The 72,089-nt window shown below is 29.3% G+C and overlaps 4 protein-coding genes across 9 annotated transcripts in view; 3 read left to right on the top strand and 1 right to left on the bottom strand.

Annotated features, from left to right (window-relative positions):
- The window catches only part of LOC129290690 (shikimate O-hydroxycinnamoyltransferase-like), a 7,517-nt gene extending 991 nt beyond the window's left edge, over positions 1-6,526 (bottom strand). The window contains exons 1-3 of the mRNA XM_054927569.1: positions 6,369-6,526; positions 5,754-6,179; positions 1-306 (exon numbers count right to left, since the gene is read on the bottom strand). The exon at positions 1-306 is cut by the window's left edge and continues 991 nt beyond it. Coding sequence (XP_054783544.1) covers positions 1-306; positions 5,754-6,161 — 714 coding nt within the window. The 5' untranslated portion in view covers positions 6,162-6,179; positions 6,369-6,526. The remainder of the gene's footprint in view (positions 307-5,753; positions 6,180-6,368) is intronic.
- A 22,635-nt stretch (positions 6,527-29,161) lies between these two features.
- Positions 29,162-35,542, top strand: LOC129290764 (probable protein phosphatase 2C 21). 6 transcript variants are annotated; one of them, XM_054927726.1, is made up of 11 exons: positions 29,162-29,250; positions 29,600-29,729; positions 30,989-31,052; positions 31,485-31,593; positions 32,179-32,359; positions 32,964-33,089; positions 33,595-33,718; positions 33,969-34,045; positions 34,313-34,365; positions 34,786-34,840; positions 35,081-35,542. In XM_054927726.1, exons 2-11 carry the CDS (start codon positions 29,655-29,657, stop codon positions 35,219-35,221), a joined length of 1,005 nt encoding a protein of 334 aa, XP_054783701.1. In that variant the 5' UTR covers positions 29,162-29,250; positions 29,600-29,654; the 3' UTR covers positions 35,222-35,542. The 6 variants fall into 6 exon arrangements, with proteins under 6 accessions (XP_054783701.1, XP_054783700.1, XP_054783699.1 ...); XM_054927725.1 differs by having other exon boundaries at positions 29,163-29,250; positions 29,603-29,729; XM_054927724.1 differs by having other exon boundaries at positions 29,168-29,250; positions 29,600-29,725.
- Positions 35,543-57,298: 21,756 nt separating this feature from the next.
- LOC129290552 (chaperone protein dnaJ 8, chloroplastic-like) lies at positions 57,299-58,567 on the top strand. The gene is made up of 3 exons (XM_054927346.1): positions 57,299-57,656; positions 57,789-57,857; positions 58,159-58,567. Exons 1-3 carry the CDS (start codon positions 57,573-57,575, stop codon positions 58,339-58,341), a joined length of 336 nt encoding a protein of 111 aa, XP_054783321.1. The 5' UTR covers positions 57,299-57,572; the 3' UTR covers positions 58,342-58,567.
- Positions 58,568-65,546: 6,979 nt separating this feature from the next.
- LOC129290319 (chaperone protein dnaJ 8, chloroplastic-like) lies at positions 65,547-67,389 on the top strand. The gene is made up of 3 exons (XM_054927058.1): positions 65,547-66,054; positions 66,166-66,234; positions 66,951-67,389. The coding sequence occupies exons 1-3, from the start codon at positions 65,752-65,754 to the stop codon at positions 67,266-67,268; spliced, it is 690 nt and encodes a 229-aa protein (XP_054783033.1). The 5' UTR covers positions 65,547-65,751; the 3' UTR covers positions 67,269-67,389.
- Positions 67,390-72,089: the final 4,700 nt, after the last annotated feature.

The raw sequence follows: 72,089 nt of genomic DNA, 5'->3' as shown, positions 1-72,089 counted from the left end.
GTCACGAGTCATCTTGAAGATGGAGACTGCTGCTGAAGCATTATTGTCTGAACCTGGTTTTGAGGGTTGCACTTGAAGAGGGGTCTTCATGGTTGGAGGGAGCTTGTATTCAATGTGCTCAAAGACAGGCTGAGGTGGGTCACGTGCTCGGAGCAAAGTGCGGTCAATGAAGGGCGGGACGGTGAGGTCAAAGCCACGAGCCATGTCAGACCATGTGTTGATGAAGTGAAGGCCAGAGAACCCATCTGCTGCGTGGTGTTGCATACCGACACCCAGTGAGACACCTCCGCATTTAAAGCGCGTTACCTGCAAAAAAGACGAGTCCCGGAAACTGGTTGGTGGATTTGAAGTTTGAATGAATTGGGATTTCTTCAACTGATTGATTGAATTTGGCCCCAACGAAAATTGAGAGAATTGGTTGTAGATTATTTTAATGTTATTTATATTTTTATTTAAAATATTAAAGTGATGTACATGAGCATGAGGAGAGAGTTAAAAAAGAATTATCTTAATAAAAATAATGTGTGAAAAACAATAATAAATGAAGTAAGAACAGGAAAACATTATGAAAACTACACAATATTCTAATTTTAATATATTTTAGATAGTATGACTTTTAAAAAGTGTCATAGAATACTTTGTATTATGAACAAAAAGGAGTATTTAATATTTAATGTTATCTGCAAAGCAAGACACCAATGTGAAAATGCTATTGATTTGAGTAAGTCTGGAAGACAGCTATTAAGGTTGTAAGGGAATCCCAAGTGTTGCTTGAAATTGAAATCATTGAACGTTTTTGCGTTTTTCCTCCTCAGAGATCCTACAGCTTTTATTACTACCACCCACTGTATTGTTTAACTTGTTTTTTATAAATATTCTTAAAACAGGTTTCTCTGACATTTCCATCTATTGCATCCATCACAAACAAGCAAGGATTTTTCTAAAAAAATTAAAGGTCGAACAGCAGATAAATCTCAAAAGTTTTAGAAGTTGTCCTAATAGAAATCCTATCTCGGTCTAAGCTTCCTAGATGGAACAATTATTTTCAGCAGTTTAGTTTTAATGATTTGCATGATATGGTAAATTACTCTTAATTGTATGACAATTGACCTTTAATTTAAAAAGAAGGTTCTAGGCTTTTTTTTTTAAAAAAAAAAGAGGAAAATATGACATCAGACAATTGATCCTAAATACGACTGTTATGGAACAGCAACATAAAGATTTATCTATGTACATTTATTTTTTGTGAATTAATTTTTGCATTTTAGTCAATCAAAAATTTTAAGTATCATCACAAGATTAAACATAGAAAAATACTACTATTCAATACCAATAGGTCAATTTCTTGCAATTAATTTCAGCTAAAAATTGAGCAATGCATAAATACACAATTTAGGCTCAATTTTATCTAATCCAGAAAATTTTAGATCAAATAGAAAGGGTTTTATAATTTTAAAATTTGACAGTGGACCTTTTAAAAAATTTTAAAAATTTATTAAAGATATAGATGACTTCCACGCTATTAATTGTTTTATTATTTTACTGAGACACGATGCTACACATAGAGTGCTACCAAAAAGAAAAAAAAAAAATACATATCACTTCCCTGTTTCCAGTCCAGCCTAAATGTTGTGAACTTTGTATTCCTTTTACACTTTTTCAATAAAGTTGGAGCCAAATCTTTGACCCATTTGGGATCCAAAGTGACTGTTGTGATCTTTGTTTTACTTTTACTCTCTTTCAACAAAGTTGAAAACTTTGACCCTTTTTCATCCATGGACCGGGGAATCATGCATCTTTGACCACTTTTCTCTCCCATGAAATCAGAGATCAATCATCTACCCCTACCATCCTAATTGAAACTCTTCATGAAATTCCTTTATACGAAACTTGAACTGAGACAACATTTTACTTCAAAAAAAAAAATTTATAATATCTCAATTTTTTAAAATTTTTTTATATATTAAATTATTCTTTTTTAAATAGAGATAAATTAATTTTGATGAATTAGTAATAAATAACTAATAAAATTAATCGGAGAAAGTACATTCATATTTTTCCGACATAATGATTTCGTATCTTCTTTTGGGCCTGAATAATGATTATTTATATCACGCCTTATAATGTTTGTACTATTATATTTCGGCCGAACAGCTTTTGGATTATATCTTAAAATTCACAAGAACATGTTTTCCGTTTTACAATTTATATATGCTACTAATAAATTAATAGTAGTTATATTCACAATTATATGGAAGCAATATGTATATATACGTATGTATCAATTCTGTCTTTTGACTCACCAATTGAAGGGGCATTTTACATGCTTTTTATTTTTTTGGTAACTTTTTCATGCTTTTTTAATTGGAATGTCTCTTGCAACAAAAAACAGAATTTCATCTGTTCCTAAATATAAGATCTGATTTTCACCTTTCTTGTTCTTAAATACAAATTCTAATATTTGGCCAAAAAAATACAAATTATAATAGAAATTTCTAATTTCTAAGTATAATTAATACTTGTTTTTAAAAATACCTCAATTGTATGTAGTAACTTAACTTAGAGATGTCTATTTATTTTTCTCAGCATCTCAAGGAAGATATTTTCTATTGGCAATGGAGCTCATTCCTTGTACTTATAAAAAAAATTTCCTATAAAAAATATAAAACTTCTTATCTATCATTAAATTTCTATAAGTACATGCAAAATATTAAAAAAATAAACCGATCATTTAATCAATTAAGATAGTAGATTAAGGATTGATGGTTCAACTAAGAGTCAACCTAAAGTCAAAGCATTCTTAATTAAAATAATATAATTTAATTTATATACATAAAAATATTCATGTTTGAATATGAAAATATAAATGTTTAAATAAAAAATAATTAGTTCTATTCGAATAACCCAAAAAAATTCAATAAAGAGAGAAAAATCTTATACACATAAGCCCAATCCTAACAAAAATTCAGCAAATTTAATAAAACCCCAATAAAAATTAAATAATTAAATAATTTTTTTTAAATAAATGGACCAGATTGATTAGGTCACAAACGGGTTACTATGAGGTTGACCACTCCTGAGTCAATTAAGTTAGTTCAGGTTAATATTATTTCAAGTTAGATCATAAACTGGATCGGTCATCTAACCAATTCATCAGTTCGATTTGAGTTTTTTTTTTTATTTAATTCATGTATTCTTTTTTATGATATTAAATAGAAAGGAAAACTAATTTTTACATTAAGACGTAGATTTTGGTATCTTTTTTATTTATATGCTTTTTAATATTATGACTTATATTTAGTGGCAGCGAAAGGATAACAAGAAGACAAATTTTAGTGGGGTGCCCATAATTGACTACCTTTCAAATGCCCCGTACACGCATGCATGTATTTATTAGAAAATCCTTTTGCAATTTTAGTATAATATTTAGGGCTCTAAAAGCAACACTCAATGATCTCGCCGCACGTTATCCCGGATTTAATTTGTTAATCAGTACCATGAGCTTCCAGTAGACTACTGTACATTTAATCCAAATAAAAAGTCAGAGCGTTCAAATTAGGAGTGTTCACAAATTTGGTTGGGTTTAATTTAATTTTAAAACAAAAGCAGATCAAACTGAACTAATCAATTTAATCATTAGTAAAACTTAATCAATTTAGTTTGGTTTTTGTTTCAATTTAGTTTGATTTGGTAAAGGTTTAAATCAAACTTCAATGAATTTATTTAACTTTTTTTTTCTTTTTTGCCATCATTATAATAGTTGATTTTTTTTAATTTGAATTAATTTATACATTATTAGCTCTTTTAGTATATGAAAGGTTCTTGTTTACCTCATATTTTATTTCAATCACAATCATATCATATTTATGAAAATTGAAAAGTCTTTGAATCTTGATCAATCACATATCATATGCATACATGTTCATCTTTTTTTTATTTTTATTTATTTTTTGCTTGGTCTAAAATGAATCAAAGATAAAAAGATATGTTCATATTATATTAATTTTATTTATCTCTTCATTTCATTAGCTTTAAGTGTACTATGTCTTTATGATCTCATCAATTTCCTTGTGCCATCCAATATATATATAATGCAAATTAATTTTATGATTGTAAGTAGCAGAAAATCAAAATAATGATGGTAATCAACTAATCATTTTCATGATTATATTACATGCACTATTTGAATCTTCATAGAGAAAATTCATCACCTATAGGAAGTAGCAAACATACAAAAATATGCATAATGAAGTATTTTGGTCAAGGTTTAGGTAATTGGGTGTTGGAATTAATTAGATACATATTATATAAATAAATACTGTTTTTAATTAAGATTGGTTCAAGTTCAATCTGGTTTCCATATCTTAAAACCGAAACTAAACTGAACCAATCGATATGTGAGTAATAAAAATTAAAGTAGACTTGATTAATGGTCAGTTTTGATTAATTCACTTTGGTTTGGATTAGTTTGGTTTGATCTTTCAGTTTGGATCAATTTTAAACACTCTTAGTTCAAATGTTGAATGAATAAATTAAGCTTCTAATCTATAATTACCAATAGCATCTTCTCCTAGATGCCATCAGATGATTCTAAACAAGGTGAGGTGTTTAAATCCGAGTCGCAGCTTTCAACAAGTATACTTTTGTTTTAATTATACATTCCTTTTCAAAATATATGTTTTTCTTAACATTTATATTAAAATATATAAGTGTTGGCTATATTACCAAATTTTCTCTAAAATTTAATATTTTAAAGTTGTTGGAGTAAATAAAAATATAATAGAAAAAGTTTTAATAAATATAATTTTGAATTTTTAAAAAGACATAAAATGAAGGGTTGATAGTCATTTTTTTTCCTTGAATTTTTTACATAGGGCTTGAAGGTGTCATAAACTCAATCTTAAGTTATTTTTGCCTATGCATTTTTAAAATTCAATGTCTCGCTGTGGTGCTCTCCACGCACCAATTGTTAACCATTATCTATGTAACTAGACATATTTTGTTAATTTTTTTTGGAGCCATGTAGCATCCAATTATATAGCTAGTCAAAACTTAATAGGATTATTTTTGTTTTTGAAGTATTTACTTAGGGACACTTGAAGTCCTAAACTTGATTTCTTTATTTTTCCCTTAAATATTAAAAAAAACCTAACCAGATGTATTCTAAAATGCATCCACATAAATAAAAAAATGATGAATAAGTGACGTGTGAATGAGGTGTGGAGTTTTAATAGTTCAAAAATAAAAATAATTCAAAATAAAGTTCACAATGCCTACAAACGCTATGTAAAAAATTCAAGGGCAAAAATAATTTTTTTGTAAAATGAAATAAAAAAATTAATTTATATATTGCCTGGTCTTATTTATAAGATTGGGAAGTTTTTTTTTTTGTCATTTGTAATTCATATTATTAAATTTTTATTATAAATTTCCTCTCTTATCCTTAACAAAATATTAAAGAGAGAAAGTACGGTTATTAGATCATGTAAATTTAGTAGAGGTTAAATTGAAAACTAACTCAAGTTTTATTTTTTTATACAAAGCTAATGAACTTTTAAATTTTAGAAACATGTCATGTTAGGAGTAGTAATTAAATAACCAGGAACCATGTCAAACTGAAAAAAAAAAAATGTCCCTCTAATAAACTAATCAAAAATGAATTTGCAAGAATTTCTCGGGAATGAACCATCTCAAAGTTGCTATTCGCCCAAATCCAGAAACAGAGTAGTAAGTTGACAAAAACTGAAACGTACCTGCAATACCAACAATGGGTACGTTTCGATTCCACCAGAATAATCGACGGCGGGAATAAGCTGCCGGAGCTCGAGCGTGGGAGCGAAGTCACCGAAATCGTCAATCACGCCAGTGGTCTCGGCCTCGACCAAGAGCACACCCTCACCGTTACAATCAATCTCGACACGACCGTCCTCATCGCGGCGGAGCCGGCCGGCCATCGGGTAGAACGGAACAAGAGCCTTAGCGAGAGCTTGCTTCATAACCTCCGCGTCGAAGAAGTCGGCGGCACCGGTGGGCCGGTAAAAGTAGACGCTGGGCGTGTGGAAGTTAGGCACGACCAGGTCGACGTTGGAGTTCCAGAGCGCCCGCCTAGGCGTCTCCTCCGCCGGCCGCACCATGGTGGACGCCTTCACGTTGATGATCATTGCAGGCCGTGGGTCCCACTGCAAAACAGAACAAAATAACAACAGTGAGAAATCCGACTCGAACAGTTACATTTATTACGTCCGAACATGGGAATGCCGAGCATTAATTAGGGAGAAATGCAGCAGAGAGAGGAAAGAAACCGAACATCTAGTAATGGAATTCAGAGGAGTTAACAATTAACTATTGAGAAAGAAGGAAAGCATTACCAGAAAGTGAGAGAAAGAGGGAGGGAGGGAGATTAGCTGGAGATTTGGTGGCGGACGGAAGGAGGGGGAGAATGAGATGAACGTGAAGAGAGGCCAATTTATGAAAGGGACGAATTGGGGTCACTCACCTACCGCGCCAACTAGGAAGGCCAATGAGGGGGCGACACGTCAGAAGGCGTCATGGCGAGAGAGGTAGGGAAATGGAGAAGTGGGATTGAGGATCACAAATGACAATAATAATAGCGGAGGAGGTAAAAAGAGAAGTTGGTGAGATGGGGACATGGTTCCAAAAATTATTTTATAAAAGAGCCATGTGGTGCCAAACTATAGTAGAGTCAGCTAATAAGTAGTAGTATTTACTATTTAGAATCGGAAGCAGACCAGTAGTCTCCTTCTGGGTGTTGACTGTTTCCTCGTATGCATTGGTTTGGTTGCCCCTATCCATTCTTTGCAGGGACTTCATTAATCACTTTAGAACGCTAGATTGTACTATTATTAAATTTTACTTCTTCTTAATTAATGCATGATCAGTTTTTTAAAAAAATATTAAAATAACAGTAAAATTTTTATGGTCATAAAAATATACTACTATCGTTTAAAAATATAAGAGATTTTTTAAAAGTTAAATATTTAAAAATATAAAATATTTTTAATCTTTTAAGGTGTAATCATTGCCTTTTTTAAAAAAATACCCCTATTGATAATAATTTTATATTTATTATAGGATATTTAATAGGAATAAATATAGAAAGATAAGGTTAATTTGAAAGTAAGTAACTACTTTATTAGGAGGCGAGATTCGATTAAAAATACCATACATTTTTTAATGGAGGGAGTATTTTATTTTTTATTCCTACTTTCATTTATCAATACATTTTGTGATAAATGAGAGATGTATTTATGCAAAGATTTGGGCTAGTAAATACAAGAGATAAAATTAAAAAAAAATTCTTACATGTAATAAATTTCTTATATTTTAAACCAAGATTAATTGAAAGGAAATGCTTATGTTTTCAACCGGAGAGAGTAGATCATATTTTTATTTTATTTGTCTATTAAAATATCAACTAAAATATTAATATCCATCTTGAGGTTTTACTCTCTCTATTAAAAAAAAACATAAGAGACATTTTTTTAGATATGATATTTAAAAAATACAAGACATTTTAGATTTTTTAAAGTATAATTAATGAGATTTTTTAAAAATATTTTTAATTAGGAGTGTAAATAATAATTTTTCAAATTGAGACAAAAATGGTATAAACATAACAATAGTGTGTAAAAATTAATTAAAAATATTTTATAATATTCAACGGAAGAGTAACATTTATTTACTATAGAAGATTAGAAGTGCACGAAGGCTGGACAAGATCGGCTGGCCATAAATACGGTGCATGGTCTTTGTGGACCAAGAACCCCGGGGACAACACCAACCACGTTGAAAAGACTAGGTTTGTTCTTGCTTTGGAAAAAAATTATTAAATAAATTTAAAAATTAAAATAATAAATGACCTTAAATATTAAATTATCTCAATATTACTGTATCTAGAACTACAATTCCTTAAAAATAACATTATGATCAAAAGAATATTTTTAAAATTACAAAAAAATATATTGATTATACATTATTTTTATATAATATTAATCGAAGAAATCAAATTAAAATTCTAAATAAAAATAATATATTTATTTCTTAAATTTTTTGGCAATAATAATAAAATAATTTGTTAGCGTATGATCTAAGAAGAAAAACGGTCTCATAAAATCAAGTAATATTAACAAAGAATCAAATATATATATATATATATATATATCCTTGGCGGGGTAAAATCGGGTTAGGACTCAATCTGATATCTAGGTCGACCCGATTACTGAGATCAATCCCGTCTTTTTAGGTAAGACCGGGCCAACGAAGGTCCTAGATTGGTTGAACGCCCCCTACTTTTTACGAATGTATGTTGCTTCGAATTTTGACCAATACTATTATTATTAATTAGATATCCAAAACCGTATTAATCCTGATAATTTGTGCATTAAAAAAAAAGAAAAAATAATTTGGATAAGACGGTGGCAGCAACGAAGCAGTAACCAACAGGGGAGGGTGGGAATTAAGCCACCAACTTCCCATCACGGCGAGTGGTCCCACCATATCGGCCATAACTCATGACGCACGCGCAACGTGTGGTAAACTGTCCTGTGTCCACGTTTCCTCCTGCGGTTGGTGGGTTCTGTTCATTCGTAAATAAAAAAAATTTGAATTTTACATTAAAAATTAAATTAAATGACTTCAATATTGATTGACCTACTAGTATCTTTATATGTAGTATTAGGATCCATTTATTAAAAAGAAAATAAATTTTAAATAATTTAAAATTTTTATAAAAAATATTTATTTTGTAGATATTTTATAAAAAACAGACATTATTTCATTTATTAAAAATAGATAATTTTTAAATAATTTGAAAATTTTATGAAAATATTTATTTTTAAAGATTTTATAAAAAAAGATAATATTTTATGTTTAGTTGTTATAAAAAAATAATTTTTATTTTATTATTTTTAAATTTTGTGATATCTTCTTTTGATTTTTTTATAATAACAATTTATTATTTAGTTATTTTAAATTTTTATAATATATTTATGTATCCTGTCGTTTTTTAAAAAAATTTCATGTAGTTTTTTTAAAATTTTAATTATTTTTAAAAGGTTAAACAAACATTATAAAAACTCATAAATAAATTAAAAAAAAATAATTTTTCCATGAACTGAGTTGAAATAAACAAGCCCTTAGTCATGTTCTATATTAATTTAACTAGACATGTGATTCGCATGGAGATATTTTAGTATTTGAAAAGAAAAATAAAATAAAATTTAAAAATGAAAAATGACAATAATGGTTTATTTCTGTATAGGTAGAATTTGGTATTTGATGTAGATTAAATATTAGTAACAACTTATTCTATTTTAAAGTTTGTTTCAGGCATCATCCTAGGAAAAAATTAAACATGAGTTTAGAATTTACTAGTTTAGAATAAAACAACATAATCTAGTTTAGAATTTACTAGTTTTACGTGCATATTAACAATATAAAGTTATACTAAGATATTCCGTTGATATTAAAAATATATAGGAGTACAATAACTTATTTTATTTCCAAACAAATTATTTTAAACTATAAATATTTACGTGCATCTTAAGAATCTACGAGCCTGAACAACAACTTTTTTTTTTTGAGAATTTTTAATCCTTATACATATTTAAAGTATGAATAATAAACCTCTTTTCTTGGCCGAAATAAATAACACACCTGATACCTCATTCATATTAAAATTAAGAATATATACAAAAGCTTATTTTCTTTCTAGGCAAATTATTTTACAACCTGTCACCCCAAGCATATTTCATGATGTGCATCAGTGCATGTTATGCTCATGTAAATTAAAATTTAAGCAATACCACATTCAACTTTATAAAAAAAATTCTACTGAATAATAAAATTTTTAATTTTTTAAGTTTATCTCAATTATCAATTTTGTCTTTAAAATTAATTTTTTTTTTCTGTTTGATCCGTTATATTTGTCTAAGTTAGCAAATTGATTTTTATCGTTTAAAGAAAACATAACTCTGCCAAAATTTACAAACATAGATAAGGGAATATTCATATTTGTCATATAAATTAGTGAAAAGAAATGTATTTGTATATATATGAAAAAAGAGACTCAAAAATTTTAAAAAATAAAAGAATAAAATGCAATGTAAAGGATAAAATTAATAAAAATTTAAATGGTTTCGAATGTTAAAAAAACGGTTTGAAGGCTAGTTATCATTTAGATACATATTCCTGCTAAGTCATCAATATATTTTATATATTAAATTAATTTGAAGTTAATTTTTATTTTAAAATTTAAAGGATTAAGATGGTAATTTAAGAAAAAGTAAGGGATTAAATTGATAAAAATTAAATTTGAAAGACAAAATCGATAATTGAGACAATCTTAAAAATTAAAATTTTTATTATTTTATTTAAAATTTATTATTTTAAAAATTAAATTACCAATAAAAAAAATCAATGAATTACATACCTACTTTTTTATACTTTATTTATATTAAATATGTAATTTCATTGTAAATCTCACTCTTATGATTTTTACATTAGTCCCATAGTCACCAGTTTTTCACCATGAATCTCACACAGTCACACCTATTTTTTAAAATGTATCCCACACGAATGCATGATATTTCAACATACATATTTACTAAAAATTAAAAAAAAAGGAAAACAATTATTTCTCTACAATGGAATGGCATGTTTTAATATATACATGCATGCACGCACATACATAGGATATAGTGAATTTCCCAAAAAAAATAATTTCTAATAAAATTCATATCTGATTATTTGTTTTATTTTTTTGAAATCATAGGAATACTAATTAGTACTTTATAAACAAATATAGTATATTTAATTTCTACCAAAAATATAAAGCTTTAATGCTAAAGATAAAAATATCATTTTAATATAATTTTAATTTTTAATTTGTAAGGTTGAGTGGGTTGGAAAAAAAGGGTAAATTTGAAAATACACAATAAATACTTAAAAAAAAATAGAATTTCCCAGTTCTAATGAGTAGACTACTTTTATTTTTTCACCTAAAGTATTTCCAAAGTCAATATTTATAAAATTAATCCTTCAAAAAATTTGAACATCATTTCACGAGTTATCCTCTTTCAAACTATAGACTGCTTCTCTATTTGCAAGGGAAGTGTAATGTTTGATTACTCCCGAAAAAATTTTAATGAACTAAGTAAGGAGAATTTTATTGCTACTCAGAAAATTCAACCCATCTTTTTTACTAACCCGTGAACAAACGACTCTTCAATCAGTAGTTCAATAAAGCATTAATTGTCTAATTAAATTCATGTTTTTTGGCAAATTTTTTAAAGGAAAAGATTTAAATTACATACTTACCCTTATATATTTAATGTATTTATTTTTAATTAAATCAATACACATGAATCTTCTATAGATTATTTATTCTATAATAAATTGTCATTATTTGTTTTATTAACACATTAAGATTTATTTGTCATGATTTTAGTATGTATAAGTATATTAAGTACATAAGATTAAGTACACAAGTCTTGCCCATTTTTAAATTCATGTTTTTAAATAGTGAAAAACTCATAAAATTATTTTATTTATAGATGATTTTAGTGGTTTAACTACTTTTCTTAATTTTTTTTATTTTTTAAGGTATTCTTATTTCTGATAGCTATGAAATTAATCCCTTGCAAAAAATATGAATACCATTTAAGAAGTTGTCATGATAGTACAAGGTATGGATAAAATAGATATTATTTCCCCAGAGGTACTGGGAACAAATAGTAAACCTATCTGAACTAAATTTTTTCAATTTTAATTAGAAGGAACCCATGTTTAATAGTTTAAGGCTTTCAAGGCATTTAAAAAAAACATATCTATGACTCGAAGGGAGTATTACATTTTAATTATTGTTAAGATTAAATTAAAATTATAAAAAAATATAATTATTGGTCCTTATAGTTTAATTGTATTTTAATTTTAATCCTTATAATTTTTTTAATGATTTTACCAAATCTTGTTGAAATTATATGGATTAAAAATATTAAAAAAATTACAAAGATTAAAAGTAAAATCTAACAAAATTATAAAGATAAATGACTGTGTTTTTCCAAAATTATGTTAAAATATTATACGACCTAAGATTACATTTTAAAAATGATAAGAATAAACATGAATTAAATTTGAGAACTGAGAACGCACTATCTCGATGCAAGTTCATACAGTTTTAGAGCAGCTATACAATAGAGGACATTACTAATATTTAGTCCTTTTTTGGCCAGATAATATTTAGTCAATTAGTCAATTGAGTTTGGATGAAATTATAATTCAATTAAGGTCAAGTTGAGGAACCCAATCAACATATCAATGTATTCAAGTAAGCCATACGATTGATCGAAGAAATGGACACATACACACGTAATTAACAAATAGGTAGAATATTTGATCAAAAAACAAACAGTGAGAATACACTGTACACCCAAAAAAAAATAGGGAGAATATTTTAAAGCCTCAAAAGATCGAATTAATGACATTAAATCTACAGTAAAAATTAAAAAAACTTACAAATATCTATTAAAACAGTTTTAAACAGAAATTTCAAATATAAACTTAAATTTACTTTTAAACTTTAAATGTTTTATTTATAATTAAAACTTTAGAATTTGTAATATTTTGAGTTAACATTCATAATTTATTTTTAAAAAAACTTACTAAAAATAAAATTACTATTAATTCACCATTTCAAGACTTAATTGACATTCTCCCTGACAAATACTCCAGCAGTAAGTAATGAATCACAAGCTACCAGTAAAAATAATTCACTCCATTAAATAATCCATTGGCCCTTTGAGCAGCTTAGCACCCACTTCACAACTTTTATTCCTCTTTTTTTTCTTTTTATTTTTTTTTTAAATTGAAGTATCTTTGAATAGTCAAAAGGGTCAAATGTAATATAAATAAATAAATATGCCTGCTGCTGCTGCCTGCAAGTCTATCCACCGCCTTTCAAATTCTCTCCTTCTAGAAAGCAATCATCAAACCATAAATTAAAATTCAGTTCGTGTTCACTGCATTACCCCTTCTAGGAAAAAAATGTCATTTTTATATAACTATGTTATTATGTTACATTTGAACATTATCGGATTCAATTAAGAATAATTCTTGAAAAAAAAATTGCATTCACGTAAATTTAAATTTAAAATTTCATGTTTAAGTGATCACATGGACTAATATCTAGGTAAATTTTTATTTTTTTAACAAAGAAAAAAGTGTAGGGGAGTAAACTTGCTTAGAATTAAGAAAAAGGCCCATATTTTTTTATAAAAAGATTCTCATTTCATTTAAAAATATAAAATATTTTTTAAAGATTTGAATGTTTAAAAATGTAAAGTATTTTTAGTCTTTCGAGATATAATCATTACTTTTTTTAAAAAAAGTCCCTCTATTAATAGTAATTTTATATTTATTATAGAGTACTAAATAGGGATACATATGAAAAGATAGGATTAGTTTGAAAGTAAGTAACTATTTTATTGAGAGTAAGATTTAATTAAAAATACTTTACATTTTTTAACAAAGAAAGTATAAAAAATATAGGCCATATTATACAACAAAAAATTGTATTATTTTTCTTCTTCTTTTTTTTAATGACCAGCGGTGTAAACATAAAGTATATACTACCTACCCCGGTTTATAAAATATTTTTAGAAAAAATTTGATATCTCAAAATATAAAACTCCTTAATAAAAATAAATTTTTATTAGTAATACTTTTTTAATATTATCTTTTCATTTATATCATCTCTTTTTAATATTCGTTCACAAACGTAATATCAAATGAAGATATTTTTAAAATTTTATATTTTTATTATAAAAAATAAAATTATAAAGTGTATTTAATAAGTTTCATTAATATGTGTGATTTTATTTAAAAATATTTTATAAATTGAGATAATATAATATTTAATATATGTTTGACATGAGAAGTGGCTTCTCTCATGTGGAAAGAATATTGTAAAGGGAAAATGATAATTAAGGATTTTATAAGCATATTAATAACAAATTAACAATTATAGATTTTGAATTATTAAAATTTTACTAATAAATCATGATTCTTGATTGTAATAAATTATTTTTTATTGATTGACTTGAAATTCACAATGAATTTTTGTAAATTATCAACTAATATCACAAAGATTATCAAGTATTTTTTGTTAAATTCTCAAGCGATAGTAAAAAATTATAAGAAAGTGACTTACAATTTATAATTGATTCTTGTAAATTCTCATCTAATGTTACAAACAGTCTCAAGTATATTTTTTAGATTTTGCAAGCATTTTATCTATATATTTATAGCAAAAAAATTGATAAATTATTTGTTTGCAAATTACAATTGACTCTCATAAATTTTTAACTAACTTTACAAAAAATTTTAAGTATATTTTCTTAATTTTGCCAAGTAGTTTATTTGTATATTGACAATAAAAAATCAAGATTCATAACTTATTTTCATAAATTTTTAACTAACATTATAAATAATTTTAATTATATTTTGTTGATTTTTCAACTGATCATTCACAATTTTTTAATTGCACATAAGAATTATAATTTATTATTGAAATTTTAATAATTCAAAATCTATAATTATCATTAATGTTCCTATGTGGTCTCTAATTGTCATTTTCTCTTTTGCAAATCTGGACCACGAGATTCTACTTAATCATTTAGGTTTGATAAATTTTTAAAAATATTTCATTAAAACTTAATCTAAACGGTTTAGATTCTTAGTATAGAGACATGATTGAGTGAATCCGAGATCGTAAACATAAGACATGTTTCATTCAATTCATTATTAATTTTCACCATTTGTAAACCAAATTGTGACCTTTAAAAAAAAAAAAAAGAGATCTTGTCAACCTCAGGGGCCTAAATAGTTAATAGATATTATTTAGGGATCCAGAACTACCCTATGAGCACATGGAACAATCACTTTAGTCAATTGAGTTTGGGATGAAATTAATTACAATGCAATTAAGGTCAATTTAAGAAACCTAATTAGCATATGAGTGTACTTAAGTAAGCAAGCCAATTGAAGAAATGGACACAGATACAAGTAATGATTAACATTAACATATACTATATAGTAAAATCACAAGCTACCTTTAAAAATACGACAATCAATTGAATAAGCAATAACCACCCACTTAACAACTTTTCTTGCTTAGTTTTTTCTTTTCTTTTTCTTTTTCCGGTTTTTAATTGCAGGATCTATGAAGTTTATCTAGAAGGTCAAATGTAGACTTTTAAAACAAAAAATAAGAAAAGAAAGAAAGAAAGAAACATGCCTGCTTGCCTCTCCAATGCTTTTGGATCTTTCTTTTAGATAGTGATCGTCAAACTAAAAATTAATAAAATTCTGTTTTTTCGATAGATAAATTAAAGCAAATGCATTGATAATAAAACATTAAGTATGTAACAAAAACAATAATACAGACACACCTAATATTAGCTAAAAACTCATAACTCATATTAAGATAGTTTAAAAGTATAACATCTTTATACAGCAAGAAAAAAAACTCAGCCATCCCAAAGAAAATATTAGAAGAACATGCATAACATGATAAGTTGAGAGAAACCACTCCATGGATGTAAAGAGACTTTCATTCTTCACATTAAGGAAGGAAAAATGAAGAAGCTGTGCCACTACACCAAGCCTTATAAAGGCGTCTATCAACACCTATCTCTAAAGAGTTTGATGAAAACAATAGGGAGAGATTTGACAAAGATGCCAAATCCAAAGCTATTGTACAGAAAAACTTTGCACATCATAAGAAGTCTCTAACTCCCATATTGATTAGATGAATAATGATAAAAAATTCATCATCATAAGTTTTAAGCTCATGGTATGCTCCTTTGAGTTACTTGTCAGCATTAGCCAAACCGCTACATAATAACAAAACCTCAAAAAACACATTAAAATGGAAAACATTCTCATAAAAGTCCAATCCATAGAGCTAATATTAGAATCTTTTCCAATCCACTTGTTGAGATAATAACCAAAGAAAACCCACTAAAACCATAGACACAACATAAATTAGAAACAAAACAAAGATGGGATACAACAAATAACACAAAATACTTGCTACGGCTTTCATCCAACTTATCTTGCAATAGACAAAAAAACACACACAAACACACAAGGCAAACTAGAAAACAAAATTGAAAGCAAATAACAACAACATACACCCAATTTATAGAATTATCAAACAACTGAAATATGGGATTGAGAAAACCAATAAAACCTAGATTAGGATTCATGTTAAGGCCCCAAAAGTAAAGAAACTACTTGTCAATGGGAAGAAAGCTAACAACCTTCCTAACTATTGTGTACCATACTAATATCCAAACCATGGTTAGATCCATTAAAAATGTCTTCTACAAGTTTAGAGTGAGAAGGGAGCTAAAAACAATGTAGAGACAAAGATCTTTCATCATATGAACTTGCAAACAACGTTTGGTATCTAAAACTTGTTGACTTAAGATCCTGTGATAAGATATTGCTAAAGAAATAGATTGGGTCATTAGAATCTATCAGCCTTTTTTTTCCGTTTGATTTTATTGAAAAAACAACTCTATACCTCCTCAGAGTCTTTGATAGATCAAACATACTTTAAACTAGGTGCCACCATAGGCAAATTGATATCCATGTCAATAACATTTTTAGATTCACATGTGATTTCAACAAGAAGCTTTTGGCTCTTTATCTAAATTAGATCCTTCATTTCTTTCTTCATTTCTTTCCATCCATTTCTTGATTTCTTAGTCATTTTTTTACTAGCTAAGGACAATGATAATCCATCCGCGACCAACATAGAGATTGGGGAGTTAACAGCATCACAAGCAGAAGGATTTAGTCTCCTTTAGTGTGGGCGATTAGAGGATGTGAAACCCTAGTAGAGGGTTCATCTTTAAAAAAAAATAAGGAGTAGATAGCTTCATCCAAAACAATGATTATCTCCCCTAAGATACAAAAGGCAAATGGTAGACCTCTTTTAACTAAATTGATACAAACACAAAAGTTGGCATTCAAACTTCCAACTGCTTGCTTAAGAGATTAAAACCCTTATCATTCACACTAGCTTTAATTGGTCTGATAGAGGGTTCATCATCTCTTCATTTCTATTGATGTCTTATGCATTATGCAACACTCTAAATTTACATTGATTTTTTTGGCAAATTATAGAATCTCACAAATAACTTATCCAATAAACATATATCATGGTAGTAAAAAGTAAGACTTGCTTTTCAAAACACTAACATAGTAAATAAGAATTTATCATGGTAGAAAAAACTTTAGATATTATTTTAAAACCCTATCATAGTAGAAAAAGGACTACCATAGTAATTAAGAGTTAAAATATTGGCAAAAAATAAGTAATTAAGAGTTCAAATCATTTTATAAAAGCTTTCCACGATAAAAAAGAGCTTTTATTCTTACATTAAAATATTTATCAAACTAGATTATCATGATAGAAAATGATCAACCATAATAGAAAGATTAATCTACTATAATAATTTAGGAAGTAAATAACTAAAATAAGTGGTATAATAAATGAAGCAGTAACAAAATAGATTTGACAGACTGTTATTTTAATTTAAACTCAAAATAACATCGTTTTAGGTTCAGCAAGAAGAGAAAAAAGAATAAAATCCAACCCTGCTAGCTGATACCATCTAAAAATCTTGATTGAATTGATCAAATAACCAGTTCATCGTCAGCCAATTCGAATTGAGTTTTAATACCATGCAGGGCAACGTAGAATGAGGAAAGTGGTTAGTTTGGATAAAAGGTAAAGAAAATGTAAATGTCAATATCAATTTTAATGTGTCATGCGAAAACACAAAGGCTTATGAGAGGGTGTTAACTGATTATTATCCAAGTCTACATCTGCAACTTCTACAGCTAACTACATAATGCTTAATTTAGAATCTTATCAATCTAATTCTCTATAGCCATTTCCCTGTATTTTCTTCTTGTTACTTAATTTGGACGGCTCAGAATTTCCAATTGAAGGCGACAAATTAACAATATCAGTAAGAAAAAAAAAGTTTCATAATACTTTATTTCATTTCTAGAAAATAAAAAAACGTAAATAATGCATTCAATTGTGGCTTCATACAAGTAAAAGTGGGTTGAAATTTTTCTGGTCTGCTGAAATTTCATGTGGTATATATAACAATTTTACGTGCAACTCAATTATCATAGCTTGCATGTTTTTATTCTCTGTAAGGTGACCCAATCATCCATCTGCTCTCCGCCATCACCAAAAATAGTCAAAACACTTAACACGAAAGGTGTTATTAATATAATTATAAAAAGAAAGCTCAATATTCATAATAATATACTTTCATTTTTAAACAAGTGATTGAAAGTTTAAATGTTAATTCTTTGTATATGTAATAATTTAATTGAGAGATATACCCTTTACCCTCAGTAGTTTAGGAGAGAGGACCTTTTTTGTTAGAATTATTTCTTATGTTATATAAAAACAAAAGCAATATATTTTCATTAAAGAGTTGTCTTCCACCAACCCATTTGACTTCTATTAATAATAAGAAACTTTTGCGGGTAAGCAGCCCTTTTATGTGGTGTTGGCTTTTTTTCAAAAAAAAAAAATAATGAAGCACGGTACTTAATATTATGAGCTTGCCTCATGTTGAATTGAGGAGACTTGATATGCCTAAACTAATCTAGATTGAGTAGGATAGAACTCTTTCGAGTGGCAAGCTCTATCATAGAGTTTTAATGTTGCTAATATATTCACAGAGCACAAACTCAAAATCACTACTTTAGTTGAAACAATCCAATACTTGGTGGTGTTGGCTTTTCAGTGAAAAGACCAATGCTATTGGCATAAAAATTTGTTTAGTAAGATATTATTTATGTAGGTGAGAATGGAGTGGGTGACATGAGTCCTTTTGAGGCATTGCTAACTCCTCCAAACACGGCAGCCCTCATTCTTGAAAAAGGCCATTATTCCATATATGTAGAAGTAATCAAACACACATAGTTAAGAATAAAAACCCCATCATCACCACCAAACCGCTCCTCAAAGAAATGTTTATTTTAAAAGACTAGACCATTAGAGATGAGAGACTCTTTAAGATTCATTATAAATTAGCTCCTTTTTTATGTGAAATTCCTTGATGTGGGACTTATCACTAAAGTTTGATTTCTTGCTAAAAAGGCTTATTATTCTATAAGGACGTTGATTCAAATTTTATCACTATCATAAAGACCTTATTAATAAATAATTTATGGATATATTTATCTTAACTTGATAGATGTCTCAGAATCCAATTACCCACATAAATTTCATATTATAAAAAAAAAGAAAGAAAAACACTCAAAAGGGAATGCTGAAGTGCTTGCTAATACGTATAACTTGTATACCCACTAATAAGAACGTGAATTGTTGCCCCCACCCCACCCCCCCCCCAAAAAAAAAAAAAAAAAACCAAACGTGAATTCAAATGATATCATATAATTAAGCTATACTTTTTCATGGGTCAATGTTAGTCGATCTAATTGATCCTTTTATTAGTAAGCTTATGGATCACAAAGTCACAACTAACACTAGCTTGCATAATCTAGAATTTCCACCTTCGGGGTGAAAATGATCTCTTGCTCATCCACACACGTATGCATATATAAATATACATATACAAAGCAGATGAAATTTCTGGGACTCACTCGAGGATAAGATGGAATAGTACGTAAAGCCTACGAAATCAACTAATTGGTAAGTGACAGGTTCCACGTCCGACAATTAAGGGAAAGAAAAAGGAACTACTTGTTTAGACGAAAGGGTAAAAACAAATGTCAATATCATCAATATCAATTTTATCGTTACACGACAACAAAAGGCTAATGACATGATGTTAATTATTAGCTAAGTTACTGCTAATAGAGGGTGAATATGATATGATGACCAAAATATTGTAAAAAAAATCGAATCTAGGATGTGCACCTTATGTATTAACACTAGAAGTTTATCTAAAATTAAAAATAAATTATTTTTATAAAAAAATTTATAAAAGTTGAAATATTTTATTATATGTGTTAGTTGCAATAATAAAAAAATGATTATTATTATTTATTGATTTCTATATTTTATGATATTTTGTGAATCTTTATTCATAAAATTAATTTATTATTTATTTTAAAATTTTATGGTATCTACATGTATTTCAGTAAATTTCATGACATTTTTATATATCGCAATAGGTTTTTCTAAAAACCTATTGAAAATACCTTATCAAAATAATTAGAAATATATTTCTTATGTTTGGATTATTTTTAAAATTTAAACAACCATTATTAAATTTTACAAAAAAATTGTTTTTAAACATAAGTGATTTTTTATTTAAAAACATAAACAAAGGAGTCTGTAATCTCGAGAATTTTTAGTCTAATTCTCTCTAGTGAGTGTCCTTTGGTTTAATTTCTTCTTTGCATGCTGTTTTACTAGCCGTTGACCCAGTCAACTGTTGTAGTAATAAAATTACTTAAATACATGTTAAAGTTGATGGATAAGAGGGCTTTCAATTTCTATCTCTATTTTTAAATATAAGAAAATTTTAATGAATTCTCAAAGCTTAAAAAAGTTGATTAAAAATAATAATTGTATATAAAATTTAAAAAAATTAGACCAACTTATCATTGTAATTATAATGAAACAAGTAATAAATTTTAATTTTATTAAAGGCAATTTGAAAAAAATGAAATAAATGTTTCTTGAATTTTATAATTTTGTTTAACAAAACAATGAAGTGTACGATAATTTTTCCCATAATAAAAGACAGAGGAAGTATTTAGTAGTGCTGAACAGTAATTGTGAAAGACTGGAAGTAACACATTTACTATATTTATGTATTTTATAATAAATATATATTATAAAAAAGTATTTTTTATAATAAATTTATCTTCTTTTTAATAAGTTTCAGTTAAGTACTGTACAAAAAAGTATTAAATGCTAAGTGCTTCTTTTATTATCACTTTTGAAATAAATACCATACTTTTAATTCTTTAATTTTATGAGGTTTTAATCTGTCCTTTAATTTTAAAAAATATATTTTTAGTTCTGAAATTTTAAAACCATTAATTTTAAATAATTATTTTAGTGACAATTATTTTTATTTTAAAAAATTAAACTTAATATATTAACATTAAAAATATTTTGTTAATATTTTAAAATTTAATAAATAATTTTTTAGAATAAAATCAATTGTATTAGGGTTAAAAAGTTAAAAAAGACGTTTTATAAAATTAAGGAATTAAATAAAATTTTATATAAAGTTAAAAGATATTTTAACCATAAATGTTAAAAGTCTTTTATCGATTTTGACATGTTAAGTGAATATTTATACGAGATTTGTATCAACTTAGTTAAAAAAATGCACTTAACACTTAACATGTTAAAGTAATACAGGACTTGTATCAGCTTAATTAAACACGTTAAATATTTGGTGGGAAGGTTTTGTTTCCTTTGGTAGACCTACCCGACTTGATCCTTTTTTTTTTTTTTTACCAACGACTTGATCCATATTAATACAACGACCAAAAATTAGTTGCATAGCTCAATAAAGTCGTGATATAGCAATGAGGCGACATTTAAAATGCAAGCAATCTTCAGCCATCATATCTCAATTAATATATATATATATATATATATCATTCAAATCGCACACATTATTATGAAAATTGAAATGTACACATTACTCCCACCTTACAATATAATGTTTTTTGGCCAACCAACTTACAATATAATTATGTTTATGTATTACAGTTGTATGATATCCGCACTATGTCACGTGTAAAATGCAGCAAAAAGTCATCCCTAAAAATTCTTCCCCAATTTAAGAATTTTCATGTGGTATATAATGTAATTTTTAGTTTTTCAAAATTTTCTCAATTATTTATTTAATTTTTTAAGTTTAATTTTTATTGATTTAATTCATTAAATTTGTATTGATTATTGATTTAATTTTTACTATTTAATAAAGGAGATAGTAATGTTAAAACTTATTGACAAAGATAATGAAATATTTATGGCAGCCATGTGGATCAATTAAAAAGAATGTAATTATTTAGTTAAAAAAACAGAATCTGAAATTTCAAAAAACAAAATAACAAAACATGTGTGAATGATTCTGTTAATAAAAATTAAATCAATTTGAGGGTTCATTTATTTCATTTAGCTATATATATATGTTACATGATTGACATATTTTATACATTAGATTATTTTAAGAGTTAAATTATGTTTTAAAACTTAAAAAACTCACATGATAATTTTAAAAAAATATAAGAAATTAAATTGATAAAAATTAAATTTAAAAGATCAAAAGTTTCATTATTTCTATAGCTTGCATAACAGTGGTAATTTGAATTTTGTTGCTAGTAATGCAATGACTTTATTAATAGATAATCTATAAATATTTTTATAAGTATTTTTTAAATTGTAAAAAACTTTAGAATCTAATTAGCATTTTTAATTTTATTAAAAGAACAACAAAACATTCTTTTCAAAAACTCATGTGTACCCGCACAAAATGTGGATGAGAAGCCGAGAAAGATGAAATTCCTTACCTTATGTTTGAATGGAGAGAAAAATAAGATGTAAGAAAAAAATTAGAGAAAAATAAGAAACAAATCCCTTGCTTGGATAGCAAGAGAAAACAAAAATAAAAGGAAAAAAAAAAGGAGAAAAAAGGTATTGAAATTGCATGTTTTTACTCCAAATGTCTTTTTTTCCCAAGAAAGTGGAAGGATTTTGGGGAAATAATGTTAACCAAAGTTACCCTAAAGATTGCAACACTCAAGCATGGGATTTACATCCTTTTTATGTAGCTATATATTATTATCATTATGAAACATTTAAAAAAAATAGAGAGAGAAAACAATTTCTTTCCTTTCCTTTCCTTTCTTTTTTTTTTTTCTTCTTCTTTTGCTTTCCTTCGTTTTCTGTATCCCCATATCTCCTCATCCATAAAAAATGTTTGACTCACTTATGGAAAAAAAAAAATGTAAAGCATAAAGAATCAACTAATTGGTAAGTCCCTTGTTTACCCTAAGGAAGAATGGGAAAAGTGGTTAGTTTATAAAAGGTGAAGCCAACCAAAATATATCCTTTCTGTTTTTTCACGCATCAACGCCCAACAACCAAAGCATATCATTGCATCTCTCAATTAATTCAGCATAGCAATTTGGCCGCTTTTGAAATGGACGTGACGAAAATCCTAATTATTGTATCTTCTCAAATATTTCCATGCAAGTAAATTTATATTATCTCTCAATATTTTAAGAACCAAACAAAATTCAACGGTTGAATCGGTTAGACTTTGTGCTCTTAAAATTAGAAATCAAAATTCATTCCAAAAGGTAATTATCCTTTCTCTTGTGCCTGCATTCACTATTCTCATTATGTGCATTGACAATACTTGTTAATGACTTAGTTTAAATTAAAAAATTATTTTTATGATTAAGTCAGGTTGAATTAGAATTGTGCTATTGTTAAGTCAAAACTTGAAATAATTTTCAAGAAACCAAATTGTTCTAAATCTGATATAAAAAAAGCTAAAAAATTTGAGAAACATAAAAAATCCAAAGGTTGAACCCTCAAAAAGCTTGCTTTATTTAAGGACCTGTCATATATATACAATATGATTTGAGATTAGTTTTAAGGAAGATGTTGATAGCTAAAATATAAGTACAGATACTTTTGAATTATCTTATACTTGATTTAACTAAGATCCACCTATATTTAATAAATTATAAAATTATAATTCATGATATTCTTAATTTATGGTCATATTGTATTACTTCATTGACAACTAAATGTGTTATGAATTTATTTCTTATATATTTCATATTTATATTTACTTGTTATGTCATTTTAACTTTCAGTTTAATTTCTTGAGTTTTATAGTTTAATTAATAAACTATAAAACTCAAGACCCATTGATCATTTCAATTTCAATTTGATAATCTTAAAATATAAATTTACGAGTTTTTTCTATGTACCTAAGTATGTATAGTTCGATCTGGATCTTGATTTGTTCAATGTGAGCGTTTTCTCCCCTTAATACTAATCATACTAGAACTCCCAAAATTTGTCCTGTCAAATATGTCAAAGTATTAACAATGTTGGCCACAAATTTGACCTCTCACTTGAAATTAGATGGATAGATATCTTTCATTACACAAACAATGTCAACGTCATCCACAAAATACAGTGTCACCAAAAGCAATGATAAACGCGTGGCACGGAACCGCCAAACATTTGCGAAGTAAAAATATACGTTATACTATTTATAATTTGAGAGCAGTATCATCCATTATAAATTTTACATTTTATGTTAACATTCTATTATTGAATATTAAATATTGATTGATGATTGTGTTGCCACCATTAGAGCTAGAAAACAAGCTGAGTTTGTATAGCCAATTTCTTTAAGTTTAATAATTGCATCCTTTCACTTTTTTTTTTTTTTTTTCATCTTCTTACATTAGAGTTTTGAAATAGAAAGTGAACTAATAAGTGCCGGCCCTTTAAAATAGTGGGTAGTCTGTTTGGGCCATTTTATTATATTTATTAAATATACTTTTTTTATGTTAACATTATTAATACTTTTTACATTATTGACAATTCTTTAAATATTTATCTGTTTTTGTATTTTTTTTAGAATTAAACTTTGCAACTAGATTAGTTTGTTTAATTTTAGATAACGACTTCTTTTTTTTCAACTTTAAATAATTGTTTGATTTACTCTGGACTTTAGACATTGAGTTGATTTATGTTATGCATGTGTATTAATACTTTTAAATTATATTTTTGACAAGAGAGTTTTTTTATACTTATATAATTTGACATTGTATGATTTGAATTAGGAATTTATAAATCTTAATGTTTTATTACTTGAAATAGGAGTTGTTTTGCATAATCATAATTATGATGTTGCTGCGAATCTCTATATGTTATTGTTTTATTGAGATTTGGAGGAGAATTTTTTAGTTTATTTAACTTGAGGCAATGATTTGGTACTTTAATTTATTAATACTTATAACTTAAATTAAAATTTTTATAATATTGAGCAAATTGAACTACAAGTCCTTCTAGTTTTTCGTAATTTGAATTCAGTCCCTGTAGTTTATATTATTTTAATTAAGTCCTTATAATTTAATTGATTAAATATATTAGTCCTTCAAGATTAAAATTATTAAAAACTTATTTACTTTTTAAAAATAAAAAATTTCTAAAGTTTATAGAAAATTTAGTTTAATACTTTGAGCCAAATTTTTTTATTTAATACAATATTTTTAGTTTAAAACAATTATTATTATTTTTATGAAAAAACTATATGTATAAAAGTTATATAGAAAAATTAGCTAATTGTATAAATTTTAAATTATAAAAATCATGTAATTAATTATAAAATTATATAATATTTTAATAAACATATAAAAGTCTATAATTTCATTTTAAAAAAATGAAAAATTAAAATATTTTGATAACCAAGTATTAACCTATTTAATTGATTAAACTATAAAGAATTTATTAAAATAAAATAAATTACAAGCACGTAATTTAAAATTGAGTGAAATTATAAATACTCATAAACTAATTTATCTGTAATATCTATTTATTATTATTTTATATATTCATTTAAAAGGGCAAAAATTTATTTTAAAAAAATATATAAACATGAAGCCCTATGGGCTAGTCTAGGCCTATGAGATTCAGGCCAGGCGAATGAAAGTTTTTTTTTTTATATATATATATATATATATAAGTGGGATTCTTAAGCCCAACTGTTTTATGCCCAAGTCTATCATGAGCCGGCCCATTTTTTACACCACCATCCTCCACTTTCTAAAAGGTTCAAGTTCAGCTCCAAGTTCATGTCTTGTTTCATCATCTTGTTCGAATTAGCAAGTAATAAAATTGTTAGACTTTTCTATCAAAAAAAAAAAATTGTTAGATTTTAAGAGGTTAGAGTATCTTACCGGGAAGAGTTTTTTTGAGAGAGGGAAGTCCAAGTTGGTTTCATAGAACCTAGTATCCCATGTTAGTTGGAACAACTCCTGTCAGTTTTTCTCATGTAGAAAAAACAGTTCCCTCACTCTTTAAAATAATATTGAATAATATTAAATCCAAAAAATGAGTCTTGGTCAACATATGATGGGTTGAAAAAACCCAAACAAAAATAAAAAATGAGTAACTCATATTTCTTAATTTCTACACTTGTTGGACTGATTGGTCCGGTTAATAAAAAATTGACACATAACTCACAAGAACGTGATATTAAGTAAAGATTGACAAGATAAAAGAAAGAGATTTTATTGAATGGAAATTGTAAATACAAAGTAATATCTCATTGAGATGAGTGTGACATGCTAGAGGAATTGAAAGTAAACGAACAAGAACTAAAAACTTGACTAACTAGAATGAGAAGATGAGGGATTTTGGTTTTGAGGGATAAGTAATTGTCTGTCTGTAGATGAACTTCATTTGGTGTCTAAATTTTTCGACTGGATTTCTAAACTCTATGATCTCTACTTTCTCTTAAATTGCCTAATTAACTTCATTTCCAAATCTCATGATCTCCATATCAGTGCACTTTACTTGACTTTAGCTTTTCTACCTTCGTTCCAATCCAAATTGAATGCCGAAAAAAAAGGGATGAAAATTCAAAGGCTAGTCATGTTGAGAAATAAAATTCCATTTTATCTTGGAGACTCTCACAATTATTTTTTTTTTTCGTGAACAGCATAGAGGCATCCATTAAAAGGTAGAAAAACTGATTCTCACAAGTATATTGGCTATTAATAAATTGTAGAGTGAGATTTTTGCTCTATTACAGATAATTCTGTTCAAAGTACTATCTAATATTGATGCCCTGTTTTGATAAAGAGAAAAATTGAAAAAAGGGAAAACTTAAAAAGAAAATAGGGAGGAAAATAACTTTTACCCTATTTAGATAAAGAAAGAAAAGTAAAAAGAAATTAGAAGAGATAATAAGGTATAAAATTTATCATTTTTTTTTTCCAACTTTTCTCTCCACATTAGAGAGATTTTGAGAGAAAATACTGTATTCCACACGCTACCCCACTAACTCATTAGTTCATTTAATTATTTCACAGCAATACTAATAATTTTTAACAGCAAAAAGACTCATCGCCAACCAAAAGAAAGAAAAACCCCTGTTTAATTTTAAATAGAAAAATTATTCACTTTTTTTTTTAAAGAAAAATAACATATTTTTACTAAATTATTTAATTTTAAAATATAATAATGTGAAAATATATTTTTATCAAATAATTTGATTTTAAATATTTTGATGATAATAATTCTAATATAATATTTTCCTTTAATTAATTTTCATATATGAAAAATGATATATTTTAATGTATGGGTATTATAGTTATTATAATATTTATTTTTTTTTTCGCCTAGTTTTTTCGGGTCCATCCAAATACAATCGGTGATAACACTTTTTTAAAATTATATTTTCTTCTTTTTTTTCCTCCCAACTTTTATTCATATCCAAATGGAGGATAAATGCGAGTGTCTGTCTCAATGAAAATTTAAATATCAATTCATTATATCATGGGAGATTATTATTATTTTTTTGGCTGGTAGTTATCATTCTCTTTATTTTTACCATTTATCATGACATCTTCCAATGCTTCTATCTCCATCCCTCCGCCGACAGCCCAACTGCTAATTTTCTAAAACACAACCCACCTTAAAAGGAGGCCCAATTGCTAGCTCACTACGAGTAGGTTTGGTTTAATTTCATTTAGGGAAAAAGATTGATGGGGAATGACTTTCAGCTATAGGTGGTGATAAATCAAGCAACTGACTTGTTGGGACTTGATGAGTTTATAAAGAGGTTAAGCCTTAAGGCTTGTTTTACATGTCTCAACAATTTAGACTTGAATTTTTAAAGTTCTGGCTTGTAAGCCCGTTGGCCTAACCTGTTTAGATATATTTATATATATATATATATACACACACACACACACACACATATGATATTTACATTTATGTATTTATATATTATATTATGTTATATTATATTTAAATAATTTTTAAGTCTTTTAAATTTTTTTAAAATCTGATAGATGTAGGCTTTGAAGTATAAATAAAAATATAACGTTTGATAGGCTTGAAGCCTAAACTTTGAAGCCTAATTTAGATGCTTTTTTAAAGACTTATATAAACTTATATGTAAAGTGGGCCTTTAAAAGGATTTTAGGTTAGACTAAGCCTATCATATATTTAAGTTTGAGAAGAACGTGCATATAAGTTCATCATGAGTTCTAAGATTATTTGATTAAGGCCTATACTATTAGCTTGGTTTACTTTTATCCCTACTTTTAGCCCAAAACTAAGGTTTGGTAAGAAGCTGAATTTGTTTTCTTTTTTTTTTTTTTTTTTTTTTTTGCCTTTGACCTTTGTGTTTATTTATGAAAACAAAAATTACATTAAAAATATTCAAACATTAACATAAATTTTTTTAAAAAAGTATTCAAATATAAATTATATTGTTATAACTTACTTTTACTCTAATTTATTGAAATTTTAGTTTTACAAATTTTAATCCAAATACACTTTAAACAAGAAACAAGCATCATGCAAACCTCTCCTTAGAGAGGCTAGGTGAACTTTCGTAGTCCATGTATTCTTTCAGTGTATCACTATAAAAAGTTACTATCATTATTACAAATCCCTTTGCGTGAATCCAAGCATAATTTTCTTTTCTTTTTTTTTTTTTACATAAATGTAACATTTTGTTTGTAATTGATATTTATAATTAAATTTATCTTAATTAATATTTACAATTTAATTTTTAAAAAAATTTATTTGACGTAACTATCATTAATTTTTTTTCCTTCATTCTCCCTTTAAGAATTGTAGTCCCATGGATGAACAAAATTACAAATATTCACAATTATTAAAAGCTCCAAAAATAGTTGACGGCGCTGCTGAGTCATAACATAAATATATAAATTTTTAAAAATTAAGCAATAGCCAATAGAGCCAATGGCTCTTCGGATAATAATAGATGCAATAAATAAATAAATAAATAAATAATAAAGTTTTAAACAAACCTAAAATAATTGATGCAAAATTGGGATCTAACTTTCTTCTTGGAGCGGTCTTGGATTTGCAGGGATACAAAGGACACTCGCTTTCCCTTTCCGGAAACCACTGTACGGATTCTTCGCTTGCCCTTAATCCTTCTATTTTGAGATTGAATTTTCCATGATTATTTGCTTCGCCAGTTTCTTCCTTGGTCTTCATTTTGCTTCCCTAGTCGATGATTTAAATTTTTACCGCTGTTTGATGCCGAATTGGGGGAATGATATCTTGTTCTTGTGCCGCCTTTTTGTTTGTTTCTTCTTTGCCTTGTGGTTTCTGATTTCTTAGAAATACAATTGTATGGCTAGATTTAGGTCCATGTATGTAATATTTAAAACTATTGTCTCTTTCACAGATCATACGTAATGATTCTTTCTTCTCAATGTGTGCGCGGTTCAATGTTGGCTTTTTGTGTTGTAGCAGTTGGAGATGGGGGCATACCTTAGCAGTCCGAAAACAGAAAAGACCTCTGAAGATGGCGAGAATGACAGGCTTCGCTATGGGTTATCTTCCATGCAAGGGTGGCGTAAAACTATGGAAGATGCTGTCTGTACTTTTTTCTTTCCTTTTGTTCTACTTCTGTGTAATGCCGGTTTACTTGTTGGTTAGCATGCTCCTTTTTTTTTTTTTGGAAGATATGGTACATCATGTTGTATCGTTATTGGCCGACAATTGAAGTATTCAAATATCGTTTTGGTTGTGCATAAATGGCGTGCTTGCAGAAAACAACAGTGGGTTTGTATCCATTTTAATCATTTAACCGAGTGCAACAGGAAAGGAAAATGTTGGGAAAAAGTTGGCAATTTGACTTAATTGTTAATGACTGAAATAGAACTAGTAGCAGATGATTGAAATATTATGGTTTCTATCTTCTAGATGGTATCTTTTCATCCTGCAGAGATTAGGCAAGTCAGGTGTGAATATAAGTTAATTTAGCTGTAGTTTACAAAACCTAATGCTAGTTGTACTACTTACTCATACTCCAATGTTCTGGCAGGATCAAGATCCCTTGACCCAAAGGTCTTTGGTTCCATTCCTTCTTTGATCTTTTGTGGAGGCATCCACCAACTGTGGTGTGTCTTTCCCAGTAGCTGGAATGAGCTTACTAACTCCTAAATTTTTGTTCAACCAAAAACAAAGTTTCTAGTCATCATGCTTCTATTACAAATTATCAAAAAGATATGGTATTTTATGTTTTTAGATGAACTCGTTGGTAACTATATTTTTAATCTGCTATGATGAAGAGAGTCAAGTTTTCACTTCTTTGTTGACATTCATAATAATAATAATAATAATCTATCTATTGAGGTGCATGTGCTACAGTACTACTAAAAACTTTGAAATTACAGGGGGATAAATCACACTTCTCTAGCATACCTCTACTTCTGTAGGAACTGCCCATCTTTTGAAGAAGATTGTTACGTGGATATAAAGCAAGATGTTTTTCTAATGCCTTTATCATTTGTAATTCATCAGGCTTATGATATATCATGATCTATTCTATTCAATGGGGTACATAGTGTAGGGAGATGGAGAATGGGATGGGAGAAAAGTAGAGATAATTTCTTCGTAGGGTAGCAACTTGTATCCAATCAACTTCTGTCATTCTATTTTGTATTCACATGTAATACATGGAGTGCAATCCAATAAACTGCTGTTGTTAATGATGCAATATATGGAGTGAAATGCAGTACCTGTTGTACGCTGAAATATTCAAAGTACAAGGGCAAAAGCCCTATTCGTTACTGATGGTCTGTCTGATTATTCTGATAGTTTATACAAATTTACTTTTTCTATATTGCTTTTCAGCATGCTGCCCATCCTGATTTGGACGAGTCTACATCTTTGTTTGGTGTTTATGATGGTCATGGAGGTTAGTATCTGTTCTGAGAGTTTTCAATAATATTGTCATATCTGGCAACACAACAATGTGTTAGGCTTGTCCAAGGTCAGGTTTGAATTTGAACAGGCATGCCAAACCTGTTCCAATCCTCAAAATCCACACCTGGAATGGTTTCATAATCCTATATATATTTATTTGCAATTGCAGGCTTTTGGCCTTTTGTTGGCCTGACCAATGTTATAGTAAAAGAAGGGAAAAAAAAATGCCTTGATACATTTTTGTACGATTGTTGGGGAATTTCAGACACAATTAGTGTTGATTAGAGCTTACTCAATACGCTTGGAAATGCCGATACATCTTAAGTTGTTTGAAAAATTGATTTGGTAGGGCTTACAGATTCAACATAGTTAATGGCCAGAAGCTTGTATTTTATAGCCCTTAATTAAGTGCACAAATTTTCAGGTAAAGCAGTCGCTAAATTCTGTGCCAAGTATCTACACCAACAGGTGCTTGAGCATGAAGTTTATTTAGCTGGAGATTTAGGCACATCTTTACAACACTCATTTCTCAGGTTTCTTTTTATCGATTGTTTTTATTTAAAATTTTCCTTTGCTATGGGTTGATGCTTTTTCATCAATAGTTGCCAAGGGATCAAGAGGTGGAATAGGGTTGCCTGAAAGTGCTTAGGCTCAAGACCATGTTTTTGGAAGTTACAAAGCATAGTCTTTCATCCCTCCTTTTTCTTTGTTTCTTATTTTTACTCAAATAGTTCATCTCACTATAATAGTTTATTAAATTATATTTACGCAATCAAAAGATTGACAGTTTATGACACTCTTTTCAGATGCTAAAAACTTACAAAGGCAACTTGAGCCAACTCCTTGTAGCTGAGATCAAATGTTTAGTTAGAATAAGAAATTTCACCATCTGACTGACATAGTGATTTTGATGGAATGATAATTGCTCATAATTGGCACAATTCTTTTCCTCCATGGGTGAAATTCAATCACACATGACATATTTAGGTTTTTATTGGTATGAACGGATTGTGACCAGGAATTGTGAAGGGGAATGGAGTTTTGACAGAAATACTTTTGTTGAAAGTCGAAACTGTGCTCCATTTCTTATATATTCTATCCTTTTTTTTTTTTGGCAGAATGGATGAGATGATGCGTGGACAAAGAGGGTGGAGAGAATTAGCAGTCTTGGGAGAAAAATCAAAAAGGCTTTTTAATATGAGATGTTGGTTTATAAGGACTCCAAAGAGTGGTTCAGTCAATGGCCATGTTGATGACTGGGCTTTTGAAGAGGTAACTAATAAGAATGACATACCACAGGTGCATGTTATTCTAGCTTAATGCTTGTGTCATTGTTCATTCATGTTTTAAATATTTTGATGCAGATCCATTTAAGTTCAAATTCTGTGTTGGAAAATGCAGAAGTCCGCTCCAAGCCTACACAATACATAGGCTGTAAACACTGTTTATTATTTCACCCTGGCATTTTTGCTTTCTCATTATCCTTTATTGACCAATGAAAATTTTCAAAAGCCCGAACAACTTTTGCTTAAATTTAGTATTGATATTAATGCAGAAACAATATTTCCAATTTGCCACCAGTGCCCCCTTTCTTAAACTGCTGGTGCTAATTGTACCATTTGTGGTTATGAAATAATTTTTAAATTTACAGTGTCTTAAAAATTGAAAATAATATGGCTTTGAGGTTATAATTTGCATAACTTTTCACTTCATGCTGACTGCATTGCAGTTTGACATGAAGTTTAAGAAAGGTTAAATATGCAGAAACTTCTTGCTAGTTTGGTAATTTTATTATTTAGAACTAAAATATAAGTGTGAGGTCTGATGTTGGGCAAACAAATATCTAATTCCAGTTTATAAAAATTTTGATGTTGAACTGAGGAAATTTTATGCTGCAAATTAGGGGCCCCATTGTGGTTTCAGGGTACCAAAGGCAGGATGCACAGCTTGTGTTGCAGTCATCCGAGGCAACCATCTTCTTGTTGCAAATGCTGGTGATTCTCGCTGTGTATTATCAAGGAAGGGCCAGGTACTTTCCCGTCCTCTTGTAGTAAACCTCATTCTGCATCATATGGTCAAATTAAGATGCAGGTTCTTGATATATCCAGTTTGTGTTTGATTTAGAAGGCATTGACAGGGGTACTGACCTGGAAAGAGGATAGGAAAAGTGAGGGGAAGTAGTTATCTAAAGAATTTGCTGAGTGAGAAAGGTTGCTTATTTATGTAGTACAGTTCTTTTGAGGATCATTGTTAACTAGTGACTTCAGCGAACTATGTTTTATACCCATTTCTGCTGCGATGGTTTTGAAGGGTAGCGTTTGTCACGCTTATGCACTAAATGGTTATGTCAAAAGATAATTTTGACCTTAAGAGGAGCATGCCTCTGCCCATCGTTGACCTCAATGTTTGGTGCATCCAGTCATCAAGTATATGAACTTCTGAGCTGGGCGTCTGTGAAATGCTGCCTTGACCAGTGGGCACAACTAATCTTTCACAATTCTCGTATGTTTGGTTCAGCGAAGTCTCATTTGCAGGCACAAAATTTAACTAAAGATCACAAGCCTGACCTCGAGGTTGAAAAATACAGGATTCTAAAAGCTGGTGGTTTTATACAATTTGGACGTGTCAATGGATGTTTAAACTTGACTAGTGCAATTGGTAATGCAAATTTCTTATTTTTTTGTAATGCAAGGGAAATTACAATATCTTTGTCTTTCTTTTCAGTTGTAATTATTGCCGTCTTGTTGTAGGTTGCCTCATTTGTCCCAATGAATATCAATATTTAATTTAATGTAAAATATAGCAAGCGGCACTATTCACAAATCATAAATAATTATTCCTCATGTGTCATATAATGCATGAGAAAATATGTCTAGTATTTTATAATGTAAAATCGTTTCTATTTCAGGAGATATTGAATTCAAGGAAAACAAGCTTTTGCCTGCGGACAAGCAGATGGTAACTGCTGATCCAGAGTTAACTTATGTGAGTAGTATATTGTCAGTGCATTATACCCTATAAACAGGTTAAAGGGTTAATATCAGTGAGATTTTTCTTTTCGTGAATATGTTCTGTTCATCTCATGCAAATAGTGTACCATTTATTTAAAGAAAAAGAAAAGAAAAGAAAAAGAAATAGCATACGCATTTGCTGCCATCTTTTAACATGTTCCTTTATGGTTTTTTTTTTTTTGTCTTTTCCTTTATTTGCTCTGGGTTGATTACTCTTACTTATATTTTGTATAATAAATAGGTTGAGCTTTGCAATGATGATGAGTTTCTCGTTATAGCTTGTGATGGAATATGGTAAGTTTCTTGTTTCCAAAAATTCCTTTTGAAACTCCTTTGATAGTCATAGTTATCGTGATTTAGTTTTTATTATCTTGTTAATGTATTGTTTCATCCGAAATAGTCTTTTTTCTTGGCCTATTTTTTATCCAAGAAACTCAAAATAGCTATTTTTGGCCTATTTTTTTTCTCTCAATTATGTAATAGGGACAATATTGTCAACAGCTTCATCAAAATGCCACATGACTTTGTCCTCTACGCTGCTCTAAGCTTACTTTGATAGCAATGTGCTTCATCTGTTACAGTTCAAGGAATATTTGCCATTATACATGTCCTAGACATTGGCTGCCCTTGTTTTAATTTTATGATATACGAGGAATGAAGGTGGATGCTCAACGATCCATTTGACACTTTTGCTTTGTGCATTGTATAAAATAGGGATTGCATGTCAAGCCAACATCTTGTGGATTTCATACATGAACAGTCAAGGACAGTAAGTTTTATTCTGTGTTTCTTTTCTTTTCTTTTGTTTTTGTTTTTGTGAATTTATTCTATGTTTCTTTGTTTTGCTGTCTGTATACTTGACACCACCTAATGGGATAAGGCTTATTGTTGTAGTTTGTTTGTTTTTATGCAGATTAAAGATACTCCTTGATTATACCATTTGGCATGTTTCAATTGGAAAGATGAGTTGTATAAATTTTATATGTATAAATGTGTAAAAATTATGCAGGAAAACAATCTAAAAGTGATCTGTGAGAGAGTATTGGATTGGTGCTTGGCACCAGCAGCCGGTGGTTTGGGATGTGACAACATGACCATGATCTTGATTCTGTTCAAAGGGCCAAATTCAGGTGCTTCTGTCATTAACTAACAAGCCTCTGTCACCGACAGATAAGAGAAAAGGTTGTGCAGAAGATTGCTTGATTGTTTAGTTTTACGTTGAAAACCAAAAAAATCATGATTTTGATGGAAGTGAGTAACTTTCAACGTAAAACTAAGTGAAAATGAGTTGTAAGTAAGAGAGACATGATTGATTAATACAGGAGAAAAGGAATCATGGGCCTATCTCATATCTAGATTTCAAATTGTATGATGGTATGTGCAGGTCTTGTACATGTGTAAATGTATTAAGTATCTAAAATACAAAGCCATTAATTGATGGGAAACGCGACATTTTCAAATTATTCTGTCATCTAGTATTGTTGAAACTAGATTTTTCATGGCTTATTGATAGCGACGTTTTTTTTTTTAAATATTTTTTATATTGTATATTGATATGTTGCTTTTGTTTTGTTGTAAAAAATAACTTAGCTCTATTTTGTATAATTCCCCTCAATTTAAATTCTAGACGGTAGACTTCTTGTAGTTATGTTTATTGAGTTTACCTAAAAAGTTAAGTAGTGTTATTAATCACGTTAGTTTTAATTGATGTTCGTCAAAAGTATGCTTCTTGTTTACTAAAATATTTCTCTCATAGAACAGTTCTTTTATGTAAAAATGTGTTCAGTAAAAACTTAGTTGTTATATGAAATAATAGTGTTCATTTTGGAATTAAAAACATTTAGTATTGACAATTTATGTCGTTATTCTATTTCCAATGAATGGACCGTTTTTGTTAAAAATGTATTTTAAAGTTGAAACTGAATTATTTGTAGAGGAACAAATTCAAGAAGATATTGTCGTCATGAAGTCAACGATAGTTTGTTTTTGTTACCCAACATTTCTGTGATCAGTTTTTGTGATTGGGATATGTTTGAGAGCCTAGATTTAGATCAATACAATTAATTAATATTTGAAATATCATACAAGTGAAAGCAAAATTCTTAGAGATCAAATTGAGATTATTTATCTGAAAGGATTAAATTAAGAGACAAATAACTTAACCAATCAAATATGATCAAATGACTTTTGAAATTCATTTTGTTTCTGTATAATGAAATTTGATTAGGATCTCCAAATATATTTTAATTATTGATATTGATTTGATTTTTGAAATTTGATTTTTTTTGTCTAATCAATGAGGTTCCTAAAATTTTAAAATCATATACATTTAGTCATTTTGGTTTTAAAGAAAAATAATATCATGAGGACTAAAATATATATGGTTATAAAATTTTAGATAATTAATAAATATTAAATTTTATGAACCAAATTGATAATTAAAGGCCGATTAAAGAATAGATATTATTTTTTATTTGGTTGCGGTAATAAAAAGTAATTATTATTTAATTATTTTTTAATTTTATGATATCTTCATAAATATATATTTATAAGAAATAATTTATTAACTATTTATTTAAAGAATTCATGAGATTTCTATTTATCATAGCATTTTTACTATATCTTCTTTATCACATTAGACTATTTTTAGAAGATATTCAAAGTAATTTTTTAAAATGATCAGAATTTTTTTTCTTCAAATTATAATTATTTTCAAAAGTTTAAAGAAATATCATAAAATTTTGTAAAATAATTTTTTTAAAAAGATAAGAGATTTTTTTCGTAAAAAAATTTAAACAAGCTGCCTGAATCAAACTTGAAGGATACGAATTTGATTATTTTTTCCCACGCTTTTGAACCTCATCTGGGTCTCTCGGTCATATGCGTGCACATAATGTGCTTGTAGAAAGCCAGTCACATATCGGCACTCAATATGTTTGGATCATTCGATTACGTTTCAAAAGAATTTTTAAAAAGCTGACAAATCTTGCATCACACAAAAATTATTTTAAACTTGGTGCAAATGTGAAAATCAAATAACGTCATAATTATTTAAATAGACTTATATAATACGCTTTAAAGGATTTAAATATGATTGAGACCTATTAAAGTTAGAGCCTGCACGTAAATGGCAATTCTGCCCTTAAATTATAGGTCTAAGATATTTTAATATTTAAAATTTATTTTTGATGTAATATTATTTTTAATATTTGAAAACAAGGCAATGTCATCTCTACCGTTAACAAACGTTAACTTTGACCATTAATTCATCAAAAAATTATTTAAAAAAAACCTCAAAATGAAAGAAAGCAACCTAAAAATTACAGAAAAGAATTAAAAAGTTATAAATTTTTGTATATGATACTTATTTGTATTTTATAATTTTTGAATTTTTTTGTAATTTTTTTATTAACTAATTATCAAATTTAACTTTTGTTAATGATAAGGGTGGCATGGCATCATTTAGTAATATTGAAGGAGAGCAATGTACCAAAAATAAGTTTAAGATCCCAAATACTGGAAGACCCAATGTTTTCAAAATCAGACTGGATATTGAATTGAAAAGGCCAGCGATTCGCGTGGTCCAATTGGGTTGGACTAGTGGTCGAACCGGTGATGTAACAATTAAATTTAAAAAATTATATATCTATATAATAATATAAATAAAACATCAAATAATTAAAATATCAAGTTAAGTAGTCAACTTCAACTTCAACATATGACAAAATAACAACTAGCAAGGCAACACAACACAACACACCAACAATTTAAACAAACATAACATCACATTTATCTATTCATGACTTGTTAAAGATTGGTGGATCCTGATTAAGCCAAGCATGGGTTTCCTACAAATCATTATCACTATAAGTTTCAACATCTTCTTGGGTAAAAATCTCAAATCAAGTCCTCCCATGATTGAACATCCACCCTAGTCGGAACCTCACTGCCTCCTCCTTCATTATTATCTTTATTAAACAATGTAACAAATCAAGTATTAAAATTAATAAGTAATACATATTATAAGAAAAAAAATAACATGACTAAATACTAGAAAATACCAAAGATCAAACCTTCATCTTGATTGATAGAAACTTGTGGAATTATTGTATCATCATAAAGCATAGCTTCTTCTATCTCATCATAATTAAGGGTGGGAGAATCTTCATCTTCCATGATCCAATACTCCATGTCACTAATACTTTTATAATCAATAAGATCAAAAGATCTTTTCTTGTTATAAATTCTAAAACACATAGCCAAAGTATTAGAACTTTAGAAGTTAACAACTTATAATTAAACTCATGTTAAATAAAGTTTAGTTATAATTAAATAATATACCTATTTCTCAAATGAAGGTTGTAATGAATGAACACAAGATCATTTAACCTTTTATGCTCCAACCTATCCCTTTTTTTAGAGTGTATTCTTTCAAAAACACACTTCAATTCCTTTCACAACCATATAAAGATGAAGTTTGGCTCAAGAGTCTCATTGCTAATTTTTTAACATTTGGTGCACTATCACCAAATATTTTCCACCATTCATCCGTGAAATTTAGCATCAAAGATAAACATAAGTAAGAACTATAAAAAGTATTAAAGTTAAATGAAAAGAACATTAAAAGTTACTTGGCCACAATGAGTTTATAGATGAAATGGCCAAGGAACGACCAAAGCTATCAACTCTATTTTGATACAATAAACTTTCTTGCACAAACTTGATTTTGTTAAAAGTGATTGTCTTATCCAAAACACAAGAAATCTAGCCATAACCTCTGGCTTTTTATAGATGCTTTGCTTATTATAAAAGAACACAAGATTTAGGAAATAAGTTGCTACATAGAGCTTATAACGAAGTTGAGAATCCTACCTTTTCTTGATAATCCTTGTGTAAGGCTTGTGCAAGGGCTTTTTATTCATTAATATATTCTCGATAGTTTTTCTTGCCCTGTACATGCCATCATATACATACCCAAGTCAAGGCCTCTCATCAGCATTAACAATCCTAAACAACTAAATAAGTGGTGAAACAATTTGGACCACAATTTTACAATCATTCCAAATTTGATTGTCTAGCACTATTGAAGTTACATCCTTTTCCTTTTCTCCTTTTAAGTATCTAGAATCTAAAAATACTTTGCTAGTTACCAAGGCTTGCAAATCATGTTTATGCTCATGAATACTTTTCAATGCAATAAAAGTGGTAGCAAATCATGTCACCTCAGGGTGAATAATTTTAGTCCAACCTTCTCTTTTTCTCAGCCAAGCAAGAAAAAAGGCATGATTATAAACAAACTTTGTCACCATAGATGCACGTGTTGCAAGCCAGTCACAACATCCATTTTACCAATATCTCCTAAAATCAAGTTTAAACAATGTGCAGCATAAGAAGACCAAAAAATAGAAGGAAATTTGTCACATAATAACTGCCCAGCAGCTTTATAATTAGTTGTATTATCAGTTACCAAGTGCACAATATTTGTAACTCCAACAAAGTCAACCATTCAGTGAACAAGTTGCACAAATTTTAGGCATCCTTGACTATGTCTGATGCATCAACAGATTTAATAAAAACAATTCCCCTAGGAGAGTAGACAAGAAAGTTAATCAACTGCCTATTTGCTTGATCTTGCCAACCATTGGCCATGATTGTACAATTAGTATCATCCTAAAAGTTTCTAAAACTATCAACCATTAACTGAACTTCCTTTTTAGTATCAAGCAGTAATTTAGTTCTCATGACATGATAACTTGGCCCTTTATAACCAAAGCTAATAGCTGTAAATGCATCAATCATAGGTTGAGAGAATGTTGAATTGACAACATTCAATAGGATACAACAATCATACATCCATTTAGCAAAAGCAATGTCTGCTTTACGTATAGGTTCTTTACTTACAAGTGCACTTGAATCCCTGGTTGTTCTCCTGGGGTTGTTCTTGGTGCAAAATACTTATCAATAGGAGTCTTTCTTTTTCCAACTTGAGTTTGACTTTATGGCTAAATTTCTTTGAGGGTTTGAGATTGAGGAGTAGAAATTTCTTTTGAATTTCCATCATTACTTTCTAATGGTGTGACATTAGGGCTATATGGATTGTCCTCTTTATAATTATCTTGCTTCTTGCCTTTTGTTCTCCCTAATCTCCTTTAAATTTTCTTTGAGTCGGTAGCAAACATCAACAGGCACCTTTTTGCAACTTATTACATCCCCTTTCTTTCTAACAAGATATTATTTCATTGTATGAATCCCTTCACTAGTAAATTCTTTTACATAGTACAAACATTTTAGGCAAACTTTGCTATCTGGGAGCTTGACCTCAGCACAATGCTCCCATGTAGGATCTGTCTTTGATCTAATAGATTATGTTGATGCAGTAGTTGAAGCATTTTCAGATGTCATTTTCTACAAGGCAAAATTTAGATTTGTCATTAAGAGACCTAATCAATATATAAAGAATAAACAAAGAAGAGTAAACAAAAATCTAATGTGAGTCATGTGAATAGCACAATAGAAGATCTCTGATGCTTTGTAGACAGAAAGAAAGAAAAGAAATGAAGAGGTCATGCGAATTACATAACAATTTTTCTGAGGAAATGCAGGCATATAAGATATGGCAATGAATGATGTCTGAAATATGTTAAGATATTAAGTATCAACTAATTGATGCATTCTAGTGGTCAGTCTCGAATTGGCTATCAAGTATCAATTAATTGATGCATTATCAATGAATGGTTGTAGGCAGTTTCTTATAGCTTAAAATCCATTACACAATTATTATATATAGGCATATATAGCATTCAATCAAATTAGATCTCTAATAGATAAGGAATTTGAAATTCTAAGGAATTGAAAATTTAAAATACATAAAAATTAAAAATTACTTAGATCGTTAGACGATGAAGCAGAGCCAGACTAGATGAAGAAGATCAAAGATTCAGAACTCTAACTGAACAGGAAGGATGTAGAAAACAATCATAATTGAGATTAAATGCTCTGCCCTGTTACTCTGTATCAATGGTTTGGTTTGTCAATGGCTTCTTGACTTCGGTGCATCCTATGGTCGAGGAAGAGGATAGATCGGTGAGGACGAGGAAGAGGAGGAAAAGAGCAGTTGTGGGTTGTGGTTGCTCTTGTTGACGTCAACCGATAGGGGAAGAAGAAGGAAATTGTGCCCTGCATTGCCAAAGTCACAGAGAATAGGAGGAGAGGAGGAGTGAATCAGTAAAGTCACAACGACAGAAGAGCTTGAAATCAAAGCTCAAAGACAAAATCAAAGCTCAAAGAGATAAAGACAAAGCACAACAGTACAATAAAGTAATAAACATTTAATAAAGTAGAAAGCCAAAAACAGAAAGCCAGAAATATGTGCTATGGTTAATGTCGCTCGTGCCGTTGCACTGTCAAAGTCATAGAGAATGGGAGGAGAGGAGGAGTGAATTAACAAAGTCACAGTGGGAAGCTTGAAATTAAAGCTCAAAGATAAAGTGGGAAGCTTAGAATCACAACTCAAAGGCAAAGCAGAAACATTAAAACAGGAAGCCAAAAACATGTGCACCTAACTTGATTACCTGAGTCTGTAGTTTGCCTTTTCTTTTATGGCTCAAATATATGGGGGGAAAAATACTGAATTGTCCAGCTTTTAAAAATCAAAACCGATTCCTAGCTCAAATCTGGTTCACAGTTTAACTGGCGATTTTGGCTAGGTCAACTCAACTCAACGTCTCATGTTTTTTCCTTTTGGTCAAGCCAAAATGTGGACCGGTTGACGGTCAGACCAGTCCGACTGTTCGGTCTGGTTTTAAAATCATTGCCTAAACCTATAGATTAAGAATAAAATTTCCCTTTAACTTTAATATATATTACATATATTAAGTATTAAATTAGCTATTTAAATAATAATAATATATATTTAAATATGCTAGCTTATTAGACTTATAAGTGAGATCTTGTAAAAATAGGCCGATCTATTTGCTTAAATAGGCCTAAACCTAAGCTAGCTTTTGAGCTAAATGATTTAGTTAAACTCAAAGTAGGTCATGTTATAGGTCTTTTGATCTATTTCCACTCTTAGCAACAATGTCAGTAGTGGAACATTTATTTGAAATGGTCTCAACTCAACTTGATTTAGATTAATTTAGGCCCTTGTTAAGGCCATCAATTATATGTGAGGCAAACCCATGATACCAAGTAAGAGTAGAAATAGGTCAAACTCTTACCAGGGTTTACAACCTAATCTACTTTAGATATAGCCTAACCTATTTATTAAATAGGCTCGAGTTAGGTTTAGATTTTTTTTATTAAGCCTATTTAGTTAAATAGGCTAGATCTATTTTTACAAGGCCTAGTTTACAAGTCTAATATGCTGGTTTATTTACATATATATTATTATATAATATATAACATATACATCAATTTTATCGCTTGATTTTTAATCAATTAATTCTTTTTTATTTCTAGTTGTATTTTTAATCATATTGGACTCATATATTGATTTTAATATTTCATTTTATTGTATTATTATAGTTAGTAAGTCATTTTAATTATTATAAGGTGAAATTGATAGATCATGTTATATATATATATATATATACACTTTAATAGTCCTAAAACATATTTGAGATGTTTAAAACTAAATATATAAGCCTATTTAAAAGGCTTACTTAATAGTAAGCTTTTAAATATGCTTTCAAGCCACGTTAGGTTTTAAGTAGACTCAGGCTTGAATCATGAAAAAAAGCCTTGTTAAGCTTCAGGCTAGGCTTAAGTCTCTAATCTATCATATATGTTTAGGCTTATTTGTCTAAAGACTAGCTTGGCATAACCTATTTCCCACCCTTAATACCAAGTGCTACCAATGGAAAACAAACAAACACACTCAAATTTTCTTGTTGGGAAACATGTATGCATTTATAATAGGACAAATAATAAAAAAACCCTTAAAATATGCATATGATAATAAAGTACCACAAAATGTAATAATAATAATAATTGGGTTAAAGGTCATTTTTTATCTCTCAACTTTTCATTCAAGAGCATCTGGTATCCTTAACTTTCATGTGATGCAATTTCTCCCTTCAACTTTTGAAAATGGTGCATTGAACACCCTATTATTAAAAAAATTAACTTTAACTGTTAATTGATTTAAAAATTACAAAAAAGGATTTCAACAATTAAAGAGAAAGAACTATAAAAATTACAAATAAGTAGTCTATAAGAAAAAAATATCAATTAAGTTCCCTAAATTACATATAAATAATAGGATACAAATGTTATTTCATACCTATGTAAAAGGCTAACTCCCTAGCTAATTAAACTAATAAAATATAATTAAGTAAATTTAAATGGAATTAGGTTAAAGGATGGTTAGAAAGGGCTAACAAACTTATTGAGTTTTGTCTACAGCCTTTAGTTTAGATCTAGAGTTGAATTGGGCCATTTAGGTCTAATTAGAGGACAAAATTCAAATATGCACCCTTTGTACTATCCTCTGCTGTGGATGGCATGTGTGCTAAGGTGAATGGCCAATTTTTAAAATTAATAAAGCAAGGCAGACTCAAAAAATAGAAGAAAGAAAGGAGGGAGACAGAAAGGGAGTGACAGGAGAGCGTTTCATTGCTAAGGCAAATTGATTTTAGAGGTTTTTAGGTGTTTTGAGCTTGATTCTATTAAAGTAAGTCTCCATTAACCTTTTCTCTACCTTTTTTGAAAGATTTTGAGCTAGGGTTTATTATGGGAGAATGATTTTCGAACCTATAGAGCTATAAGTTAAACCCATTGACCTAAATGAAGTTAATGAAAGTTGTTTAAGCTATTTAAACCTATGTTTAAATGTTTTATGCATCCATGAGCTTGGGTTTTCAATGATGGGTGAAAGTTGGTGATAAATGTGGTGGTTAAGGAGTTATGACAACTATTAATGGTGTTTATTAAGTGTAGTGAAGTTAATGAAAGTTAATACATCTAATGGGTGTTAGTAAATCCAAGAGGTAAAGTTTTTGATGATTAAAGTGTTAAAATTGATTGTTAGAGGTGTGTAATTAGTGTTAGTAATGATGAAAAGTGTCATTAATTATAGATTAATCACTCGGAGCATCACTTTAGCTCTGTTCTTGCTCAGGTAACATTGTGATTAAGGGGTAAACTTTTGACTTCTTAAAAGTTTGAGGTAATGTGAAAAAATCTAATTTGTGATTGTTGCTTATTGATTTCTTGTAGAATTTTTTGTAAACTGGATATTAAATGTGTGAACTTGGTTTTATAACCATTTTTATATCAGTCATGCTTTGAAAATTTATAAATGCAAGTGTGGTATAGAATAGTAGTTGTAAAATATGATTAGAGTGCTCGGTTATTAAATGAGCTTATTGTGATGATGGAAATGCTAGCTATCAATATAATAGGTGTGGATTAAATTTAAAGATAAGATGTTGATGGTTGATTGTTGTATGTTGAAATACTAAATTGCAGTTAAGCATGATGAGATTGTTAATGTCATGCTATGTGTGTTAGCATGATACATTACATGATCATTTTGGTTAAAGTTCACCCTAGGAAGAGGAGCAATGTAAATCCATGTGGTATGGCTGCCTTTTGATAACTAAAGGTTAACTTTTATCTTACTTTTTATCGAGGGACTGTGCTGCAGTGAATGTCACAATATTTTTTTCAAAAAAATAGGATTGTGCCATAGCGGGTGACACAAAGGCATCCACCTTACAAATGTGCAATGCGTTGTGATGCATTAATCAATGACAGCAAAAGTTAGTTGTCAAAAATTAGTTTTTGACTACCAAATTTGAATATACACAACTGTTAACACAAACATTCAAATTTGGTTATTCAAGGCTTATTCAAAACTTATCAATTAATCTAACTTGGTTTGGTACACAAATTCTTCCAAATAAATATTTTATCCACTAAAACCTTTAATAAGTCTAAAACATATTGTCGAACTTTCCAAAACTTTCAAAAACCACCACCAATACCATTAACTAATAAGAAAATTGACTACATTGCACGTACACATAAAGATACATATACACAAGTGATTACTCATACATGCACATATAACCATAGTTAGGTTATAGTCACCCAACACAGTTAAAGGTACACAAAATAATCTTTAATCACAATGCCTTATAACATCATCACGTAACCATCATTATATTAAAATATCTTAAATAATATCATGAGAGTCAAAAACCATTCTCATGACTAGCTTATGAAAATTTGTATCAAAAGTGAAGTCACATTCTCACTTTACAAAATAAGATGCCCTAGGTTGGAAAATGTACACATTACATGCTAAAATGAGGCCTAACACTAATAGGTGTTTCACACACCAATACTATGTCTTGGGTGCTTTTTGGGCTTAACTCTTCCTTGAAAATAGTTAACCATGGGGAATGAGGCACGATGGTCCCAGTAACCAAACCAAAATGCCAAGATGCATGAACATATAGATAATCATGTGGATTGTTAAGTGGGTAAATAAACAAGCTCAAACACACACTAATATTTTAATTTACACACGATTATGTACCTTATCTCCACCTTGCACAATGTAGGCACTCTAGTTCACCCAACTAAAGGTAAGTTAATCCAAGCTACATTGACACCCATCAGGCCCAATAGGGGCATAACATGTGGTAAGAAGATCCAACACATATAAGTCCTAACCTTACACACTAATTGTAACATTCAAAAAAATTTTAACCTTGGTTTATTAATCTAATGAGGGTAATTAGTGAGTTAATAAGGTGTGTGTTCAGAAGGGCTTAATTGGCATAATTATTGTGATTTCAGCCCTAAAAGTGGGTTCGGGTCGATGACAGGCCACCCAGGTAAAGAAAGAGGAAGAAAAAGTGAAAAATTATTCTCTATGCCACATGTTGCAGTGCGTGGTTAGTCTGTCACAATGCACGAAGATAAATTTAAATGTAATGGGCTCCTCTGTGCCATATATCTCGGTGAAGGATATTGTGCACTGTGACGCATGACTAAAAATTAGATATATCTGCTTCATTCTACGAGTGAAAATAGAAGAGAAGAGAAAGAGGAAAATGAAGAGAACGTTGAGGCTCTGCTAGGGCACCCATATTGGCCCTCATTGTTGACATTTTGAAACTCCCAAACACCTAAGGTAGGTAATCTAAGCCTCATTTTTCCTTTCTCTTCCTCATTTATGATGATTTATGATAGGGTTTAAGTTGGGAGATGGATTTTTGGTGCATAAAAGTATAGGTCTGATTCTATTGGTTAAAATGAATATAATGGGAGTTATTTAATATAATGAAACATCACATTAATGATTTTAGAACTGGTTAGTCTATGTAGCATTTATTATCCAAAAATTATCATAAATATAATAGTTGGAAGAGGTTTATATGCTTTAATGATGGTTTGAGATTTCATTAATGATAATGTACATTAATAGAACCTAATAAGCCCATTGGGTATGAATAGGTAGTGCTTATGAGTTGATAAAAATAGAGTATGTGGAGTTTTATGTTAATAAAGCATTGAGATTTAGACAATGGTAATATTTTTAGGGTATAGATGTAGAGAGATTCGTTTTGGCACCATTTGAGCATATTGAAGCTTTAGGAAGTTGGTATAGTGAGGGATAAACTTTTGACCTCTCAAAGGTTTGAGGTAACTGGGGAAAACTTAATCTCTACAGTTGAATGTTAATTGTATCTGTGAAATGTGATTTTTGAGTTAAATTGATGATGTATATTGGTAAAGTGTTTGATTTGTGAAATGGTTTTTTGGAAAGAAAACCTTGATTTTTCCACCCTTGGTGTTTTATGAAATTGATTATGATTTATTATTATGGGTAGAGAATTATGATGAATTATACATTGAATTGTAAAGTATTTGAGTTCATGTGTTAAGAATTGATTGGTAAAGTGAATATTATGTGAAACATGTGCACAGTATGATCATTGATGGGAGTTTACCTAGGAAGAGGAGTATATTGATTGAAATCCATATGATATTGACAGTGACTGTTGGAATCAGGAACTAGCCTTGGCATTGACTGTTGGAATCGGGAGGTAGCCTGTGTCCCATAGTTGTTTCAAGACTGTTCCACTTATTCTATGAAAGATTCAAACCTAACTAGTCTCCACCGATTCATGAGGAGACTAGATTAGGGGTACGACACCCCATGGTTATTAGTATTAGGGGAATCGGATTACATAAGTAAGTGAGTTAACCTTGACCCAGTAGCTCTTCACAAGTGAAAAGTTGGGTTAGTTTGTGAAAGATGTAGCCACGTGATAGCCACTAGTTTCGTGTCGGAGGTAACAAGAGGATATAAGGTTGGCATCTAATCATGCATATAAGTCCAGCTGCATAGTTGTTAGTTTTATGGTCTGACATGTTGAGGGCGCATGGTTGTTCTTTTTGTGACCTTGTGTTATGTTTTTATAAAATAACATGATAAAAGGTTTTATGGCAAGCTCGATCACATGATTGTTAGTTTTGTGAACCGTGGCCTAGTGTTATGTGATATATGTGCTTATTTGCCTACTTGTATCTATTTACAATTAATATGCAACTGTCTGGGTTAAGTAAAACTTAGTTACTAAGTGGTTGTACTCGCCCATCAATTCTCAATATTTTCAGGACCTAGCTTATTGGATCTGAGTCAAGAAAAACATACGAGGCCTAAGATTTATAGAGTAATCCTCTATATGCCTCTCTTTTGTTACTTTTAGATGTATTTGTTAATGTAATTGCCAACTAGGATTATTTGTTATGATTTATACACTACTTGTATGATTTTGGGTATAACTAGAGTATTTTGTGCTATGAGTTAGTGAGTTTTGGCTGTGAACCCGTGAAAAGGGCCAAAATACTTGTTCAAGTAGAAACATATGTACTTTGAGAAATTTAAAATGGAATAGTTGATTTCATGCAACATTTCCTCCTCCTTTATGTCTTGTGAAAATTAAGATTGCGTGGTGATTTTATGATATAAGCATTTTTGATTGTGTGTGGTGCATTGCATGGGTCTGCAAGAGTCTATTGAGTGTGATTGAATGGTTGGTGTAAACTATTGGCATGAGTGGTAGAGTTAGAACACCTCATTTAGGAGATTTTGTGAATAAGTGGTCAAAATAGGATGGGTTTTGGTGTGTAACTTTTTATAGAAAATGAGTTTGAGTGTGAAACTGATGCCATTAGCTAGAGCTAGAAGAAAGCTCCGTGTAGACATTAAACCACCTTAATCAGACATCAGACGAAGATTTAAAATGCGTTGGAAGTTCATGCCCTGTGCTATCATATAACAGCACTGATCTATTAAATTTTGTGCAATGTGGCGTGGCGCATGGCACAGAAAAGACACGCCGTGGCGCACATGTCATTTTTCTATACAGAATTTATTTGAGTTTTAAAACTCATTATTTGGGTCTCAATCATTTTTTAAGCTTCCGCTTTGTTTTCAAAACTCTGATTTCGATTTATTAAATCATATTTAAGATTTGAATTGGAGATTGAGATTCCATCGAAAGAATTTTGAAAAAATTCCTTTTATAAACCCTTACAATTTGGTAATTCTTTGAGGGTTAAATCCTGAATTATCATGATTTAGAGAAAATAGTGATTTAACCTCAGGGAGGTTACACTAACCGTGCAATCCAAGACATATTACTATACACATTCAATTAGAACACATTTTATCATACTTATAAGTGCAATAACTTAGTTCATAATAACAATTTATCATGGTGTATCCTAACTTGGCAACACAATTTTTCCCAAACTATATATATATATATACACATATTTGAATGCACATTTCCATAACACAAATATTCATATTAAAATTCTAAACATCATTTACAATTCACACACTAAAGACAAGTTAGAGTAGTTACCTTTATTCCTTTAGGTAAAGCTCCCTCAACACACAAATGACCACCTCCTATGGTGTCAACACCATGATCTACACAACATATAATAGTTAATTATCATTAACATATACTAACCATAGTTAATAACACTACTTACACACTAATCTTATACTAATCTTAGGATTATGTTAATTAATCACGTTAACCCTAGAACCTCCTATACACCCAAATCATCATACTTAATTCCATTAATCCTCATCACACTTCTAAAGCACAAATTTACCCCTTAAATTTTAGAGTCATCATTAAATTCCAAACCTAAGGTTTCATATTTAATCATCCTATAATAATAAAGAACATAAAAACTATTTAAACAACTTTTATTTATCCTCAATTAATACTTAAATTTTGGATTTATAAAATGGGAAACTCTAAAATGAAACCTTAACACCCAACATTGTCAAAACTCTCGAAAAGAAGATGTAGAAACTAGAATAAAAATTACATAAGCTTAACTTAGTGATTTGGAGGTTAAAAAGTCTTGTAAAACATACCTTAGGGTTGCAGACTTTGAAACCCTAGCAGAACTTATGAAAAATTGCCTAAGGACTCTCCTAAAACATCACAAATCGTATGTCATAATGACAGGCACATTTATGCAAATTTTATGTCGTGCACCACAATAGACACATCATGTGTCGCAACCATGATACAGAAACACTGAGTTTTATTTGGCCCAGAATATTAAGCCCAATCCAACCTAAAACATATGTTTGGACCCTATATTACCCTAATACATGTCCTTAGGCCTATTTTGGCCCCTGATTAAATGCCTAAACTATCAATAATTCTCAATTATCCTTAAAAAAATTTATTTACTCAATCAAACCTTGATTCATCAATATCCCAAATTTAATTTCCTCAATTCAACCTTAACCAATTTATATATATCCTAAAGCAAAATTCCTAATCAAATCTATATTTTCTCATAATTAAAATTCCTAATAAACAAGGATGTTACATTGTATAGGTTGTCCTGAATTTGTTAAGTATAATCTAGGCGTCATATTGAGGTTTTGGCACATAAGTTGGAGTTTGGACACCTTTGTTAAGTGTGAAAATGTGCTTTAATTGCATTTGAATGTCCAACTTTTAGGAACTAAACTAATGCCATTGACTAGTTTATGAAAAGAGTTTTCTATAGATACCTAGATTACTTCGATTCGATGTCAAATAGAGAAATAGAGCACATAAAAAATTCACCCCATAATTCCCATTTGATAGTTATTGGCGATTTGGTTATGTATAATACAGTGTAGGCACCGTGCATGGACTACAATGCATGGCACAAAGGGGAGTTAGCCGCGGCGCATCTCCTTTAGCCTTGTGGGTTCCTCTGGTTGTGTTTTTCAACTATTTTCAAATTTTTTAAGTATCATATAGTATCTCATACTTCCGTTCATGGTTGTACTATGATATAAACTAGTTTTATTTGGTTTTAAGGTGGTTAACTTTCAAAACTTAGGACCCTTTTGTGTGAATTTAAAAAGATGTAATATTTGTTTGACTTCACAAGAGCTTTTAAATATGTTATCCTTTACTTTTTGCTATGTTAAATTCTTTTAACTATAGTTAAATTGTTTAAAACTAGAATATGGTAATATGTTTGGGTTAATCCATGATTACTATAATGCTTTTAGTTTAGTAACCGAGGTAATAAGGGTGATATTACAATGCCAAAACATGATTTTGACTGACCATTATTTTAGATATTTAATCAATATTAATTTATTTATAAGGTACCTATTTGCAATTTTATATGTTAGTTTCTATAATTTTTTATATTCTTTTTTTTATAATTTTTAAGTCAACTAACGTTTAAAGTTAAATTTTTTAAAAGCAGATTGCCTAATGTACCATTTTCAAATATTGAAAGGCAAAGTTGCACAACATGAAAGTTTAGAGAAAAAACATAAATTTGGGTCCTTACACTTTGCTCTTGTTTTGTTATTGATCCCTACACTTTTTTTTTGTATTTTAGATTCCTACATTTTTATTTTTTAATATTTTAGATCTCTCTAAGGTCGCTACACTTTGTTATGAAGGGACTTAAAATATTAAAAAATAAAAGTATAGGGACTTAAAACACATACAAAAAAGTGTAGGGACCAATAGTAAAATACAAGCAAAGTGCAGGAGTCTAAAATTATATTTTTCCAAGTTTAGAATACCATATACTTTTAACTCTTGAGCGAGTAGTTAAGGGACAAAAATGTCAACCCATTATTATTTAATTCCAATGGACTTGTTTGATATTTTGATTTTTGATGAAATGATATGTTTGCAGAGAGGAAGTCGTCATTGTTCATTCCATTTAAGTTAATAGCCCAACTAACTTAGTCATTTACTAATATGTAAGTAATAGGTTTTTTTTTGTGGTAATAAGTGTAATATCCGTCTTGACATTGCCAGAATAATGCTCATACATATCGTTGTGATAATTAGGATTAAATAAAATCTCATAAAGAAGTTATCACAACCAAGGGTTTAAAAATAATCAATTTAAAATATTGGGATCTCAAGAAAATCCTTTTTAAAATACTGTTTGAGCTCAAACCATCGTTAAAAATCAATTTAGAACAAATACGGACGCATGAAAATCAAACCACGTCAAATTAGGCTAAAACAAGCCACTTTTCAATAATTCTGGTCCGTCTGCCGCGGCACAAGCCATGCTTGCCACGACGGATGGCATAAAGGGACGAGTCCCTCGAAGGCCCCTTGCGCTACAGTGCGCACCTACTGTCATGATAGTAAATTGCTATCATGATAGCCCTCCAAACTTCTAAAGCTTGTTGTTTCGCCATCCGACGTCCGATTTGAGCAGTTCAAGTGTCCACATGAAGCTCTTTGAACTCTCTAGCTAATGGCATCAGAGTCACACTTAAATACCTATCCGTTTAAAAGATAAACACTCGAATCCAAAATGGTTCATTTTCACCTCAAAATACACACAATGGTGTCCAACTCATAATACCAAATGCCACTAGCCCCAGAGACATGTTGACCACCTCAAATGAACCATACAAAACATAACAATTCATTCATATCACATAAATAAGAAATCACACTCAAAATAACCACCAAACTCCCATTTGACAATAACACAAAGGGGTGGATTGTATTTAGCACACATATCGACTTGGTCATTTTTGGCACGCAATTCATTTCAAATTTATCACTTGTAATTGTAACTTGGCCCAACACAAACACACAATCCACCACATTAACCTTGGACCAAGATACATGCACTTATAACAAATCTATATAAGTGATATCCAAAATAATATCATGTTCCTAAGTTGGTATTATATATTAATAATATTCATTACAATACCTAAAAAGAGGAAAGGGAAGAGCTATACAACTAGCTTTTCACTCTTTAAATGCTCCTTCTTTTCCCTTACCCCTACCGGAGCCTTCACTTGTAAAATATAACTGCAGAGTAAGATAAATATCTTAATAACCAATGTAGTTCATCAAATACTTATTACCACAAATAACCATGATAAACTATCAAAATTAAGGTAATATCAAGTATACCATATTTATGAGATAAGTGCATCTTTTCACAACAATTCCACATAATTCCACACTAATATGATCATCTAACCATCGAACCTCCAATGCTCCCCGACATGAAACCATAGGCTCTTCTGGATCATCCACTTATTGACCTGAGCACACTTTTAGTGGTAGAAACACCTGGCCAAAGGTAATCTAACCCACCTACGGACTATGATTTTTTCCTCTTCACACACTTGTGATATAGGCATCATTGACTCCTAACCATACCCTAACAGGTATTAGGGAGTTGCTAGACTGCCTGGATGTCCCATGATAGCAATCCCATATAATGCTGCACCGAATGTCCCATGGTGCCAACCTAATCATATGAATTTTTCACTCACATATCTCCACACACACATATCCCTACATATATCGGGTGAACTCCCACCCCCTATGATCATGCTTTTTCACACTTATCATTACTTATCAACATTTCCATCACATTTACTTTCATATCATACACACACACACACACACACATTTATTAGAATCAATGACTTTTTGAAATTCATTTCATAAACCAATGTTCATGCTAAAAATTTATTTTTTAATATCAAATCATGCACAAAATTCTTAAACAACAAGTTCATCAATTTGTATTTATTTCTATACAGTTATAATAGTTAATAAACACAATAAACTATATGGTTACCTTAATCCTTTGTCACACATAAGATTTACTGCGACTCAACATTAGCTCCACACGTTCTATACGCACGATATAGCTCGAGCAATACTCAATCTACACAATCAAGTGATAATCATCAATTATCACTCCGGTTAACTCTAAATTCACTAGGTTCTAAGTGCCTATAACACCTAAATTCCTTACCTAACAACACCAAACATTTTCAAACATTCTAACCATCTTTTTAGACATCCTAACACATCAAAATCACTAACCAATATCTCACATTGTCTTAAAATTTTCAAATTATGCCTAGGGTTCGTCTAAACTCTTACCAAAAATTCTCAATCACCATAAAACTCATAAACTTAAGGTTAAAGGCTTGATTTAACTCTCCAAGACCTTAAATAAACTAATGCGTTCAGTCTAAACCCAAGAGAATTGAAATCAAAGCCCCTATTACCCTACAAATCCAGATTTTGCATAAAAGAGGGAGAAGAGGGAATGTGAAACTTACCTAATGGTGATTCAAGCTCCAAATGCTTCTAAAGTAGCCTAGGGATTGTACTCTAGCAAACTAGGAGCTCTTCTCCGTCGCTCTCTCATTTTTCCTTCTTCTCTCTTTTGTTTTCGGTCTATTTTTACAAACTAATAAGTGCTGATTCTGCATATGTATCGCAGAGCATTAACAAGCTCGCCGTGATGCATGGCACAAAAGTCACACAAAATTTTAAACTCTCTTCCGTGCCATGGCCTGTTCAAATATCAATCTTACCCTTTTCTAAGGCTATCCAATGATCTAAAAACTATATTAGTTTTCTATAAACCTCATTACTCAATTATTTATCTAAATTGATCAAATTACCCTTGGAAACACTGATAATTACTAATTGAAAAATTTAAGATGTTACAATAAGCATATAAGTTAATAGTTATTGAGACTTGTAATTGACTGATTAAAAAAATTTTCATAAATGAAGTAGTCATCTTATATTCTGTCTTAGTCAGCATTCCAACTAAAGTAGTCATTTCCCAATGTATAATAATCAATGAGATCAAATTTATTATTTAATAAAAAATAAAATGTCACATAAGTAGACTAAATAATAATTATCATATTTTATACTTCCTCCGTTAAAAAATATAAGGTATTTTTAACCAAATCTTACCGTCCAATAAAGTAATTATCTACTTTTAAACTAACCTTATCTTTTCATATTTACTTCTACTAAACACCCTATAATAAATATAAAGTCATTATCAATAGGGGCATTTTTAGAAAAAGGCAATGATTACATCTCGAAAGATTAAAAATGCTTTATATTTTTGAATATCCAACTCCTCAAAAAATAGTTTATATTTTTGAATGAAAAAAGTAATACTTAATTGTCATTTGTACATTAGGTTTTTTTTTTAGCAAAGGGACAAAAATACCCACAAAGTAGTCAGTGACGGGCACCCAGTATTCTAAAGTGATGAAAAGGGTAAAAATACCCATAACGTTATATGGATGGGTGCAAAAGTAACCAAAGCATTAACTTTGACTTAGCACCATTAACTTTAATCGTTAAATGCTGACTGTATATCCCATGTGTAGTCTTTGCTGATGTGGATTAAAAAAAGGGCAAAAATACCCACGAAGTTATCGGCCAGGAGCAAAAATACCTATAACATTACTAGAATTGGTGCAAAAGTGACTAATACATCTAATCCCTTAAATGTTGATTGTTTAGCTGACAACTAAGCAGAAGTTGACTTTTTTTTACTGATGTAGACAAAAAATATTCTTAAATAAAATTTTCTGAAAGTTAATCAGTTATTGTATGACTATCATGTGAGAAAATGTCATTTTAACTGAATATTAAATTAAATTTTTTTTTACAACAGTAGCAAAAATTATTTAAAAATTTTGAATCTATCGTGATGCAATTGCTTAAGGTTGTGATGACCTTCAATTTTGAACAACCTATCTCACTATGTTAAATCTCAAATTTTACAGACAAGAAAAATGAGTGGATAAGGAGAAAGGAAGGGGGCGAGATACGTGATGATGGAAAAAAACCATATAGCATTGATTTTAACAGATTGGTCACTATTGCACCTATTAAAATAACATTACTCTAAAAGTTAATCAGTTATTATATGAATATTATGTGAAAAAATGTCATTTTGATTGAATATCAAATTAAATCACAATAGTGGCAAAAATCATTTAAAAATTTTGAATCTATCATGAATGCAATTGTTTAAGGTTGTGATAATGTTCTTAAGTTAGACGTGCTCAGTCTTGATCTTTAATTTTGAACAACCTATTTCACTATGTTAAATCTCAATTTTACAGACAAGAAAAATGAGTAGATAGGGAGAAAGGAAAGGATTGAGATATGTGGTGATGGAAAAAAACCATATAGCATTGATTTTAACAGAATGGTCACTATTGCACCTATTAAAGTAACATTATAGATACTTATACATATCAATCAATATTCGTAAAAATTCATCTAGGAATATTTTTTGTCACATTAGTGAAAAAATAATAATTTTGCTTAGTTGTCAGCTAAACGGTCAATATTTAAGGGATTGAATGTATTGATCACTTTTGCACCAATTCTGGTAACGTTATGGGTATTTTTACTCCTGACCGATAACTTCGTGGGTATTTTTATCCCTTTTTTAGTCTACATCAATAAAGATTAACACGTGGTCTGTACAGTCATCATTTAATGGTCAAAGTTAACGGTGTTAAGTCAAAATTAACGATCTGGCTACTTTTACACCATCATATAACGTTATAGATATTTTTACCTTTTTTATTACTTTAGAATATTAGATACCCGTTGTTGATTACTTTATAAATATTTTTATTCTTTTTTTTTTTTTGGGTAATCCTCCCATTATAATAATGGGGCCAGAATAAAAAACAAACGCATTAATAGACAAGTACAATAATTGCCACAACAACAAAAAGTGCAGGTGCCACGTAATGTACAAAGCGACCATATGTGGAGTGGTTGGACCATTGAATTGGATCAAAGTGTAGTTCCTCAACCTTTTCCCGTTGAGCTCAAGATTCCCTATCATTCCTGCATGACAGCCACGTGTACGTCCCACATTCTTCCTTATCCACAACGGAACAACCTCCTCTCCCTATTTCTGTTTCTTCTTGGAATAGCCCCCTCCCCTTTATCCTCTCAAATGTTGACACGTGTCCCATTCTATTGCATTGATTTTGAATTATATTTAATGACCCTAATTTTACTCAATTTTCACTTTAATGGGAAGAGTTCCAGAAATTGGAAGGAAAAAAAAAAAAAGTCAGGGTACGATTAAATTAAAATAAGTAAAACAGGAGAGCAGTCCTATTCAGAGCAATTGTGAGGGATGATAGATGGATAACTGCTTAACAGATAAGATAAGAGCGAGAATCTCTCTCATTTTTTGTTTTTGTTTTTTCAGAGCTTATTTGAAATTAAAATAAGATTAAGAAAATTTTAATCTTTTAAATTTAATTTTTTATCAATTTAATTCCTTAAATTTATTTCAATTGTCAATTTAATTTTTATTATTAAAAGAAGATGTAATACTATTATAACTTATTGACATGAATAAAAAAATATTGAAGGCAACCATATGTATCAATAAAAAAATGTAATTATTTAAGTAAAAAAATCAAATTCCAAAATAAAAAAAGACTAAAACAAAATATAAGAAACTAGATTGATGTGAGGATTAATTTATTCTCACTTAATTAACTACATATTTTTGTCATGTTATCAATATATTTTAGCTATTAGATTAATCTGAAAATTTAAAAAATTAACATGATAATTAAAGAAAATATAGAGGACTATATGGATAAAATTAAATTTAAGAGATTAAAGTGATGGTTGAGAAAAATATAAGGGTTTAAAGTTTAATTATTCCAAATAAATTCTGTTTTATCCAAATGATTCTCTCTTTCCACGAAACTAAAAATATCATATCCACGTCACGCTTTGCCTTACGGATAAGAACCCTGAAAGTAGAAGCCACATCGATCTGACTTCATCGTAGCGCTTCTTCTTCTTCCCCCTAAATTTATATATATATGTATCTCGTTTCACACTGATCCTTAACCCAATCAAACCAATTAGCCTCTGTCCTTTTATCTCTTATAATAATCATCATTCCCTCCTCCTCTAACGAAACTTGAATCTCTGTGTTGTTGTTTTGAATATATATATATATATATATATATCTGTAATGGCTGCTCTCACCGTTGCCGGAGTGTTGCCGGAAAGGTGTCGTCTTCTTCGAGTTTGAAGTTCGGAGGCAGACAAACAGAGCAGAAAAGGAAGAACACGTTCCGGATTTCTTGTGGTTATTCTTCTTACGTGATGGATCCTTATAAGACATTAAGAGTTCCTCATGGTGCTTCTGAATTTGAGGTCAAAAAGGCTTTCAGGGACCTTGCTAAGCAGGTTTAATTAATTTCAATCTTAATCTTTATTTGGATTATTCAATTTTTTTTTCTTTTTGTGTTCTTTAATTCACTTATTTTAGATAAAATTATTGATTTGAATGATGCTCAAGCTTCAAGCTGCTTGTTTCAGTATCATCCAGACGTTTGCAGAGGGAAGGATTGTGCTGTGCAGTTTCATGAAATTAACGAGGCCTATGATGTAAGGTTTTTTTTTAAATGAAAAGGAAAATATTAATTATTGTTCAGTTGTGAAATTAAGTTGTTCAGAAATCAGTATCATTAAACTGAAATCTGTTAAACCCAATCTTTCCATAAATATTATTTTACTCTGCTTTCAGATTTTCCTCCCAAGATCATCCAAAAGATTATAATAAAAAAATTAAAATTAAAATTTATAAAATGCATTTCCTAAGATCTGATCTCTTTAATACATAATCCTACCATTTTTACCCCAATTAATTAATTAAAAATATAATTAGTAACTTTTTTATATAACGCAGGTGGTGATGGCTAATTTGAGAGGAGAGCCAATTACGAAGGGAGGATGTGAATCGTACGATGAATCTGACGATGATCAGATGAGAGGAGTGAACGATTCAGATTGGGACATGTGGGAGGAATGGATGGGCTGGGAAGGAGCTGGGATCAGGGACTACTCTTCCCACGTTAACCCCTACATTTGATTCCTTAACCACTGCTGAAAGCCACATAACCATTTTTATGTTTCTTTCTTTGATGTTTTTTTTTTTCCCACTTGAAGAAAGTCCCACTAAAATTGTATATTTTTGTATATAATTTTCAAGTATTTTTAATCTCATCATCATGTCGTCATGTTGATGGCGGGGAGTGAAGTTGGTGTTTTACCATACATATGTTATGCAATAAAATTGTTTATAATTTCGTTTCTAATTCTTCTGAACCCCTGCTTTTCACTAGAACTGGATTTTCCTTGTTCTTTTGATTTACTAAAATCTTGATGATGTTTTGGCCAAAAAAAAATATTAATGATGTTAGCCAAAAAAGTGTTTTCATGAGATATATTATCTATTTTTCTCATACACTCTAAGTTTGAGGAGTAGTGTTGAAATATAATATCTATTGAAATTTGTTTTCTTAATATATTATTATTTATTAAGATTTAAAAATATTTATTAGATCTCATTAAGATATTCATTAATTATTATTAACACGATCTATATATTGTAAGCCTTTTATATTAAAATAGATTTATTGACAAATAAATGTATTTTAGTATAGATTTATTTAAAATTAAAATTCTTATTCATGGGGAAGAAAATAGACATGGATGGAAGCGAACGTGCAATATTTATTGACAATAATATTCTGTAATTGGGGAAATCAATATACAATTATTAGGACAAAAATAAAGTATTAGGTCAAATTCTTCTTTAATGTCAAAGTAATAGTTACAAATAATCATTAATGATGGATAAAGGGTAGAAGAATGAGACTTGTTATGGGACATAATAAATTTCAGATATATGATCATTGCGATTCAACTGAATTATTTTATTCCACCTCTTAAAAAGAAAAAAAATTAAATCAAAGCACTTGATATCATGATGAGAGCACATGTAGGGATAGTGTCACCTCCACTTCCTTTACTTGAAATAGGTTAAAATTTGACGATACATTTATTTAAAATGCTAGTTATTCTAGCTCTCTTAATCTCCTCCTATTTTCATTCCCTGCTCCTTTTTCATGATCTTTTAATTTAAATTTTTAAAATCAGACAAATAAAATATTTTAAATATTTGAATTTTAAATGTGATATTTTAAATTTTAAATTCAAGTTCAAATTTATTTATCTACACGCTATTTTAATGTTTTGGCCTTATAGATAACTACAATGTGCGTTATATGATGAATAATATGCTGGGCGCAAGCAAGCTTGTGCATCATGTCTTTATGCTATACGCTAATACATACATTAAAGTAATGTGTAGTCACGCTTGTGGAGGTGTTTGATTGGATCTAAATCATTAAATCAATGTTTGATAACTTGCACCATGTTTTTTATATTCCAAGGAAACCCTTCTCTTTGCATAAACCTTTCTTCTTCCGCGCCACGCACCTTCCACCTCTCATCCCAAATCTGTGGGTTATTTATTGGGAGAATCACATCTAAAGTTCAATATATTTTGAATTATTTTTTCAGGTCCAAAAGCCCCAAATGCAAATATATATTTCTTTATAAAAAGACGAATCTGTTCCACCTGCATAAGCTTTTCATGTATATGTATAAACGCAATGTCCGTAAATTACATTATAAGAGCCATATCTGAACAACATAATATTCCTTTATTATACTGTTTACACCCAAATTATAAACATAGAGGCTCTGACCCAATTCAACTTAATTGACTTTAAAATAATTATATAAAAAAAGAATATTTATGAATTCTTAGCCATTAAATCAAGACCATCACTCATAATGAGTGATCATGATGGAGGAAGTACTTTCTAATTTCAAGAAAACTGACGATCATGGGGCTTGAGCACCAAGTCAGGATCATCTATAAATAGAGGAGCTATCTCTCAATCAGATCATCATCAGCATCAACAAACTATCAGTTTCAAACTCTGCATTTGTTACTTTATTTTTCTTTTTTATCATGTAGCTTTAGTCTTTATTTTTCGTTACTCGGCCGGCATAGCCCACCACCCTTTTTCTTTAATTAATGCATCTCTACTTTTCTGCATCTACATTAATGTTCTTCACTTCACATTCTCGCATCCGGGTGAACTGTGCTAAGGGAGTCCGGGTTCCCCGCGTTTGATTAGAAGTTATGTTCTTCCATCCTCTTGAGACCTTGCGTCTCTAGCACACCTCGCGACACCACTCCTTGATTGATTATTTTTTTACAAACAATTTTTGGCACGCCCTGTAGGACTCGTGTTAAAGAAATACCTAGGACACATAAGGATCAATATGTTGTTGAAAAGAATAGACTTGAGTCTTATGACTCAGAGAATGTGGTTGCACACGTAGAACGTGTAGTACGAGCTAACGAGAGGTAAAGAGCTCTGTTGCAAACTCTGAAGGAGGGGCTAAGGAATATCTCTGCTATGTTGTCTAGATCATCGCAAGAGCAAGCTTCAATTGGCTTGCACCTTTAGAGAACAGATGAACTCAAGGGACAGTCGCCCAAAGTACCCTTTGACCAAAAGATCAATAACGATTATCGTTATAACATCCCTCAAAAGATAAATGGCAGGTTTAATTTAATAACAAGCCCGTTCAGCCATAAGGGCCAAAGCCATTGGGGCCAAAACCAGAGGGGCTGGAGCCACAAGGGTCGAAGTCATCGAGGACAGCACCATCAGGGCTGAAGTCATTAGGGCCAACACTAAAAGGGCCGAAGTCACAAACGCCAAAGTCACAAGGGTCATAGTCATAAGGGCCGACACCAGAGGGGCCAAAGTTAGAAAGACAAGTTTTATAAGGGCCTTTTCCACGAGAGCTTTCTCTTAAAAGGCTCTCTCCATAGGGGCCTCACAATAGCTAGATTTTATAGAATTAGTCTTTAAAGTCCAAAAACTCGAAGGGTCAATTTCAAAACTAGCTCTTGAGGTCTTAAATCTTGAGAAACTTGATCCTAAGTTGGACCACATGGTCTTTAATCCTCAATCACAAAGGTATCCTTCAAGAAAAGTACTAGATCAACTATTAATAAGAACGAGAATGTGCCGGTCCTTTAAGATATATTTATATAAAATTGGCCTACGAAAACTCTAGCCACTTTGTATGCGATGGGCATTTTTTGCACCCAGATTGTGAACATGGAGGCCTTGGCCCAACTCAACTTAATTGACTTTAAAATAATTATATGAAAAAAAGAATATTTAGGAAGTCTTAGCCATTAAGTCAAGACTATCACCTATAATGAGTGAACATAATAGAGGAAGTGCTTTTTAATTTTAAGGAAACTGACGATCATGGGGCTTGGGCATCAAATTAGGATCATCTATAAATAGAGGAACTCTCTCTCAATCAGATCATCATCAGCATCAACAAACTACCAGTCTCAGACTCTGTGTCTATTACTTTATTTTTTTATCATGTAACTTTAGTCTTTATTTTTTGTAGTACGGCTGGCATAACTCGTCACCCTTTTTCTTTAATTAATACATCTCGCATTCGGGTGAATTGTGGTAAGGGAGCCCAGGTTCCCCACATTTAATTAGAAATCAGGTTCTTCCATCCTTTTGAGACCCTACGTCTCTGGCATGCCTCGTGACACCACGCCTTGATTGATTTTTTTTTACGAACATATACATAATTTGTATGGTTAAGTTGAACAATGACATACTGATGAACCCTAGTTTTAATAATTATGAAATAAGAGAAGTTTGTATTTTACAAGTTTAATTATTGAGAAATAATGGTTTGAAAGGAAATGGGTTATCTTTGACTTGAATTTTTGACTCTCGTGTATTTTTTCTATTTTTCCTTATTCTCAAATATATGTCTTATTTCTAAATAGCCAAGAAACACGTGAACTTTTCTTTAATCTATTTAAATTGTGTTTCTCTCTAAAGATTAAGTATTTGACTTGATCTTAATTCTTAGAGGATCTCTTGTATGGCTTGGAAGGTATCTCAATTAGAGTTAAAATTAAAAATTCAAATCTAAGAGCCTTTTTTATTTTTCGATATAATGGTCCTTATACTGGAATAGCTTATTCCTGAGTGAACCTCTTTATTATCAAGTAGCAACTCTCTTGTCTATTTAGAAATAGCTTATTTGGGAATAGCTGTCTTTATTTTAAAATAGTGTTCTGTTTTTTAAAGCTTGTTCGCGTTGCATCTTTCTAATGTCTCTTATTCAAGAATAGTTTATTTGGGAATAACTCTCCTTATTTCCAAATAAAGACTTTCAGATCCATGCCTATGTAAATTTCTTCTAGTTTATTTGTCTTATTTTGAAGTAAGCCTTGTCTTCCTCTCATAGTATGTTCTTCGCTATTTCAAAATAAGTCTCTATCATTTGAAAATATGCCCAATATGCAATGCTTTGTTTCTCTCATCTAAGATAGAGCCTTTTTGAAACTCTCTTGGTCCATCTTCATTTCTTCATCTGAGAGTAATATGAGTTAGTTAATTTCTCCAGAATCCTTTTAAACGTATTCTTGGGATAATTTGAACTTAGTTCGATCTTATTCAGAGAGTATTTATTCCCAACTAGCTTTGTTCTTCTGAAAGAGTCTCCCACCGACCTTGTTAGAACATTTAATGAAAAGAGCTGTTATTTTTTCTTATTTGCCATGGCAGAGAAAGCTCTGCCAAAAAGCATTGTTTCATTGCCTCAGTTCAGTGATTGCTTAGATAACTTAGAGGAAAGAAGACGATGACTCTAATGGCTATATTCATGAGTATAACAAATCATTTATGGACTCCAACTATAAATACAAGCATTTATGAAGATGGTGGAGATATAAACGTACATGAACAAACTAGAGCTATTTATATTTATTGTTTACCAACTTTTTGAGTTTACACTTATTACAAGTAAGCTTTATTGATTATATATCAACTTTAAGTGAGAGTATTTGATAGTAGTTATTCATTCTTGAACATACTCTGTTCATCTCTATTTTTCTTCATCATAGCAGAGCCTGGAGTTTAAGAGGGTTATATCATTACTTTTGTAAAAGGGAGTGATTCAGATTTTAGTGTAAGTCTGGGATTGTACTGTGACTACCAAGAGTTTGGATTAATTTTGGTGGAGTTAGTGGAAAAATTTCAAATAGTGCTTGAGGACTGGACGTAGGTTCAAGTGATTGAAATTGAAGCAGGATAAATATCTGTGCAAGCCTCCCTTCCTTTCTCTTCTCGACGTTTGGTGATATCTTTCTAAACTCATCATCTAAATTTTTATTATTATTAGCAAGATTTTTATGAAACTTAATTCACCCTCTCTTAGGCAGACTTTCACATACAAGTTTCCCAAGTATATGTTCAATATAATGTTCATAAAGAACATGACAAGTCCATAAATGAACAACATAATTTCTATTTATTATACAAATTCGTGTGATTATGATGAATAATAATGTACAGGTTTTATTTGTACAACACAATGTCTAGAACATGACAATGTTCATACATGAATAATACAATATCTACTTATTATACATAGTTTAAGTGGTTAAGGCCAACACGTCTTTTTATAAAAAAAAAATATTTGAATTTAGGGCATTTAGACCTGCAGAAACAATTCTAAATGCATTGAATTTTAAATGCCATTTTTTCCATTATGTGGGCATCATGTGCGATTCTCCCTTATTTATATAGCCATTTATGAGGTGCTAAGTTAGTTAGCATTTATTTTGATGAAAAGTTAGGTTATATATGTATGTATGTATCTATGCATGTACATACGTATCATATATGTATATTTGTCTGACAAGTTAATACCAACAGTTTCGAGACATTTTCAAATGCAAGAATCTCCAACTGGGGTGGAGGCGTGGAGCCATAATTTAACAATAAGAGGGGCCGGAATTAAAAAAAACGTAAATATTATTAAGTTTTTATAAATTTTAAAAAAATTGAAAACATGTAACTAGTGACAAATCTACTTACACTTGAGAGTGGGCAATTGCCCACCTGAAGTTTGTGATAACTCATATAAATATGAATTTGGTTTTAACTTACTCCCATGGATATATTAGTTTTGAATCCAACAATCGATGGATAGAGGAAAAAGGGAAGGGAAGAAAAAAAAAATGGTGTCACCTAGATGAAGTATAATTGAATTTAAAACTTTAAATTTAAAATATTGGGAGGAATAAAGTTGATGATGAGATCATGAACATTTGGAATAAGTGACAAAGGATTGAAAGTTTAAAATAATTTAAGTGTAATGAATAATTATTTTTTATCGATGTTTTTATTGGAAATTTTTTTATTCTTATATTTTTAGTGGAATCTTTTATTTTATTTTTAGTTTTTACTATATTTTCACGAAAATCATTTATATGGTTTTAAAAAAAATTATTTTTTCAGTTTAAAATAAAAATTATTTTTTAAAAAAATAAAAAATTATCCCTTTATATTTTCTTTCTTCTTTATGAATATTAATTTTATTCAATATTTTAATTTTATTTAAACTAAAATTTACTCCTTGGCTTAATATTATATAAAAGTAAGGAAACTATTACATATTTATAATTTTATAAAATATTTTTTATCCTCATACTATATTTCATGGGAATATATTTGGGGTGAAAGTAATTATATTTTTATTAATAAATGAAATTAATTTATTACTTTTTTTTTAAATTTGTAAATTTTTTTTTTCTGGAGATCGGACCAAACCGGGTCTCCTATACCGAGTTGGCCCAGTCCAACCTGATGGCACAAAGCCACGAAGACAAGGCACCAGTTGCTAATTTATTATTCAACGTCATGCTGCTATTTTTAAAAGTTCTTAATCTTTTCAACGTTATTAACTTATTGTCCTGTTAATAGAAAATAGTTTTGTGTAAGTTGACTTATATATATATATATATATATATATTACAATATCAATAACCAACCTTATCCTTTAAAAGTTATAAATAAATAAAAAATAATTCTTATATTAAATTTAAATAATAATGATCAAAAGAGTAAAATATTTATTTTTATAATAAATTATTAAGTATAATTCGTAATTATTTTATTGATATAATTCATGAATAGTACAATTTTTAATAGACAGATTTATGTTATATATAGGTAGATAAATTTAAGTTTTCAACTTTAGTTATAGATAGGATAAGTATAAAAGTTTATCTTTTTTAAAAAATATATTTAAAATTATTTGAATTTTTTATGTATCTAATTTTTAGTTTTCAAAAAGTAAGGTATAACGGTAACGCCAAATCACCGTTTATAATATGTACTCACATTATTCTTTCGTGTAAATATAAATATGTATATTTTGACCCAAAAAGTGTCAATATGCGAGCGCGCATATATACATGACTTATCCTTTGCGATATGATTTGCATTTAAAAAAAATTAAAGAAATCTCCTCATTCTTATCAAAAGACTTACCGTATCTATAAAAGCACATACAGTTTATGTTCTCTTCCACCAAAAAAAAAAAATCTTTTGAGAGTTTCATTATTTGGCTTTCTCTGCATTTGAGTATAATGGCTACTATTGCCAATGCTGAGATTGTTTGTAGACAATCATTATCGTCTCTTAATCAGCAATTAAGAGCAAGAGTGAGATTAATGCATACGAGGAAGATTAATGTTGTTCGAATTTCGTGTTGTTCTTCTCATTCTCATACAACGGTAGATCCTTACACGACGTTGGGAATTCGACTCGATGCTTCTGTGCCTCAAGTCAAGAGGGCATTTAGAAAGCTTGCAAAGAAGGTTGAATAATTAGTCAATTAATTCTTCTGCTGAATAGTCTTTCATTAATTTCTCTGTTTGGGTTTAATTAATAATATATTGATGATTCAATTGTTGTTCAAACTTTTTCAGTATCATCCAGATGTATGTAAAGGGAAGGATTGCGATGTGCAATTTAAAGAAATCAATGCAGCCTATGAGGTATTTAATCAAGTTACTCTTTCTTTTTCAACAATAAGTAAGTTTGATATATATATATATATATTAAAAACTAGATCTGTCATTGAACCGGTTTAGAATTAATAGTTAAAATTATACAGTTAAATTAAGATCAAATTGATAATAAATAAAGCGTTTTATGAAAGTGGTGTTTGAATATATGGATTCAGATTTTAGATTAAAGTCTCAAATTTAAAATTCATTTATTTAAAATTTTTTATTTGAATAATGTAAAAAAAAATTAAAAACAGGAGAAAGACTAGTGAGATCCAAGCACTAGTCATAAGATTGGGAGTAATGAGATTACTTCCACTCTTCAATTATTAATGAGAGACAAGAACAAAGGATGAGAGAAAAGGCAAGAGTAATAGACTAATGTGATTGAAATTTTAGATAATTAGAATACAAAAAGAATTTAAAATTATAAAAAAAATTGATTTGGACTTAAATCAAATCAAAATTCATATATTTGTATGTATCCAAATAGGAGATTACTTGATTCATATTTAAATTTCAATCCAAATCTTTATTTTTTAATCTAAACATATCACACTCCTGAGGTTATCTTACATGATCAGGATAAGATGAGGTACAAATAATAACATAAAATTCAGATCTTTCTTATTGTTTTTAAAAAGAAATTACTCCACGTAATTTACAAAGGCTCTATATGTAACTATCGTTTTATGGTAGCACAGGCAGTGATGTCAGATTTGAAAGGGAGATCAAGTGCATATGAGTCAAGATATGGTTATTATGAAGAGAATGATGATGAGGAAGCAAGAGGAATGAAGAATGATCCATTCAATGGCTTCTATGAAGGCCATGATAATGAGCACATGAAAGGAAGGACTGATCAACATTGGGACTATAGGGATGAATGGATTGGTTGGGAGGTTGGCAATTGGATTTTCTATAATCAACAACAAGAGACTGATGTTGATGACATGACTTGTTTTGAGGACACAGATAAAGTGCGTAGTGAACTTGATAGCAAGTCTCATCTCACTCACTAATCATGGATATTTATGTAGAGTGCACCTCATAATACATATAGCAAAGTGTAACTGCTTCACAAGTTTAGCTTTGTTCTTTTTCATGTTCTATTGTTGTTTGTTATTTTTAGGTTTTATGATATTTTCGTGACTATCTATTTATAAAAAGTTATTATTATTTAGTTATTTTTAGATTTTTTAATATCTTTGTATGTTATTGTTGGGTTATTTACTCTTGATGGATTGGCCCAATATATAACCCATAGAGTTTTATTGTGAATATGAAAGAGTTTGGATTCTTAATCGTAATATTTTCTAGGCCTTTGTATGGAAATATCCCATAATTCAATTTGGTAGATTGGAGGGAAGGGTTTTATGAGATAACTCCCACGTCCGAAACCAATGTAAAGATGGGGATCAATTTTTCAAATGTGAATTGGTTTTTTAAAAACTTTCTATCATATTCTCTCCTACTTGAAATCTCTCTTTTCTTTGTGCATTTGTTGTGAATCCAAGAATTGAATTTGACTCTGTAATTAAGTTCCTGCATTTTCATATCACTCAACAACGCATTACATATATGTATTCCTCTTTCAAAACTTACAGTTATCATATTTTTAAGGCATTCTCTTATATCCAGTGTATCGGATTATTTTCAGAAGATATTCAAAGTAGCTAATCAAAATGATTATAAATATGTGTTTTTTAAATTCTAATTTTTTTCAAAAGTTAAAACAGATACCATAAAATTTCACTAAATTGATTTAAAAAATAAGATGCTTTTCATGGAAAAAGGCTTAAAGAAACGAGTTCTTTGTTCTTGTGAGGAAGGGAGCAAGTTTGAAAACAAATCAATTTATTTAATATGATTGACATTTTAAATAGTATTTGGATTAATGAATTTAAATTTAAACACCAATAGTGAAGACATGAAGAAAATGAAATGATTAAAGTAGATGAGATTTTAAAAACTAAAAATTTAGAAAGAATTAAAAGTATGGATTACCATTATGTATCCAAATGAGGTTTTGACTCACATCCAAATTCTCATGCATCTAAATAAGGATTATTTATATTTTTCTTATTCAGTTAAAATTAGTTTTCTTTCTTTATAAGGGTTAAATTGTATTTTCGTTCCAAATGTATTTTTAGAAGAATTATATTTATTTTATATTATTTATAGTTTAAATTATCAAATTCTATAGGAATTATCTTAAAATTGTAAGCTATTTTTAATTTATTATTAATAAATCAATATGTAATGAAAAATATAAAATCTTTATATTTTGAGAATTGCGATTTGAATTTGATCTTTCTAATATTATAAGAATATTTTAGATCTGCAAATTTAGAAAGCATGAATAATATCTTTGAAAAATAAAGATGATATATCTAGAAAATACAAAAGATAATTTTAATTTCTTAAATATTATCAAATCTTAAAGATTGCCATGTGATTTCCCTTGTATTCTCTAGTCACAACTCTAATCTTTTCCTTCTTCTTTTTTTTTAATTGCATACACATATCCTCCTAAATTTTATTAGAAATAATTATATTTTAGATACAGTTGAATGTTAAATGTGATTACATTTCTCAATAAAAATTAAAATATTTAGTTTGCTATGTTACGTCATACTTAACCCTAATTGGTCACAGCTATAATCTTTGTACATTAGTTCTGGACACCAAAACTAATATTTGGATTGGGTCAAGGTTTTTAGTGTTATGAAGTTATTGGCCCATATTTTTATATTTGGGCCACAAGGAAAAACCAAATTCTCTGAATTTTCCCGAAAAAAAAAAAAAAGAAAGAAAGGAAACGAAGGAGGGAGGAAACTTCCTCGCTGTCACATAAGATGTGAATCAGATTCAGGGCGGTGTCATTTTCTGTTATGATATAATTGCCCTTTACATATTCTAGAGACAAAATGTTTGTCCTTAAAAGCTAAAAGTTATCCTTGTTTTTTTTTTCAAATAAAAAAAAACAGAGAGAGAATAAAAGCTCAAAGCCATCTAGTTATTTATTATTTATTTATTTAGAATTTTTTTTTTGGCCAAAGGAATCCATTATAAATTTAAGTGAAGGCGACCCATATTAGTTTATTGCTTGAGAATTTTGGTATTATTTACTTTAATATTTCTCAAGATAAATATTATTTTCTCTTCCCTTCTAACTTTATGATTTTTCAGACTTAGATTATATAAACTACCTTCATTTTATTTAATCGATCTTTTTATCAAAAAAAAAATGAAGGAGCCAGCCATTTTTATCGTAAGTTTTTTGGTTATTTTTTTTTTTTTACGTTTTCTAATAATTTTATCATTTTGATTCAAATATACAAATATTTTATTTTCTATTATAAGGGATGAAATGAAATGGGGTGAGATTGCTAGAAATTATATATTATTATTTGTGAGAATTTTTTAAAAGATGGTGGAAGGGCCTGGGATGCATTTTAAGTCATACTTGGCAATCCTAAATTCATATCTTTCTTACATCCTAATTTGGGAGGTGGATGATAGAATAACTTAATATAAATATTATTATTAAAAAAATTAACCAGATCTTCTCGTCACTTCTTATTCTTTCATTTCCTCCCACCCTGAAATTAGAAAAAGAGCAAAAGGGCAAAACTATTCATAACATTACTTAAGTTAGTGTAAAAATGATCAATCTATTAAATCTCTTAAATGCTGACCATCTAACTGACACCTAAGTAGACATTGATCATTTTTTGGTCGGTGTGGGCTAAAAAAGAGTGAAAAATACCTCTAGGATATCTGATAACCTGAAATGAAAAATAAAGACAAAAATACCTATAACATTACTTTAGTAAATATAACAATGACCAATCTCTCAAATCCTTGTTAACACTTAAATAGAAGTTTATCATTTTTTCACTAATATAGAGTAAAAAAATATTCATAGTGGAATTTTGTAGAGGCTAATCAGCCATTGTATGATGACAAGTCTCGACTTAAGGCTCTAGTTTTGACGGTGAGAAAATATTATTTTGATCGAATAACAAATTAAATTGCTCACTTTTTAAAAATTTTTATAGCATTGAAGCTTCTTTTTTCTGATCCAAATCGATAAAGGAAGTTTCTTATAGCTTAATTTCCTTTCCAACTTCATTTGCAACATCACGTCCCTTCCTAGCAAGCTTGGTAGCTTATGTTTGATGCTTAATTGAGAGGGTTTCAGAAAATCGTGCTTAATTGTCAAAAATTCTTTGAGAAGCCTTTGCCTAAGAAATGTTTGAAATCTCTATTAAGAGTATTGCCAAATGAAAGGAAACTATATGGCATGAATTTTGATGAATTGATTACTATTGTATTTACTAAAATAACGTTATGGATATTTTATCCTGTTTTTCATTTTAGGCTATTGAATGTCCTTGGCTAACAATTTTATGAGTATTTTTGCCTTATTTTTAGTCTATATCAGCAAAAAAAAAAAAAGTAAATATTTGTTTAGGTGTCAACTAAACGATCAATGTTTGATAGATTTAATAAATTGATTACTCTTACATCAACTTAGATAACATTATAAATATTTTTATCCTTTTTCTCACTTTTAAATTACTGTACGCTTCTAGTCGACAATTTTTTGAATATTTTACCTCTTTACCCTTGAAAAAAAAACATAATTATAACTGATTCAAATACATTAACTTTATAATAATTCTTAAATTATTCACTTTTCAAATAAAACTTTCCAACAAAAAAACATTTCGTTTCACTTCACTTCATTCAATTTTATTTTATTAATAACCATTTCCTTCCATTCCATTTTAGCATGTAGTCTCAAGCATGCCCGTCTTGGTTTGGATGAAGGGTAAAGTAGTAGAAATAAAACAGGGAGAAGAGACAATTTAAAAAAATAATTTTTTAAACTATTTTTAAAAGTTCTTTATTTCTAGTCCCTATTGTTCTCCCCGCCTAAATAAAAGGTCATGTTTTTTTTATTATTTAAGAATTTTATAACTTTTTGTACATTTCATTATATTTGTTGATGTTGATACGTTGACATTGATATAAGAACGAAAGTGTGTAATGTTTTTGTTTTATTGCGAGTTAGGAGTATTCAGAGGCATCTAATTTGTTGGCTTGCAAAAGAGCCGATTCCAGAAATTGCAGATCCTTTCAAAACGTCTGAACTTTGATGTCTTGTGTTTGTGACTTAAATTGGAAGAAAAACAAAACAGTTGATTACAGTGAAACGAGTGATAGCCCTTAAATACAATATCTGGAGTTTAATTTCATGTAATAGTTTAAAAAAAAACATTTTTAAAAGAGCTAGGGTAACTAGGTGTGATAATACTTGAAACTATTTCGCTATATTAAAAAAGAAGAAGAAGAAGATAAACAAATACATATAAATATAAATTCTTCATGTTAAATTTAGATGGCAAAAATTTGATTTTTTTTTATATGCAAAATTTAAATTAAAGATATCCTTTTTTGTTAGATCAGCAAAATTTAAATTAAAGAGAATTAGAAGGTATAGAATAATTTTAGGAAAAATAAAAATTTTAGCTTTTGAAATTTCTTTCAATTATCAATTTAGTCTTTTGAATTTAATTTTTATTAATTTATTCTCTTACATTTTCTTAAACCTTTAAGATTTAAAGTACAAATTAATTCTTAAATTAATTTAATGTATAAAATGCAAATTAACTCTTAAATTAATTTAACATATAAAGTACATATGCAAGTGTAATTAAATCATCTTAGTGTGCGGTCTCTCTCCCTCTCTTTGCAGGGTTATCTTGATCTGTGGTCCAGATTTAATGAATTATTTTTATAATTTATTTTATATTTATTAAAATAAAAAATTT

This window comes from Prosopis cineraria, unplaced genomic scaffold, assembly GCF_029017545.1.
Source record: "Prosopis cineraria cultivar Desert tree isolate PC_DT_omini unplaced genomic scaffold, ASM2901754v1 PC13, whole genome shotgun sequence".
NCBI classification, from domain to species: Eukaryota; Viridiplantae; Streptophyta; class Magnoliopsida; order Fabales; family Fabaceae; genus Prosopis; species Prosopis cineraria.
The sequence above is the reverse complement of the archived record's forward strand: the minus strand, read 5'-3'. Positions and strand labels throughout refer to the sequence as shown.

Excerpts from the sequence above, each read along its gene's own strand:
- LOC129290552 (XM_054927346.1), top strand. The coding sequence starts at position 57,573 with ATGGATCCTTATAAGACATTAAGAGTTCCTCATGGTGCTTCTGAATTT. Across the intron at positions 57,657-57,788 it reads TCAGGGACCTTGCTAAGCAG|TATCATCCAGACGTTTGCAG; the intron begins GTTTAATTAATT and ends TGCTTGTTTCAG. Across the intron at positions 57,858-58,158 it reads AAATTAACGAGGCCTATGAT|GTGGTGATGGCTAATTTGAG; the intron begins GTAAGGTTTTTT and ends TATATAACGCAG.
- LOC129290764 (XM_054927721.1), top strand. The coding sequence starts at position 29,562 with ATGTGTGCGCGGTTCAATGTTGGCTTTTTGTGTTGTAGCAGTTGGAGA. Across the intron at positions 29,730-30,988 it reads AACTATGGAAGATGCTGTCT|CATGCTGCCCATCCTGATTT; the intron begins GTACTTTTTTCT and ends ATTGCTTTTCAG. Across the intron at positions 34,366-34,785 it reads ATAGCTTGTGATGGAATATG|GGATTGCATGTCAAGCCAAC; the intron begins GTAAGTTTCTTG and ends TGTATAAAATAG.
- LOC129290319 (XM_054927058.1), top strand. The coding sequence starts at position 65,752 with ATGTTCTCTTCCACCAAAAAAAAAAAATCTTTTGAGAGTTTCATTATT. Across the intron at positions 66,055-66,165 it reads TTAGAAAGCTTGCAAAGAAG|TATCATCCAGATGTATGTAA; the intron begins GTTGAATAATTA and ends AAACTTTTTCAG. Across the intron at positions 66,235-66,950 it reads AAATCAATGCAGCCTATGAG|GCAGTGATGTCAGATTTGAA; the intron begins GTATTTAATCAA and ends ATGGTAGCACAG.